The sequence below is a fragment of the Phragmites australis genome, chromosome 1 (genome assembly GCF_958298935.1).
Source record: "Phragmites australis chromosome 1, lpPhrAust1.1, whole genome shotgun sequence".
In the NCBI taxonomy this organism is placed as follows: domain Eukaryota; kingdom Viridiplantae; phylum Streptophyta; class Magnoliopsida; order Poales; family Poaceae; genus Phragmites; species Phragmites australis.
Genome location: NC_084921.1, coordinates 49713178 through 49782886, shown reverse-complemented (window position 1 = coordinate 49782886; position 69709 = coordinate 49713178). Strand labels below are relative to the sequence as shown.

Below are 69709 nucleotides of genomic sequence, written 5' to 3'. Positions count from 1 at the left end.
GGCTGCGCGCGCGGACAGATGGCGGACTCCACGGCAATGACCATCGACTTCCTCCGCGCGCGGCTGCTCTCCGAGCGGTCCGTGTCCCGGGCCGCAAAGGAGCGCGCGGACGAGCTCGCCAAGAGCGTACGCCTCCCACCCCGTGCTTGCACTGGCGTTGCTGTTGGTGGCATTGGCATTGACTGTGTGCGTTTCTCTCAGGTCGCAGAGCTTGAGGAGCAGGTCCGGGCGGTGACGGAGCAGAGGCGGCAGGCGGAGCGGGCGGCCGCAGAGGTGCTCGCCATCCTGGAGTCCCATGACTTCAGCGGCCACCTCTCGGACGTGGACGACGACTTGGGCTCCGACCAGGACGGCGACGAGGAGGGGGAGGAGGACGCGAAGAGCCGCTGCGACACGGCCCGCGCCCTGGGGGAGGAGGAGCCGTCCGGGACGGCCCAGCCCGGCGGGCTGTCGTGGAAAGGCCGCAGCGTGAGCCCGCGCAAGGCCAGGCAGCTCAAGCAGAAGCACAGACGGAGCTACTTCTACTCTCTGTCCTCCTCCGATTCCTCTCCCAAGTACCGGATGGGGCAGTCGTGCCGCAAGAACAAGCGGCGGATGGAGCCGAGGTGCTCCAATTCTACATGCCATTCTTGTCACCCCACCTGTGTTTTTCTTCATTTGACAATTTGTTCTTCCGCTCAGAAATGGCGGCAGCGGTAGGTCGGCGTCACCGGAAGAGGGCAGCGGTGACGTCGTGGCCGCGGAGAGTCAGAAGGCGCGGCAAGATGGATCGGACTGTACGGACGACGGCCAGGCTGACATGGACGGTGGAGATGAGCGGAGTTCAGGGGATGGTAGTGGTGGCCAGTACGTGATCAGGTGCGAGAAGGATGGGGAGATGGAGAGGGTGCTGGAGAGGCAGGCCGAGCTGATAGGGCAGTACGAGGAAGAGGAGAAAGCTCAGAGGGAGTGGGAGAAGCAGTACAACGAGAACCGGAAGGCAAATAAGGTAAGCAACTAAAAATCTTCTACTACTTAGTTATGGCATCTTGTTTGCTACTGGTTTCTACTACATTACAGTGTGTAAATGTATACTGCTAGATCTGTACAAATTTGGTAACCAAATCATCTATCATGTTAAAATACTGCAAGTTAAGGCTGATGGTTGATGCCATGGTTCAGAATTCAGCGTTTGATTACGTGAATACTGTAGGAGGTGATGGTCTTCTTGATTTTACAAATGTCTTTTGTTTTTGTTTTTTTAAATTCCAGGGTGATGCTGAGGTACAGCATAAGCCATATCAGGTCAAAAAAGGCCGGGAGCAGAGCAACCAACGTGCTACTGTTACAGACCAACAAATTCATTGTGATGTGGAGGCAAAATCATGTCACAAGAATCTCCCCAGCACCAGCAATCCCTCTGCTGAATGTCTGCCGAACGGTTCCCTTTCAGAATCACTACAAATCGCATCACAAGAAAACTGTGCCCAGCTGCGTGAAGCAAACGACGAGCCTGATCACGGTCGTGCGCAGGCTGCTTCTGTTTCAGCACAAGAAAGCTCCAATACCAGCACGGTCACAAGGCAAGATCAAGACCGGGGAGACGAAAACTCAGACGGCGATTCAGGCTGCAACACTAATGCTCGACCTCGTGAGCACTACGCCATAAAAGCACCATTAGATGGGAGCCCCTCGAGTGACACCCTCAACAGCAAGGTCTCTGACAGGAGCTCGTCACACTTCCATGACCACACAGACAGCCAGCTTGACACACAGACGTATCGGCCGTCAAGCAGCAGCAATGTGGACGTAGGGAGTGTCCTGGAAGCGCTTCAACGAGCCAGGATTTCCCTGAGAGCCAAACTGACCAAGCCAGTTCCTCCCAACCAGGTGACCTTGGCGCTCCCAGCACCAGGAGATGAGCACAAAGAACACGACGACATGCCGGCCAACGACAACAGCAATTCGTATAGAGAAGAGCTCAGCAGTTCAAGTCCAGCTCGTCAGGAGATTTTGGCTCTCCCGGCACCAGAGGATTACCATGAAAGCGTGGCTTTGCAGTTCAATGACACCGGCATTTCGGTCTCAGGAAAACTAAGCAGTTCAAGCCCTCGTCGTGAGGAGATTTTGGCGCTCCCCGCACCAGGAGACGATTACCGCAGGGAGATAGAGGATTACATTAAGATCCCCGTTAGCACTCCCGGATTGTTTCGGCTGCCAACGGACTCGTTTCCAGTGGATCAGACAATGTTCTCAAGAAATGCCTGTGGCTCAGAGTTTAGTTTGGGGGCAGCTAGTAGTCGGCATGCCGTCTTCGCAAGCAACCCTGCTGCTACAGAGGTTCCAACGGTTTCTGGAGGTGGTTCTGTGTTTTCAGCGAAGCAACGCTGTGATCTTCACAGTTCTGCACTGCTCTCAGTGCCTACTTCTGGTAGGTGCAGCGACATTCCAAGACCAGATTTTACAGTTGGGGGTACTTGTACTTCTCTTCCTTTTAGAATTCCAGGGCTGAAGGAAGATCTGAGGAGAGGAATGCCTCTTGGAGATGAAGATTTGTTCATGCAGCGTGGTATCGATTACACCATTTCGAATTAGTGGATGTTGTAAGTTGTAACTACACGTCTATACCACACGTCTTTTGTTGATGTCTTCATTTGTTAGCATTTCTCTGCCTGTAGTTTGGTATAGCAGTATAGAGGTGTCTTCGTTTGTTCTGCAGCATTCCTATACATGAGATCAGCACAGATAGATTTGGCCCCACCGGACAGTGTGTCCCTGCAAACAGAAAGTGAATCATGATACGTTGCTTGCCTCCTCAAGCAGAAAGTGAATCATGATACATTATGATATGTTCGGCATGTGTGCTTCCACCAACGCCAGCCGCCATCATCGCGACCACCGTCCTGCCGCAGTCGTCCACCGGTCACGCGCAGTCCGAGCCGTGCGTGGCGCCTGCGGACGGTACGCTTCCATGCCCGTTTGACTGCACTGGCATTCGCGAGCGGACGCACGCCAGGCCAGCCGGGGACGGCAACTGCAGCGGCCGGCCGTGCGTTCGCGGTGAAGGTGACGAGGGGATCGCCCATTCACCCGTACTCGTCCGGCCGCTCCGTGTGAATGCCTGCGTCAGCCTCTTCATCGGCGTAGGCCGGCACAGCCGATTGCTGCCAACGACGTGTCCTGGCCTCCTGGGAAGCGGCCAGATAAAGCGGGCCTTCTGGGTGCTCCACTTCATGCTCTGTGGCGTCATTCATCATTGGCATGCAAGCACGCGACCCAGCACCAGCGCCCTGCGTATAATCCTACCCATAATACGTCGATAATCATGAAGAGGCTCGGTAGCCCGAATTCCCGGTAGGGTGTACGCAAATGCCGGTCCTGTGGTAGCTACAAACCAACTGGAAAAATCAGATTTCTGATCCCTGTGAAGCTAAGTTAATACAGAACCAGATAGAGATCAGTTGTAACTAAGAATTCTTTTACCGGCTATCGCATGTACAAATTGATATCCCTAAAACCAGCTAAATACCAGGAGAAGAGCAAAATCCGTCAGCGATGATATACAGTAGTCTAAAAAAATCTGAAAATCTACATGATCGGGACAAGCTAAGGAGTAATTTAGGATATACACTAGCTTGGGTCGCGAAACAGTCAGTCATGACTCATGACTAACCAATTCCTTCACTTGAGATGTTCATCCACTTGGCCAAAGCTAGAAACTACCCAAAATTGTGCTATAGGCCAACGCACTTCACCCACCTGAACGCGTGTCCAATCTTGAAAGGAAGTTCATAGTCTTTCATGACTGCTGATTCTCTCCTTGCCGCCTCTGCTTCTGACCATACATACAACCCCCGCTCTTGGCGGCCACCAGGGACTGTGTTGTCAAGTACAAGAGCAACCAGAAATGCAATGACCATGTTGAGTGACAGTAACGTGTTGAGGACATAGTTCACCTGAGATGCAAGCAGATATAGAAATTTTAGTCAAATACATAGACTGAGGCTAAAATCGTGAATTTGCAACCCTCACCATGAGTTGATTACATAGGATCGCACCTCTTTTCTTACTATGAAACAATAAGGTGTTTACTTGTGTCCCTATTAGGTTGGATTGTAAGTACAAGAAGTCGATAATTTAGGCATTTAAATCTGAAGGCTTGACATCATAAAAAATCAATTTGATCATATATTTCTTTTTCTGGTGCAAAATGGTCAGAAGCTGGTACTGCTGCTGCTGCTGCTGCTACTAATAATAATAACCTAAAAGGAAGAATGTCGTAGAAACCAATTTGACCCTGGAGTGTGAAGAGGAGATTTAGGCTCAAAAAGGACAGTAATATAATTCACTATACTTCAAGCTTGAACAAACAGACATGTACTGGAGTACATCCAATCCAACATCAAATGCTTTACCCACTGAACTATTCATAACTTGACTAATTTTCAGTTGAAGCATATAGCTTGAACAACCAGACTGTGAAGCATATAATTTCCTTTAATTTGTGTCTTCAACTGCTACCTATTTTTCTTTATCCATATTTTTTCAAAAGTTGCACCATAAACCCCAAACTATTTCATTTGTGCAGCAATAAAGCCCACAGAGTTCATTTAATTAATCTGAGCCACTCTACTGTTTTATAGTTGAGTCATTTATTATTGAACATTATCTAGTCAGATCCTTCCAATATGACATCGTTTTCTAAAAGGCACTGCCTGGGCGCTGATCAGCAATTTTGGCATAAGCAACAAGCTTGGAGGCTGGCCTTCCTAGGTAGTCAGTGGCAAGTTGGGTAGTCAAAGGAAAGCCAGGCGAGAAAATTAGCAGCATGAAGGGGAGGGAGTAGAGGGAGAGACCCTGGGTTGGTGGCGGAGGAAAGGGGTGGCGGCAGCAGGATGGAAATGTGCAGCGGATGAGCAGGGTTACAGTTCATTCATATGCCCGGCTTTTAGGCCGGATGCGTATACCAGGCTGCGTAGGCAGCATCACGCCTAGCGGCTTTTACAACAATACTATGCCAAAAAAAACATTAATTTGAGTCAATGAGGGTCACTGACTAAAATTTAACAACATAACTATATACAATCTAAACTTGGAATTTGAGGTTCGTTGGAGAAACATATCCTGGCAAGACAGTAAAATAGCGAAAGCTATGTTCATGAAAGACCTGTAAGGCTATAATGTATCATTTCAATGCATCACAAAAAGAAAAGGAATAATTTCAGTAAGAAACTATCTCTGAAGCATGTTATAAACTTTTAGTAGAAGCTTATCATTATGTCTCATATAAAGTTCAAGTAAAAGTTGGTTCACCAAATTTCCAACCAGAGGGCCCGATTAGACAAAGTCAAACAGTACAATTGCTCAAATAAAATGAACTTAAGGGGCTTGATTGCACATAGCTGGATAGCTGATGCACTCAGATAACAAAATTGGACTTTGGGGGCTCGATTGCAGAAATTGAAATAGTTTGATGGCTTCTAGTGTGATCTTGCAGAAAGAAACCAAATATCTGCCTGCCTATGCAGCCACCACGAAGAATTCAAGTGTACAAAATATGGATACATGATTTTTTATCAACAAGCTATGGGTCTATGGCCAATAAGGCAATAATGCCTTCTTTTAACTATAATGCACAAATAGAGAGGAGAATAGGATAACAAAGTATTACAATGAAAAGGATTGAAAGTTTGAGCACATACCCCACCAGATCCAGTGTGTACAGGTCCATGAGATGCAACATTGTATGGCTGAAAGTAAGTCGGAACTGATGAGTTTGCACTAGGATGTACACCGTACTGCTGGAAGTATGACGGAACTGATAGGGACAAGAACAAAGCCAGCCCAACTATAGTATTGTTCCTGAAGCTTCCTGTGGCACTGTAACGAAGATTGGACAAGCCAAGAGCACAGAGCATGGCCCACATGAAGCAAAGGAGAGCAGCAACCATAACATCAGGAATAGAAGCAATAAAGGCACCAACTTTTCCTACAAAGGAGTCATAATAATAGCAATAACCATGAAGTATGTATGTTATAATTTATTTTGATGATCTTTGCTCTTCTCACAGCATGCGAGAATTTTTTTGACTGAAATGAAAAATGCGAAATAGTTTCTTACCAACAATAGAGAACAGTACAAGTAAAATAGCACCAAATCCAACTGCCCTTCGGCTGCCCATTTTAGTCACAGCAATTGTGTGTACATTCTCTGTAATCGTTGCCGACCCAACTCCTGTTCCCCAAAGGCCAGCCAAGACTGTCGACACACCTTCAACACCAATACCCCTGCTAACAACCCCAGATGTTGGTGGTCTTGTGGCCACAAACAAAGATGATGCATGGTAGGAACCGACCTTAAGTTGAAAAGTCACAAACAAATTATTAGGAGATAGACAAACTTGAATCATAAGGGCATTGAAGTCAAATGGTTGCTTCTGGATTTTAAATAACAGTAATAAGATAATGCTCGTTACTGAGTGGACCAATTTCAAGCCACCATCAACAGAGCAAAACAGGTGTCCAAGAAGAAAGCCCGTGTCAAGTTGATCATTAGCAAGGAGTTTACAAATGTAGGTAAGTTGCTAATGAGTAGATTTTACCCACATAATGCATTGCATGCTTATTTATGAAAAGTAAAGATACCAATGGAAAGCAACGTAGATAGAATCAAACTTTAGAGCAATTATCAACTTACAGAATCAACAGATGCAATGACTGATACAACACACATCACAAGTCCCATTTTCCAACTAAAAACTGGAGTGCCCCATTGTAATGGATATGGAAATCTGAACCAAGGTGAAGATCTTAAGGCATGTGAAGTGTCTACACGGCAAGATGTCATCCTCAATACATGCTTTCGACAAAAGGCTGATACATTGTTTGAGGCAGGAATATTTGCATCACAACCTTTGTAGCTATAAACCCCAGTTGCTGTGAGAACGAAAGCAATGGCCCATGTGATTCCTAATCCAAGAGGAACCTAAAGAGGCAGCATCGGTAGTTCAGAAGTTAGCTTCTCATGCTAACCACCATGCAGCACAAATTAACACATTCAATCAATATTACAAGTCAAAATCTTACCGCATAAATTAGAAGCACTCTGTAGCCAAATAACTTTATTTTCCGGAGATACTGCCACAAGGGAAATAGAAAAATGATCAGAAAAGGACATAATTTTGTAATTAACATTATATTACATTGTATCTATTTTTTCCCGCATACTCACAAGAGCAAAAACAACCACCGTCAACAATTGCAAAATTCCCATCTCTATACATGTCCCTATTTTAGTGAACCCATAACTGAAAAATGAAAGTCCAACAGCTGCAACCGTAGGTGAGACGACAACTGGATTTATCAACCTGAAATAAACAGATAAAGACAAAATACACAAATAAGATAGACATCACCTGAGGATTACTACTTTTCACTATAACACATGGTAAAATGTGCAACAAAAAGATGAGGTGCATGAGTGAATGAATTCATCAGTTACAATAAATTTGAAAGGATATTTCTGGATTGAAACAAACAACTTACGCTTAGACACCTAGTGACCAATTCATAACTACGATGATCCTTACCTAACATTCAAGAGTATGTCATGTACATTGTTGAGACTGTATGGCCATGTGAAAGTTGTTGTTGAGCCCATGCAAAAGGTGCTCTATATTTGAAATATTTGGCATTCAGACTGAGACTTCAGATCAACTTTTATTTCCTAAGAGTGTGTCATCCAAACTACACTTTGATTCATTCACTGCCAACGCTAATCAGGTGTTCACAGTACATAATAATTAGAATATTAATATGTCAAACGACAGTGCACACCTGGACAAGAAAAGGGCTTCGTATTTTATTAACAGCAAGAGATGCACACCTTAGAAATAGTGACATCAGGCCTGTATATCCCAAGACCACTTGGAATACACCTCCTATTATTATAGCTCCCTGCAGGTGCTTCATTATGTGTTTAAAATTCTGCAATGTAATGCAAGTTGTTAAGCTCAATCAGGACTGTAGAGAACAAAGACCAAGCAAGCCTCGCGTGATTGCAACATTTGCCATGTTAAAGGCACTGCACCACCGTAACACAAATAAAAGTATATCCATACATTGTCATTGAGCCCAAAGAACTCAGGGGAGTTGATGATCGCCAGCGCAGGAGCAAGGTATACAAAGGATGGCCCCTGGACAAGTGGCAGCCTCGTTCCAATGAACATGTGCAACAAGGTGGTCATCCCCGTGACGAGCAACACTGTGGACACCACCGCTGCCATGTCATCCTAAATGATACACATCCAAACAGCACCTCTTAAGTAACAAACCAACTAAATCAGTCATACTGCAAGAAATACTACAAAATGAATGCCACACTCACAGCCGTGCCGCCCATAGCAGGAACCATCGCGAGAGGGATCAGGATGATCGAGCCAATCATGGAGATGTAATGCTGGAATCCATATATCACTAGAGGAACTGCAACACAGCTTAAAAACCGCTCAAGTTATCACACCGCCTACATATTAGCATTTAGCGCACCACATCACACGTGCACATTTCTCTTCCTTGGTTGGGTACTTACATACTCCAGGAGTGTCACGGAGCTCGTACTTCACATGGGCCGGCCGCTCCGGCACCTCCTCCTCGTCCTCCTGTAGCTGCGGAAGCGATGGCGCGGCCGCCTGCCCATTCGGCCTTCCGCCATCGGAGTCCCTCCTCCGCGCCCTTGCCTGAGGCGGCGGCGGCGGCTGCTGCCTCTCGGCATTGCCCGCAGCGGCGGCGGCGGCGGCGGCGGCTGGAGGGGGCGGGAGGGCGGAATTGGATCGGGCCAGGGGCCCGGACTCCAGATCGGCAGGGGCCTCAGCGGGACGAGGGAGCCGGACCTGACCGGATGTTGGGGCCGAAGCGGAGGGCAGGGACTCGCCGGAGACACGGGACTGAAACCCAGTGCGCTTGGCCCAGGAGAGGGGCGGCGCCTGAGGTTGCGGGGGCGGCGCCGGGGGCCAGGGCCCGGGGCGCCCGCGGCGAGGCTGCGGGAGCGCGCCGGAGGAGGAGGACATCGCAGAGGCGGTGTACCCCCGCCGGCGAGCGGCGGCGCTTGGGCAGCGGGGAGTGTTGGCGAGGGTTTTTGAGGAGTGGTAGTGGGGGGTGGCGGAGGCGCGGAGCTGGACGCGTACTCATCCGTGCGTGCGGAGGCGGAGATTTTGGAGACGCGGGCGGGTGGGGCCCGCGGCGTCAGATGACGTTATGGGGTTTGTGCGGCGTGCGTTTGAAATCGGGATAGGCTGACGGGTGACTGGTCAGAGGTTTTCCGGATCAGACTGGTGGAGTGAAGAGTGGTGCGTGACTCGCGAGGTCCTACTCCGATGTTGTCTGCTCTTGTTGGCACGATAAGATTGTGTTCGGCATCACTTCCGCTTTACGTGGTTGTCAAAAATAGCTGCACGATTCAGTGAAGCCAATGAATTTTTAGCATGCATTCATAATATGGAGGATGTCTCCCGTTGTTCTTTGTAAAACCATTATTTATGTGCTATTCGATTTGTTTATAGTTTGGTTTGGATGATTTTTTTTAAAAAAATGAGAAACTTAGTATCTTGTAATATAGATAAACCTTGTAACATTTTAAACAGATTAGATATCATGAATATAAAAATATCATTCGCTGTATTATCTTCGGAGAGGATCCATAAAACCATGCTCTATATTTTTGTTGCAAATCAATCTGCTTTTGCATATATGAGCGTGCTTTTGTCATATGGTTCGGCTCTACCTGAATTTAGATATTTTAATTACTCACTGCTCCAGCAAGTTTGAAAATCTCGATCTCTACAAATCCTCGTGTGTTACCACCAACAACTGCTAAAACAACATTTTATGTTCTTCTGAATTGATCTTGTTTCTGCTCGTTATGATTCTCACGAGTGTGGCACCTATCATTGCGTTACCATCATGTGCCCAATATCATCGTTTTTACGAACTGGTGGTGAATCCCATACATGTTAAAAATCGTGAACTTCTTTACAAGGTTAGGCATAGTTTGTTGCTGTGACTAAAAGAAATATTTCAATCATAAATACTTATCATTTTAAAAAAATTAAAAAAACTATAACTTTTTTGACATATGTTATAGAAAACTATATAAATTCTAGTACATATTTCAAAAACTACAAATATTTTAATATATGTTAAAAAAAACTATAATTTTCTCACCGTAGAACCACCTATCATCATCTATATCATGTAATAGAATAATTAATAGCATGCTCACTTGTTACTAAAGGATGACAGGTGGGTATACCGTAAGAAAGTTGTAGTTTTTTTAACATGTATCAAAATAGTTGTAGATTTTTAAAATAAACAGTAGAAGTTATAATTTTTTAACATGTGTTAAAATAGTTGTATATATTTTAAATTTACTCTTTAGAAAATGTTCTATCAAAATATTAAAACTTTAACTAATAATAGCTTTTAAAATATTTAGTTTGTAAACCTTAAAATCATACGTATAGATTTATCTTGAAAATATTTTTTATCATAAATTCAATAAATTTTATAAATATATTATAATAAAAAATAGTGACCAAAATTATTTTTTATTACGAAAACAGCATAGAGTTTTTTATTATGAAAACATCATAGAAACGATATGGTTGCACGTGTGGAACATGGAATTGAGAAACGCAGCAATTCCGTAGGATTTGGCGTTTGGATGAGCATAGGAAATCGCAGAATTTGAAATGATTTTGACCCAAGACAAGTTGAACCGGCTCAAAACGTTGCAGCCCACTTCTCTCTTATCCCTCCTCTTCACTGACAGCGGGCCAACGGCCAACCGCTTCCGTTGGATTGGCAATGTTTTTTCTTCCTTCCCTCTCCATAGGAGGCAAAGGATGAAAAGAACGAGGAAGATGCGTGGCGCTGGCTTGGAGCTTTCGCTAGGGAGTGGAAGAGGAACTCCCGTGTCTCCCTCTGCGTTCCGTCTTTCTCGCTTCCGCTTGAGCTCACAACGAATCACAGGAGCATTTCCATCCACTCCAACCTCATGATTTTTTCCTACGTTTTTCCTGTGAAATCGATGGCGTAGGATTACATTCCTATGGAATCTGATTGGCAATTCCTATGATCCAAAGACAGCTAGAGTAACCAATCCTCCGTATTCTTGAATCCTATGTTTTTCCTGCACAATTCCTGAAATACAAAGAAGGCCGAGAGGTGGCAAAATGGAGACCTTTCCCACCATTCTTATCACCAAATGTCAAATCCTAACTGTTGCTCGACGGCACCAGGTTCTTCTTAATCTAACATGTTCACTGGTTGAATCAGTAACCTGGCTGGTCCTAGGTTGTCACCGTCATACCAGAACCCGGTGATTAGTGGATGCACCTTTTCCACTCAAAATCTAAGCTTTCGCTGCACTTACTTGTCTTCGGATCACCGACTTTAGATTAACAGCGTTATCCCGGAACATTCGCGCTTTGCCACTCACCCCGAAGAACAACACGGCACGCCTATACTTTAATTTCCTACAATCCTGGCAAGTCAAAGCTGAGTGCTAGTAAGATCAATTGATGATGGTGCTCTAATACTTTTCATCGCAAATACCTTTCTTCTTTTTCTACACATGAATCTATGGAGAAACAATGTCAAAAAAAATTATTATTTTAATGGAGTCATGACATTTAACGACGTGATTAAATAGTATAACACCATGATAATTTATATCGTAGTAGCTAACACATATGATCTTTTAAGTCTAAAGTAGAAGATCATGCGAGTCAATTGTCACAACGTCGTACTATTCAACCATGGCACTAAATATTATGACGCTGTGCAAAAAGATTTATTTTTAAAATTTATTTTTATAGGAATCTATTTATAGAATATGTTTTTAAAAAATTAAAATGGAAAAATTCTACCCTCGAGACTTGAGTGATATTCATTGGTCGATTAATACTTATTTTAGTGGCGAGCGCATCTGTGCCTGCAGGCACCAAGGGCGTGTCCCCGTTAATATGTTATGCTCCCCCTGTAGCTAGTAGCGGCCTGTGAGTAGTTACTCCATGCAAATTATATTTTACGATCAGTACTGACATTCCTCCTACATTGCAGCAACAGGAAAATTATTGTCAACACGAAGCACGTGGATCCAGTCGGCTGAAAGAAGTCAGAAAATAGCGTTGAAAAATAAGCACCCGATTTCTTCAGATAAACATCTGCAGCTAACGTAATCACGCGACAGCTCATGCAAAGAATATCCAGCTATCTGTAGTTTAAATTTTCGGTTGCATCCATACCGATACTTTTAAAGTCTGAAGAGTAGCATTATACTTACCCAATGACTACATCCATCGAAGACATTAATGACAAGGCATTGTGCCCACATGATTGATAGCGAGCGCTGCTTAGGACTTATTTGCTTGAGCTTTCTGATTTAATATTTTAGAAAAAGTAATTTTATATGGAAAGAATTTTGTGATTGAAAATAATTCTCTTATTATTTTTAGGTAAACTTTATTAAAATAAATGATTATGTATGGAAGTGAATCTAAAATAAGTTGGTTTTTTCCGCTGACAACATTACCCACTCCTTACTATACCCAGCTCGATGCCAAACCGTCACATCTCCAACATCGTTCAAAGAAACTAGAAGAGACCACAAATACGCTGCAAGGCATCTGAAGTTTCAAATATCCCCATAAGTTAAATAGATATATTTATCACCCCACAGGTCTCATCCCAGTGTGAAATTCCCGCTAAGAGTTTTTACTCGATCCTATATCATCATCATATTTATCGTATCATGACCTTGAGTGTTGTATGTAAGATTACAACCTATGAAGTTAGAGGTTTAACAATTGAATTAGGGCCAACACGATTTCTCGTTTGGTCTATTTCGGGAGGCAAGGATTCTCATTTAGTGTGCATGCCCACTTGACCACTAATGAACTGCAGTACACCTACGAATTTCCTGGTTAAATGGTTGGTTCGTACGTACGCATATGTCTAGGTCGGTCCGTCCGTCGACGCTGACGCGACCATGGCAACAAAATCGGGAGTGCTAGTAATCATACCAATGTAACAATCATGGCACATCCATGTACCCCGGAGATTACCGAAATGCACATCCATGCCATCAGTTCGAAGCCCTTAATCATTGTTAGGAGCAACCGAGAAGCGGGCCAGGCGTCCAAACGCCCGCCTGCCGGGACCTGAGTGGCCAAAGGCGTCAGGAAGACGGGCTCCGGACGCGTGTCTGTCAAGTAGGCCTCAGACCAGCGTATAGCGCGTGAGTTGAGTCGTGCGACTGAGCCCGAGGCCATGTATCGGTAGTACTAAGTGCTCGGTAACCTAAGTGTAAATATGAGACACGATAATATAACAACTAACTTAAGTATAAAAATGTAGTTATGTCATAAAAACGTCATTAAACGAATATATTGGGACCGATGTTATAGTGTAATTTTAGATGAAATTAAAAAAAATAAAAATATTATTAGCTAAATTCTCTTCTAATTTTTTATTTTATTTTTATTAATAAAATATATCTTATATTTTAGTCAATAACGAGACAGGAAGATTAGAGAACGAGAGTGAATAATAAAAATAGATAAATTATTTAAATATTAAAGAGTTTTATTAGATAAGATGATAATAGAGAAGAGATAGCGTATGAACGTTTTATACCGTAGATACAAATTTAATGGGAAGAGCCCAAGGGCCATGTATTCTCTCACCGTTCTTTCTCATCATCCGCTGCAATCGTTTGATCAGTCGCGCGGCACGGGGATCCTCCGCTGAAGTGCGCGCGTTCAGCTGCCTATCCCTTTCGCTCCTCAATACAGTCCGCGCTAGCACGCGGCCACGCACACACCGCCTCCGTCTATATAGCTTAGCCGCCTAGCTCGCCCTGTGTGATGTGCGCGCAAACGCAGCTTGCTGATACACCACACATACAAGCCGGCCGGGTCGCGTCTCGGTCTCTCAGAGACTCGGACAGAGCAGCACGTTTGATTCGGAAAAAAACTACCCACCCTTGCTCTGCTGCTTCTGTCCTTCTAGCTTGCTGGAACGACATGGTGGCTGTGACTGCGAGCCGGGAGGATGAGGAGGCGAAGAAGATGGAGGCCGGCGGCGACACCGTCGGCCAGAAGCTCGACGCCGGCGCACTGTTCGTCCTCCAGTCCAAAGGTGCCTCCAAACAACTCGGTTTTGCTCTTTCTCCTTACCTGCAGCTTTCTTCTCTGTTGCATGTCAAGCATGCCGGATACCAACTGGCAACCATTCTTTTTGTGTTAAACCGGAGAACCAGCACCATGGTGACTGGTGAGACCGCTGGTTATTATTAACCGGCTAACAATAAGCAGAATAGCTGAAGATTTTGGCTGCACATGCTTGTGGCTTTGCCATTTTGACTGATCGTTCCATCCTAGATGAATGCAATCCTTGTTACTGCTAACCTGGAGGAGGAACCCAAAATGAATACGGTTGCACACACCAGCTAGCAAAATGGAGAGGAGAGCTCCAAAAAGATGGCAGTTCCGTTGTCGTTTTGTTAGTCTGTCGGGTTTTTCTTCTTATTAATATAATATAAATAAATTTTAAAAAAACTATAAATAGTTTAATATATGTTATAGAAAACTATTCTGGTGTCTATTTTAAAAAACTATAACTATTTTGACAAAACACTATAATTTTCTCACGGTATGTCCACCTATCATCCTCTCTGATATGAAATAGGAGAATTACCCGTAGGTACATCTATTATCAGAGGATAACAGGTGGGTACATTATGAGAAAATTATAATTTTTTATAATATATGTTAAAATGTTTGTAGGCAACTCTCCTGTCTGTAAAAATGACATTTTAACATTTAAAAAAAATCCTTGATCGCGTCATGTTTGGCAAATGGTTTGCCCATCTGGTGCTACTGTTCCGCTTCTGAGCACCTCATGGCCAAAAGCTCTTGAGCGAATGCATGTTCGAATGCTCTTGCCAATCTAACCGCTTCAGGTGACGTTTGGCAACTGAGAAAAGGAAGGGATAAAGAAAGGAAAATGAATGGAGGATTATAATAGAAACTAGAGGAGAGATGAATAGTTAGGATTAAATTTTAAATCCTTATTTTCCTATCCCATATCTCCTAACCTAAAATCCAAACGAGCCCTCGGTACTTTTCACAATTTACTTTATGATTACTTGTGACAGTGGGACACGCTCTTTCTCCCAACTGCTTTGCTCCATTTCTTACCTCGCTTTTTCTTTCTCCCCATCTCCCCTGCATGGCTGCATGTTTAGCATGTCCTTTTGCAACTGAGAAAGAAGAGACAAAACAACGTGTACTCGCAGTGCCTCTGGGATTCCTGCCGATGTGTAGTCAGTCCTACATGTGCGTGCCATACTATCTGTCTCCCAAATTAGCCTGGCCACCCATCAAATTTGATGTTCCATGGAATAGCGAGTCTATTCATATTTAGGGATATTTAGGTATGTTTAGTTCAGTTCTTATTTTTAGATAGGCTACGCTATTAGAAAATTATGAAGCTAGAGCTGATAATGTTTAAATGAGTTATCTTGTTTATATTATAAACTGAAAATAAATATTTAAATTATTTTATATTAATTTATAAACTGAAAATAAATATTTAAATTATTTTATATTAATTTATAAACATCAAATATAAGATGAAACTTGGAGCTGGAGCCCCTACTGTTGAAGTAGGTGCAAAAACAACAATAATTAATCGAATAAAATATGGAGGGCGTAGTTTTTATATTAAACACATCGGATTAGTTGATTTCAAAACCTGATGTGTACACTAGTACCTGTCATCGTCGTTGATATACGCACAAATTGCATACACACTTGGGTCGCAACAGCAATGATTGTTGCAGAAATATATAGACCGGGAGGTTGGCCGGTATTTGGAAATGCGCTAGGCTAATCATATCTGATCCACTTCACAGAAGGGGAAAAAAACAGTGCGCTTACCTGTTGAGTCGCTTACCGAATATCGACAATTAGGTATACGCATGATGAAGCAAATTTCTCTTTCCCACGAAGCCCTTTTCTTTTGACCCCTGAACCATATACGGCCATTTCTATATCTTTTGCTTTACGATTCCGGGGAGACGTGACAAGTGATGACGTACGCGTGGTAGTGTTGGGGCTGATAGCAGGCGTACTCGAGCTAGCTCCCACAGAACCATCCAAAACACTCCGTATTTCTTATGACTTTTTCACAGAGTAATCGGCTTTTGAACGATCGGCCTACGCTGCAGGGTCATGGCTGCACTGCGGGTACCACCTGACGTCGTCGATCGTGGCGCCGCCGCTGCTGAGCCTGCCGTTCGCGTTCGCGGCGCTGGGGTGGTCGGCGGGGATCATCTGCCTCGTCATCGGCGCGGCCGTCACCTTCTACTCGTACAACCTCATCTCCCGCGTCCTCGAGCACCACGCGCAGCAGGGCCGCCGCCAGCTCCGCTTCAGGGACATGGCCACGGACATACTAGGTGAGTACTGCTACATGATGCCACTGTTCCGACCCATTGCATCACAGTTCAATTCATGCTTACAAAACAGAAAGTGGCTAATTACTGGTGCCCTTGGTTAATCACAGTTTTCTTTGCACAATTGCATTGCCTTTTTTTTTTTAAAAATGAGAGTTTTATTAACTATCATTATTACATTGAGCTGATATAACCGTATAAGATTTTATTTTAATGTCTGCATTGGTTGATATAGAACGGCTAACTTAGACTAACCATGGGATAGGAGTGTCATTGTCATGGCATCCATTGGTGGGTAGTCTGAATCTCCGAGTCTAAAATGTCAACCGTCGAACCACATGAGTTAGTAATTAGTCGTTTATGGATGCGCTTAGCGTAGATATTTGTATCAACAAAGGCACATCTGAAAAAACGACGTCCATATCAAGAACTCAAGATAGCACAACTGGACAATTTGAATGACCAAATTAGCGCGTACACCGACTGAGAGCTAATGCCCAATTTGTTGCCCCTGTATCATGCACACAAGAGAATAGGTACTACCGAGCGATCTGGATCCTTTGCAGTGAAGGAGTCACCGCAGAGGATCTACAGCGATCTGCAGTGATGAGAAATCTCAGCCGTTCGATCCGAGTGAACGCTTTGGATTGATTGCTACAGTAAAAGTGCTGCATTACAAAAGTTTCAGCGCAGCATGGTGATCCACTGTTGCTACAGTAAAAATAATTAATTAATGTATAGTACTGTGTCACAAGACACATTTCACTAAAAAAAAGCGTTTCTCTGTTTTAAACCCGACTTAATACAGAGGATTTGGATCCACTATTGAGTAGTTAGTGCTCATTATTCTTAAGTCAACAGATTTCGGCCAATCAAACAAGCATCGATCAGTTCCCATTTCTCAACCCATGCAGACAGATTGCTTAAACTCATCCCATGATGCTAGTCTATGTTTGGCCATACGTTGTTAGCCGTTGTTTCTGCTGGGGTTTCAGACTTCAAGAGTGGTCAATGACAGGGGTGAAGTTAGAGCATGAACTATCTGAATGCCCACTTCAACATACATATGACAATAAAAATTTAATATAATATACAAATAACAAAAAAATAACTATAAAAATGCTTGCCAAAATGAAGAATCACATAACATTTGTTATCATAATAAAAGTAAATAACACCAAAATTGCGAATAAAATACAATTAGTATTAGTAAAATGCACCATTCAACCTCGATAGCCTACAAAATATGTAAAAAAATATATAACTTAACACTTTTTAATGAGAAATTGAATTGAGAAGATCAAATAAAAGTAATGCATGACCTTCTAGTATTTATGTTCTTTTAACGCCTTGAATTGACGAACCACAACATAATTTATAATTTTTTGCATTTCTTGTTTCTCCACATAGCAAATGAGGCTATTACTCATGTATTCATCACCAATACAATTGCGCAAATATGTTTTCATAATTTTCATGGCCGAAAAGCATCTCTCAACTATAGCAGTGGTGACATGTAATACAAGTACTAGCTTCAAAAGTCGATAAACCAAAGGATAGCAAAGGTATTTTCTTGTCTCAACCATTTTTTTGTGAAAGCTCGGTAATAGTTTGTATGTTGGAGAATCTATTATCTTCTCTCACATCAGCAATGTAAAAAGAAAGAAGATGGTTAAGTTCCCTCAATTCTCCAGAATCAAAATCATTGGGATATAATTTAGCCAGGCTTATCAAACTCTCCACATTAAAATCATGAAATGAATCTCTTAGATTGAAAGCAGCCGAATAAACAAGCAGTTGAGAGATTGTCTCATCGAAGTGACTATCAAACTCTTGAAGTAGTCAATTAAGAATGTCATTAAAGAAATCAACTTCAAAATGATGCTTGTTGGTAATTTCAGATTTTTGCCTTGGCTTCTTTGGTTAATATATGTGTCACCCATGTCCAACTTGGAAATATCATGTTTGTCACAAAATGTATACACTCCATCTAGGATTTTCTCCCACTCATCTCTTCTAAGTTCATCCAAATGGTTTATAGTTGCTTTCACACAATTAATAGCATTCACAATATCTTGATCTTTCCGTTGCAATGCAATTGGCAAGGTGTTTATAGTAATTAAAATAGTCAACATAAGATGCAAATAGAAGACAAATACAAAAGACTGGAAGTACACCTATTTTTTCCATCCATGTCTTTTTTGTCCACAAAATCTAACACTTTGATAATTGTTGGGAACAAGTTAACCAAACTTTCAAGAGATTTATAGTAAAAACTTCAACGAGTATCTCCGGGTCTTTAAAGACATTGCACTTGATTTAATCATGCCCTAATTTTAAGCAACCCACAACCTAAGGCTTTAAACACTTCTTCAAGATTGAAATCTCGAACCATATCCCTTATCTTTGAAGATCCACCCACCACATTCAACAAGGTAGAAATCATGCTAAAAAAATTATCAATGCACGTATGCTTTCTAATCACAGCTACAACTACTAGTTGAAGTTGATGAGCAAAGCAATGCACATAATATACAGTACTACTTTCTCTCATGATCAATGATTGCAATCCATTGAACTCACCTCGCTTATTGCTAGCACCATCATATCCTTAGCCTCTTACTTGCTTCAAGCTCAACTTAAACTTTGCAAATAGAGAATCAATACATGACTTGAGGTTGGAAGAAGTTATCTCGTTCACATGAACGAGACCAACAAAGCTCTCTTTCACAACTCCACAATTATCAATATATCTCAAGACCACTGTCATTTATTCTTTGCAAGAGATATCTATGGATTCATCAACTAGCAAGCAAAACATATCATGTCTAATGTCTTCAATGATAGAATGTGAAATTTCATCTGCAGAACATTTAACAATGTCTTTTTGGATATCAGAAGACACAATGAGACTATTATCGGCAGCATCAATTATCAATATCTTGCCTAAAGCTACATTCTGCTTGCTAAGAAAGCATAAAGTTTCTAGTAGTCCCCTTTGTTGTAGGATTTGTTTGACTCATCATGGCCTCGAAAAGGCAATTCTTATTTCAATAGCAATCTGGAGGTATCAATTGCGCCATTAAGTCGAACAAAATATGCATTCTTAGATCTTTCACTCTGTATATTAATAGCAACATCAATGTGTCGTCCCCTTTGCAACAAAGCATCACAATTTTTCAATGCTACATTGTGAGGGCTGTCAACACCACCTATATGATCCCTTAGTCTATCCTTATTATGCTAATTATTTCAACCGTCTACAACAAAAGATTTATATCTGGCATCCTTCTTAGCGTGATCTCATCAAGAAACAAGTAAATAATATGCTATATGTGGACTCACTATACTCAAGCCAACTTCCAAATTCATCAAACCATTTAGGATTAAACCTTCTATTTTGTTTCCTAATCTGAGTCAACGGAAAATTAAGAGTGCTAGGTTGACAAGGTCCATTTTCTAAATACATTCTTCTTACCACTTCTCTAATATTAGGATAGTAAGTAGTTATTTCTTTACTTTTACTTGGATCGAATTGGATCTCCTCTTCCTAATTGATATCTTGTGGAGTTGAATTCTTAGGATTGATATCTTGTTGATGAGAATTATCACCATTGTTAACATTATCTGGCGCTTTCTTTTTCAACCATCTTTCCATAAGTTTACCTGTCATTACACCTTATTCAAAATCTCAATTACATATTGTATCATGTGTTAATATTCGAGAATCAAGAGAAGGAAAAAATGGATCAAGCATATGTAGGTAGATAAACTTACTTGACATGTTTTGTCTGAGTTTAGAACCCCTTCAAAAAACGTGATGCTGCGAACGATTGAACTAAAAGTTCAAAATCAAAGAAAGCCTCATTATTTTTTTCCCGTCAATTGGGAAAGGCCATGGATCAAATTATCAGAACTGGAAAAGAAAAGAATAGATCTTTACGAAGAAGCAAGAACGAATCAAAGATTGCAGCCTTGCGGCAAGCCAACAATGAGACATGCGAGGACTTTCCAAAATTACCAGAAACGAATAAAACCATTTAGAACATGCGGCAATGCGGCCTTGCGTCAATTCAACATGAAGTAAATATTATCATGACCAAAAAATAATCTTTACCAACAAGCAAGAATGAATCAAAGATTGCAACCTTGCGGGCTTGAGGCAATACGGCCTACGAGGACTTTCCAAAGTTCCAGATGAAGCGCTTCCTCGCTATCCCAATTGAGGCCGCTTGTAGCAATTCCGGCAAGAAGGCGCCGCCACCACGATCAGTTGGTATTTCTAGGCTTTCTTCTTTCGCAATTCTAGGCGAGCAAGAGCGACGACTTCGTTCCAACTCTTCCTAAAAGGATAATATCCGCGCAATGTGTTCCAGCCCACGAGGAAACTGCCGGACTGGCCCGTGGCCTACTTCTGCTGTGCTTGTGGGGAGTCCTGGACTGAGGCAAGCTAGGCTATGTGCTGTCCGTGGATGCACGCACGGAGAGGGCGGAGCGCCTGCTTGGCCAGCTGGGCGGCTAGGCCTGGTCTGCAAGCAGTCGGATAGATGAATGGTGGTGCACAAATGTCACAGATCGTGGTGCACTAGTGGTAAAACTGAATGGCTAATAAACAGTACACAAAAATTTCCCTAGTGCCGGTGCACTCAGTGGTATACAGTAGCTTCACCACTGGTCAACGACCAGGACGGCGGATCAATCAAAGTATAGGCATGCTGCAAGCAGCGTCGGCACAGCGGCTTCCAATAATTGAATCTCGTTGCGTCCATCTGCTAGCTAGTGCTCTGTTAGGAAATTTGGATTTGTGCAACACGAGATTTAACCGGAAAAAAAAATCCTCCAATACGAAAGTAAAAAACCACGTCACATAAATCTATATTATAATATCTTTACCGTACAAATTACAAGAGTAACTCATATTTATAGGCCCTTATTAGAATGTATCCGACTAGACTCTATCTAATATTTTATGCATAATATCAACATGTAGATTAGTACTACGAGTACAAGTAGTAAATAGATCAATTCAGGGCATGTTGTGTGCGCAGTTCCTCTGAAACTGTAGGTCAAGGCCCAAGGCTGACAAATTTGTCTGGGGTCCTATGAATGAAGCGTACGACTCCAGATCTGCAAATGCATGCCGCTTCAAGTGGCTTGAGAACGAGACTTGCAAAGAAAATCAGGGCTGACTTGCATTACTTGCCGATTTCTCAAACCTCGAAGCATATGTCACATGTGTGACCTTGTTTAAATAAAGAGAGCTCTATTTTATCAAAATAATAAAAATATCATAACATCTGCATCTGAAAATGTACGCAGATATTTATTACAAAGTTTAAACCAGCATACAGCCAAAGGAGATCTAACAAATGACCCAAAGTTGCCATTAAACATATGAAGAATAACATTAAGCCAAAGGAGGTCACTTGTGTGACATAACACACCAGATAGATACGACTAGTCATACGGAGTTTTCCGTACGTGTTGGGGGAAAAACATCAGTCACCATGCATCTTAGAGGAAACTCTTCTATGATCACACGTTCACATCTGGCACGAACAAGAACCAAGCAAGTCGTCAGCACTCAGTAGTGCGATATCATCCTTACCAGAACGAGATGCCTGCTATACAAACACATACATCTCTGCACATAACTATAGCACTATTTGAATGAGTTCTAACTTTGAAATTCATATAAAATTTGAAGTTTATAGGATAAAATAAAATAATTTAAATATATATTTTTAGTCTAAAATAAAAATAAGATGTCTCAACAAAAATCCTCAATCTATCCGTAGCTTCCATCCAAAAATTTATAGAAGTAGAGATGATCTGCTTAAAAAAAAAATTGAGTTAGAGCTCTACTAAACAACCTTATGTTAAAAATCATTAATCCCTTCGCTAACCCCAAGATTACTAGAAATAATATGTTCCAAAAATTATTGAAGCTAAAGTTATACTAAACAGATTCTCTGTTGAAAATCATTAATCCCTTAACTGACCCCTCGTAATCTTGGTGGTGCTAAACCTGAAGGGCCTGGATGGGGACGATACTGCATCGGCCCGATCCAATTCCTGGTGTGCTTCGGAGCAGTCGTTGCTTCCACTCTTCTGGCAGGCCAAAGCATGAAGGTACTACCTGATTGCCAACCCTGGAATCTTGATGAACAATGCATAAACATGTTCGAATCATGCATAATGTACATGTGGATTCCTATTTTGCAGGCTATCTACCTGATTGCTAACCCTGGCGGCACGATCAAGCTGTACGTGTTTGTGGTAATCTTCGGCGTCTTCATGTTGATGCTGGCGCAGCTGCCGTCGTTCCACTCGCTCCGGCATGTAAACCTCATCTCCCTGATGCTGTGCCTCGCCTACAGCTTCTCCGCCGTCGCCGCCTGCATCTACCTAGGTACCCCATTTGCGAGTCGTTCCTGTCTTACATAGCAGTTGGCATTGGCAATGCAATACAACGGTCAGCATTTCAGCTGAAAAGAGCTTCCACTGATGAGTAATGGACGCTACATTGCAACATGACAGGAACCTCGGATCGGGCGCCGCCGAAGGACTACTCGATCACGGGTGACACCTCGAACCGTGTGTTTGGTGTGTTCAACGCCATCGCCGTCATCGCCACCACATATGGCAACGGCATCATCCCTGAGATTCAGGTAACCAGATCATCAGAAGCTCTGAATCAAATCTAGTCACCGACCATGGACAGTAATGGTTACACTCACAACATTGCTGTTACAATTTTGCATTGTGCCGCAGGCAACTGTGGCGGCGCCGGTGACGGGGAAGATGTTCAAGGGACTGTGCCTGTGCTACGCCGTGGTGGTGACGACGTTCTTCAGCGTTGCCATCTCGGGGTACTGGGCGTTCGGCAACCAGGCGCAGGGCATCCTGCTGAGCAACTTCATGGTTGGCGGCAAGGCCATCATCCCCGAGTGGCTCCTCGTCATCACCGAGCTCTTCACGCTGCTGCAGCTATCGGCGGTAGCCGTGGTGTACCTGCAGCCGACGAACGAGGTCCTGGAGGGCTTCTTCTCGGACACCAAGGAAGGGCAGTACGCGGCGCGGAACGTCGTGCCGCGGCTGGTCTCCCGCACCGTGGCCGTCGCGTTCGCCACCACCATCGCGGCCATGGTGCCCTTCTTCGGGGACATGAACGCGCTCATCGGCGCGTTCGGGTTCATGCCACTCGACTTCGCCGTGCCGGCGATGTTCTACAACGTCACGTTCAAGCCGTCCAAGAAGGGGATCGTGTTCTGGCTGAACACGACCATCGCCGTCGTGTTCTCCGCGCTCGCGGTAATCGCGTCCGTCGCGGCGGTGCGGCAGATCGCCTTGGACGCCAACACTTACAAGGTTTTCGCCAACGTGTGATGAGGCTTTGCTTCTGAGGAGCGCCAATGCAGCAAAGCAAATTTGCATGTCACTGATGCAGCTGTAAGCCCGCAGATGTGATTCACTGACGGTTTGTATAGGTCTACGATGATTTCCGTTATGCGAAACCTGTTTTCGTTAGAAAACGTGAGCAAATGAAGCATGAATCTAGGTTTGATTGTTCAAGCAGAATGAGCTCCAAAAATTGTTCTGCTCGTGTGTCTGTATTGTATATACACAAGAGGAGAGCTATACTTCCTCCAATAAAAATAATTGATGTTTTAAATATGACACTGTCTTATACTAAAATATATTTATAAAATGGTTAGAAAAGTGTATTGAGTCAAGTATAGTGGTAATTCTGATGGGCAATCCAATTTAATTGGAATGGAGGAAAGGCTGATTGATGTCGCTGCAAGTTCAGTTATTATGCGAGGCAAAGGGGCAGAAAGAGATACGATCAATATAATTGCTGCATATGAAAAGGAGGAGTCGGCTAATTTTAAAGGAATGTAAACAATCAGTTACAATTGTTGTCCTGGCTGCTGGTGATGATAACAAAACAATAGCAGGAGCTAGTCACAAGAATGTTGATGATGACCGGACTATTATACAGCCTGAACAGAGAGACAATGATATTGTGAGTTCGGTTAGGAGCAATGCAAAAGCGTCAAATTTGGCTGCATTTAAAAGAAAGTTGGATGTGCATAAAAAGGGAACATGAGTTTCTATGCTGCCTGATGCGAAGCCACAACCAAGACAATGTTTACTCGGTTTATCGTATCCATAGAAGGGAAGATTGCTATAGCATCCTTGTGCATAAAAGTTGAAAGAGAGTAACATGGTTTGGGTCACTTGTAACCACCCAAATTTTCAAAAAAAAAAAAACCAAGAACATTCAAAAAATTTCAAAGAAAATAAAAGAATTTTGCAAAAACTAAATAAAATTCTAAGTGTGTATGTGTGCCTTTATACATATACATACATACATATATATATATATATATATATATATATATATATGAGTGTGTGTGTTATGTGTATAAATACATATACACATTTGGGGCTATGTTTCATAAAAAAGAATATATATATATATATATATATATATATATATATATATATATATATATATATAATAGGTTGTTTGTTTGACTGATTGATTGATTGATTATGTAAACTAATATAAGAATATATATATATATATGGTATATACGTTGTATGTATAAATATACATGAGAGGAAATAGAAAAGAAAAAGAAAAAGCTCTTCGGGCCAAAGCCTAACCCAGTCGCCAACCCTCTCTTTCTATTTCTCCCTTCCCTCAGCCAACTCAAGCCGTTGGCCCGTTCTCTTGCCCTCCCTCTCTTCTTTTCCGCCTAGGTTGCACGGCTAGCTGGCCCAAGCTGCGCCACTTCCCTCTTCGCGCTGAGTCGCTAACCAGACAGACCTGCATGTCATCACCCACCTCCCACCGCTTCTCTTCTCTCCCTCTTCTCTTCTGTTCAGATCCGAAAGCAAAAGGAGTCCCGATCAAATACAATGAGAATCCAAATGAATGAAGGCTTCTAGAAGGATTCCAGCGTGTTGCACGTGAACTCAAGCACAAGATCTCTCAAGACCGAGTGAAGTTGGAGATAAACCGAAGGAGTTTGAGCTCGCATTGGATCGTAACGATGTCGGACTCCACCGAACCCTAAACTACATCGATCTCGACCTCTTGCACCTCATGGGTATAAATATGTGACCCCTACCTACTCCCCAGAGCATTTGCAACCTTTTCCCCTCGCTTTCGCCAAGAGAACGCCAACCAAGAGGCCCTTACACGTTGTCGAAACCCGTCGCCGCCTCCATTGCCGAGCTTTAATCGAGCTCATCAATCTCGCTGCCTAGGCCACGCCGACATTCACCTACTTGCTCACACCTTTGCCGTGCACCGCCACTGTCGCCTTTGCCTCCTGATTGCCGGAGCACCGTCATCGACGAGTCCAGAGCTTCATTGTTGCTAAACACCGCTGCCAGCTCATCTCACCGCTTCCTCGACATCACCAAAGCCTAAGGTGTGATCGCCACCCTCTTGTGATGCTCCTCCGCCGCTCCTCGTCGAGTCCCAAGGTTGGTGGTGAGGTTTTTGCTGAACTTCAACGAGTTCGTCACCGCTACCACCCTAGCTTCGCCTTTGTCACATCTACGTCAGCCACCTAACCCTCCTATCCGTCTGATCTTGTTTCAACGGTCAAGATTAGGTCCAAAACATACCTCTTAGTTGGCCAATAGGAAACCACCACGCATTCAACATAATCACAGTCTGTCTTGCCACCGTGTCATCCACGTTAGTGTTTTTGCTGATATGTCGCCCATGTCATCAAGCCACACCAGCCAAACAGCCCGATCAGTGTTTCCTTTCTTTTTATTTGTTTTATTTGCTGAGATGACATCATAATTAATATATATTGCATAATAAATAAACTTCTAGTATAAAAATAATTCTAAAAATAATAATAAGTAGGGGACTAATTTTTAATAATGTTTTATAGGTATATTTAACTATGTTTAATAGTTTAATAGTTCTATATAGTGTTTCCTTTGCAGAATAATTCCAACAAAAATATTTTCTACAATAAAAATAATTCTAAAATTAGGATGAACATTTGTAAAATAGATTTCATGGTGTTTATAGTAGTTTTGTAATGTTATATAGTTTTATAATTAAAATAAATAATGTTAATTATGTGTAGTGTTTTCTTTCTATGATGTAAATGATGTTTGTTTAGAATAAAACAATTCTATAAATAGGATAAAATCTGAAGTAGTTTTAGTAGTGTTTAATAATGTTTTTATAATGTTGATAGTTATGTTTAATATTTTATATAGTTTAATAATTAAAGTAAATGCTAATAAATTCTAGAAAATCCCAAAAAATCATACATGACTTTGGAAAAATTCTAGAAAATTCCTAGCAACATAATTTCATCTGTAGTTAATCTTTTTTAGTCCTATTTTAATCTTTATAAAATCATAACTTGTTAACCATAGTTTCATTTTGACCTGTTCTTTCACCGGATTGTCCAGAAAATCGTGATATTGTATATTACGATATTTTTTGTGTGATGTTTGGTTCTTTTGGGATCTTGGTGTTTATTGGTTGTGCCTTTTTGTATGTGTTCACGAGTAGATGCCAACTCCGTAGGAGCTACAAGGATTTCAAGATCAAGACTTTGAAGACCCAACTGAGTCGAGTGAAGGCAAGTTACATTCTTGATCATATTTATCGCAACTTTTAAAATATTTTGTTTTACAAACATGCATGCTAATAATTTTGTTGGGAATCTCAAAAGTTTGGTTTTACCCTAGTTTTCACTTATCATCATTGTCGCTACAGTATGGTTTTGGCTTATGGAAGGGTATATAATTCTTAGCCTTACTTTGGGATGGTAATCATGATAATTGCTCTACGAAGTTGATAATGGTCATATGTAATAATGATAAAATATGATGGACTAATTTTTGTAGCAATATGGCATAGAGATTTGATCAAGTGGTATGATAAGGTTGATATGTGATGTATGATCGAAAAGGTGGTAGTCTTACTCAAAATCTAAGGACCAGTTCATGGGGTGATATTTCTGTGTTTACAATACAACCACAAGTCTAGTATAAGACAGGCCTAGCCAAGTAATTTGCTTAACTCTCCGCATAGTGTAGACCATTTGGTGGTATGGGGAATGGAAGGGATGGACTTCCTTACATCTGTAAGACACAAGAGGGGACTTCCATTGTTGAGGTGGAATCACACGACGGTGAAATCTTAGCGGGTAGACATATGCTGAGAGGGATATTTTAAAGTCTTTGTAGTGATCTCCTGGCCACACACATTGGAAGTGTACAAGTGTCTAGCTAACACAAATAAAATGGAGACTTAGTCACCTACTTGCAGGTGATGAAATCACGACTTGTGGGTAAAGTACAACCTCTGTAGAGTTAAAACTAAATATTCAATCGTGCTCATGATCACGATCGCCATAGAAAACCTATAATGATTATAATTTGATATTTTGGTTAGTATGGTCAACTGTGATGGTGGGAACTATAGTTGATGTGTGAGTCAATCACGATGATGGGAATCGTGGTTGAGGTTGATTTCTCAGTGGTTCAACCTTAGCGGTGAGAGCCATGGTTGAGGTGTTGGGTGTTCGACCTGGATGGTTAGAACCTTGGTTGAGGTGATCAGTTGGTTAAGTCATAATGGATAGAATCTTGAGGTAGTTGGTTATTTAAAGATATTTATTTAATTACTATTGCTTTTCAAATGTTTATACGTAAATGCTATTTTCTGCAATGAGCCAAATGAGCCTTATCCTTGTTAAAGTCTTCATATGCATATTATTACTTCACAACTTGTTGAGTATGACATGTGCTCACACTTGCTATAACCAAACACTCAGTTAGGAAAGAATTTAAAGACCTCATGGAAGGTGCATTCTAGGGGTGTTCTCCGTCGATTCTCCTGTAGAGTTATTGGTGAAGATGAAGACTACGCTTATGATCTGTTGTATTTAATTGGTTCTTCGACCATTGAAGATCTTTTGTAAGACGATTTATCAATTAACGTATGGATATTGTAATGATTATCATCAATGAAGCCGCTATGTGTTGAGATTGGTTCTTGGGCTCAGCACATAGATGAGATTGGTTTGTTTCTTAGACCGGTCTCGACGTCCCTAGGGGTAGCAAAAAGGGTGAAACCAATATTCAAACGTCAATTATTGGAGCTACCAGAAAGACAAAGCCGAAGTTGACATCCAAATAACTTCAGGACAAGCGTAAGGATAAAAAAGCTAATCAACGTGGTCTCGGTCAGGCGTGGGGATCCAAAAGGGGATTACAATGTCAGAAGTCTGCATACAAGTACCAAAATCATTGGCAACTATATCATCACTTTTTATCATCTATTCTGCCAATGCAGATGCCATTGACTCGTTATCCAGGTATGTTTGAATATCCATTGTGGACTGGGTATGGTCCTTGGATGTTGTTTTATGAGTCTTCATATTTTAGTTGGGTATCATAAAAAAGGAGTTGGATGTGATAGGTTGTTGCAGTCATATCTAGAACATTATTATTATGTATTAAAAGCCGAAATATTTGTTAGAACTTTTTATTTCAGTTATATTAGTATGCTCAAAGGGATATCTAAACTAGAAATATGAATTGTTTCTGTCGCCCGAGTGAGGAAGAGTCGGTGTTTAAGTAGTAATCATTCTAGCCTTGTAGTTATGCTTGAGAGTCAGGTTTATTTTTTGGTACACAAGCTTTGCCAAAAAACAGAGGGGCATATGTTGATGACAAGATTTGGCATCTATAATGATCATTACAATGATGATCAGCTCAATGGAGTATTGTTGGACCTGATCGAATACGTGAGAGGTGATCTTCGAGCCAGTGACCATGACCAGTGACAAATGACCAGCGACCATCGACTATGACTAGTGACCAGCGACCATGAACACGGCCACGATCTATGACCAGCGACCAATGGCCAACGACCACGACCACCGACCACTGACCATTGTGATCTCCGAACAAGGAATTTTGGCAATTGGTCTCCTAACAGATTCGAGCACATGGGTACATCGAGCAATTGGTCTCTAAGCAGCTAGTCAGACCCAGAAGGTAGTACATGAGTAGATGTTTGGGTCGAGCATGTAGTCAAATCCAAGAAGGTTGAATTGTACTAAAGGATACTCAGATAAATATATGGGAGTTTACGTGGTTGACTAGGAAAGGTATGTTAGTTTTAGAAAGTTTAGAGATTAGAAGGTGTGGCCGAATTAATATCTATAAGTCTTGTTTGGTTTGAATTAGGAGTTATGATCTTGTACTGCTAAGACCTGCCGCTCTTTAAATATAAGAGGGTCATGGCTAATTAAGAGGAATCATCCAAGAGATCAAACACAATTTATATTACTTTTCATTTTACCTAGTTTCTATAGTCTCGTTCTCTTTTTCAATCTACATTGCTATCTGTTAAGTTGCCGACCATCCGCGCTCCTACGGGGTCTTTCTTGAGCGTGGGTGACGATGAATGTCCGATGATGTAGTGCCACGACCAGGATATCCTAGGTGTTGCTCGCTGGATATTGCACATGGGAAGCTCAGTGTTTGGCATGGCATCTTTATGCATCAACACATACCATATTTTTTGTGTACAACTACCATTGTCATCATTCATTTTTATTTGTTGCAGAGTACTACACAGGCGTTCGTATTCAATTGCTACATACACCACTAGGGATCATCCATTTTGCTGGCAATTTGAAATATGGTATGCTCAATTTCATTTTTCTCTAGTCTTTATTCAGAATAGATTTGTAGTGAACCTATGAATGATGTAGTTCTAAAGGTTGTTGAAAAACGAAGTTGAAATGTATCTTGATTTATATGTGATGAGTGATTAGCAGGGTTATTGATTTGGTTGATTTTTAGGATTGCATGAGCACGTTTATGTATTGATATTATGATCATGACTAACCAAAAGTGTAGAAAAAATAGAGTTGGTTTTTCCTTCTCCGAGTCTAGGAAAATTTGCCTCACCGAATGATCTGGCGTCTGGTGAAATGAACAGACCAGATAGTCCGGTGCTCAGGAAGATTTCACACCAAAGGGTTTTCCAGAAGTGTGTCAATGAAGTATTGCACACACCAGATGGTCCGGTGATCAGAGGGCAATACATGCTGGATCATCCGGTGTTCACGATTTTTCTGTGATGTGCTTTTAATTGAATATTTAGATTTTGACTAATATATAATTAAGTTGGAGATTTGTGTTTGCTTGCCTTATGATGTGTAGGTGATAGATGCAACTTGACGGTCGACGGTGGGATGATCGAGGCTAAGCGGGGTGTTTGATGCCAGACGATCAAGAAGGCCAGGTGGAGTCAAGGGTTATCCTAGCTATACACGTGGAGTTCAAGCAAAGCTTGAGAATATGAATGAAGACGGTATATTGACAAAGTCAACCAAAAGGGATGCCGGTGCAAGTTATAAGGCAGCCCGAGGGATCGGAAGCGGGGGAGACTTGCCGGTGGTCAAAATTGCAAGATGGAGTACACGCATTGACATTGGATTGCTTACTTAACGTGTAAGCAAGTGACGGTGAGTCACGCTTTGAAAAACATGCGAGGTGGTTTCGCGGTTTGACCTCAAAACTGTGGGAAAGTGTGAAGTGCACGTGGCATCATCGCAAAGCTTGTGTCGAGACAAAGATAAGTGTGGGGAGCCGTCCAAATAATATTCTAATTAATTATTGGGTCAATCATTTACATAATCACAACCGCAATGATTAATTAGAATACAACTCCAGTAGTCTCGATATGTGTTTTATGCCCAAGATTGAAACACACATATTTCCAACATATGTCATCAGAACAAAGCTTAATAAAGAGCAAGTGATGAAATTATATTACAAGTCTTTAGAGGATTATCATTTACATAATTTACAATGCACGAATATTAGGAGGATAAAAGAACAGTCTCACCTCATAGCCACCTAGAGATACTACGCAGCGAAAAATAAAATCTATGAACAACAAAAAATAGGTGGAGCCATTTGCCCTGAGGAACCACCCCCAAAATTCTAATCACTTGAGTAGTTTGCACTGCTCCTACCTGTCACCTATATCGGCGGGCGTGAAGTAACCAAACACTAGCTCCTTTTCACATGTAGCATCTGTAAAACCAGCGTGAGTACGAAGGTACTCGTAAGACTTAATCCATAATGGGTACATATAATAACCCGACTCCAAGAATTAAGCATTTGGATGAGTTAGCAAATAATCGGCCATAAGGTTATGTAGATTCATACGCAAAAGCAATTTTAACACCAAAGTGTGAGCATCTACACTTAACCACATATACCATTCATTCCTGAAATCCATAACACAAATATCTCTGTAACAGAACCCTCTTATCTCATCAATAATCATCACAATTGTTTCTCAACATACTATACCATCATCCCACATCAGTACTCTATGACTACTGCAAATGGACATATGCATGCTCATAACCGAGAGTGTGGCAATTCGAATTGTTCTTACACCCTGCAGAGGTACATCTTTACCCACACAACTCAAGGACCATTCGGCTTGTGTGACCACACAGACCCACACAATGGGTACTTGTGTCAACCTTTCCCAAGTAAGCCCAACCATTTGAATAAATACCTCTATGTGCGGGAGTCATTTAGAACTACTCCTAGAGCAAACTAGATACCCCTACAAGTCTATTATGCCCACGATACCCGAGACATACAAGCAAAAGGGTCACAGCTACACGAGGTATTCGGCTCATCCTTCCCATAATCAAATATGTGATTAGTACGGAAAGTGTTAGTGCCAACTGCAATAACGTTCGATGCTTAAACGATGCAAATGTTCTATGGAAACCGAATTCCTCTCCCGATCTACCCCTAAAACCGTCCACATCTTTCCTCATTCTTACAACTCATACTTCCTAATATCACTATTATCCTTGTGAACAATAAATAAGCCCTAAGCTCACGAACAATAGTTGAACCATCGCTCGACTTCTACCCAAGATCTATGCATTGCTAAGCATTTCTGTCAACCTTTTAAGTTAGACATCAACAATATTCTACCCAGGTTACAATGGTAAGGATCATTAACAAGATCAAGGTAGAAATATTACAGCAATATAGGTTCTACCCATATAACCCGATATTGAAACACTAACATGCATAACTTACATAAGCAATAACTTATCAGTTTAGACTCCACATGATCCAAATTATAAGGTAAAATAAGCTTAGATGCTTGTCTAACACTTCCTGCGCAACACTCACAAAACTTCGATGGCTCGGTGTCACTTTCGATCACTTGGATAGTCAATGTGTCACTCTCTAAATAAACCAAGAATGCATCATATAAACAAATAACTGACAGAAAAGTGTGCATATGATGCATGCTTGAATAACAATAAAACGTCGTGTTTTGAAAATATTTGCAAAAAATCGACAAACGACTCGGGTTGGAAAAGGTTTGAACCTCGAATAAGATGTCCTAAGTTCATAAGGCTTCGAGCAGCTAGCAGTGAGACCGGCAGTATGGCGGCGGTTAGACCATCGGTGTGCACAGAGTTTTGTGTCCTGGCGATTAGACAGGACCCCTATGCGGTCAAACTGCGTGGTCTGGTGGTCAAACCGGCCCTAGTGACAGTCTGACTCCTGATTACAAAGTTTGACTGAGGTTTTGACCAACAATCGGTGGTTAGATCGGCCTGAGCGGTGATCAGACCATGAGTCCCTGCTGGCAGCACCTTAGCAAGGTCGCCGACGAAGGCTGCGGTGATGGCTTCAAGTATGAAGAGTACCAAAGCGTTCTAGAGACTAATGGAGTGCTTCTACGGTGGTTTGGACAGCATTCACCGAGCCAAACGGAAAGCTCCATGGATGGGATCTAGGCTAGGGTGGAGCTCGAGTTTAAATGGAATGGGAACCGATTAGGGCTTAGAAATGACGGGAAAATGATAGGAGATATCTACTAACATTGGAGGGGATCACTCCGGGAAAGCTCCGATTTGAAGATCGGGCTCCGAGGTGGTGTACGGGCTTGGGGTAGATGAATACATGTAGAAACGTCTCCGGCGAAGAGGAGGAAGGGGATAAGCTCGGGGAAGTCCTCGAGGAGCTTGGGGAAGTTCTCCTTGTCATCTCTCATCAAATACGTCGAGGTGGATCTCTCCTTCTCTCTTTAGGGTTGAGTGAAGAGTGTGTGTGAGAGTGAGAAGTGGGAGACAGATCGAGAGAGTTGGCTGATTCCTTAAGTGGGCGCTCTACGTCCTAAAGGTCGGATCGTGACAATTTCCAGTCAGACCACAGGAACAGTCTCTTTTCCCTTTTCTATTCTTCTTCTCAAATGTTTTGGGGGTTTTCCTAAAGATCTCTAAACCATTTTTACTTATAAATATACTCACATTTAGATGGAGAAAATCGCGTAAAGGTTCCAAACGTAAAACATTTGAAATCTAATTGAACATTTAAAATAATAATTATATACGTAAAACACAATTCCATGATGATTACGCATACTTAATTACATAATTAACATCTTGGGATGTGACACTAAGTCATGAATGCGCCACAATCGTTCAATGGATGAGGAAAAAATGAATAGAAATACCCTCAGTGGTATGTAGGAGTATATGAGAAGAGAGGGACATTTTAGGAGTAATCTAGGAAAGTTAGGGGTTAAGGAAACTAAGCTACAAATATAGGGAAGGGCTGGTTTTAGGAGATAGTTGTGTTTTTAGGAGATGAAGAGATGAGTAATTAGACTATGTATTAGATGAGAGCTTTTGTATGCAAAAATACATTATAATCCGTTAAAAATATGATATTTCTCTCTAAGAAATGAAGTTTATGTTTTCTCTTGTGTTTGTGTTTATCTCCTTCTAATTTTTCTCTATTGAGTCCTTTGCTTGGTTGCAAGTTTCTCGATTTTTGTTGCACTTTTTGTTTTTGTTTAAAAGCTGAAAATTTTCACCTTGTTGAAGTTGTTTTTCTTGTTGCTAGATGTATAAAATTCACATTCAGAATTGGTCTTAAATTCTCTTGTCTCTAAATCATCAATTTAAAGAGTTTTTTCACCCGATGACTATCTCCTTTGATTTAAATGTTTCTTTGTCAAATTGCAAACATTTATGTGCAATGATGCATGGATTGTTTTTCAATGAAACATAGTGTTCAATTCCATTCATAAGAATCATGTTTTCTTGGAGATTTTCATTATGACTTATTTCTCTCCTTTATGTTGCTTGCGTTTTTTGTTTTGAAATACATTAGGTGAGAAAATAATAAAAGAGTATCCATTTCAGAAGAAATTGGTTAAGGCGTCTATTCGCCATCCTTTAGTCGCTATTCTCGGTTCTAACGTTGTCTCGGGAGTTTGAAAGATAACCTGGTTTACAAGTCGATTATTTATAGGGATTCATGTGATTTACATAGCTGTTGGTGATATCGATGCTGGGGAGAATGAGGTCAATACAATTAAAGATCTTCAGCAACAGTTTGGCAATAGGCCCGTCAGGATGGCAGCTTCTATTCACAGAGGTGAAGAAGAAGGTAAGCAATCAGGAAGTGCACCTTTTGCTGTTACACGGACTGATAAAAATGTATTACATCACTGCCTTTCCAGTGAGCTGTATAAAGAACTAGACTACATATTTGGTTCTGTGAAATGTAATAGCATTCCACATATTCATGATATCGGTTACTCTGACTATTCCTAATGTCTTTGTTGACTTGTTTACAGTATACGAGAACAACTTTGACCACTACCTTCTGCAACAATTTTACCAAGAAAATACTTTCGGTGACGGATCATATCATTTCATTACATATGATCAATATAAGGGTCTGAGTTGAAAGTTTGACTTGTATTTAATTCAGTGGCTTACATTTAGGAATCGAGGGCAGACAAGCATGCCATCTTTGTAAATTATCATATTTATTGACTATTTCTTCAAGATATTTAGGATCTTTGAACATAGTTCTTAATGATATGTTCTTACTGGGAGAATTGGTTCTTTTTGCATCTGAGCATCATGAGGAGCTACAAATCTTTTTTTTTCTATAAGCGGACTGAAGCAATGCTGTTTTCAGATGACAGAAGAATTTGAACTTTTGGAAACACTAAAAGAACTGCCTGGTTATTGCAAAGCTCTGGGAGCGCGTCAAAGAGCTGCAAAAGATGCATTTTCCATTATGTCAGATGGAGTTGTGAACCGTGTATGGAATTTAGTCTGCATGTTCGCTATCGATCTGCAAACATATATGTGGAACTATTGATTGAGACCTTGTTGTAAGTCACCGCTGTATGTTCATAGTACCAAATGTTGCCTGATAATCTGATGGCCACCAATTAACACCTTGGCATCTGCCGGTGTATTGCAGGGACTGCTTGAGAATTGAGAACGCACAGGAAGACAACTGCACCGGTGAATGTGACATTCTGGTGGCTGAAGAAGGACTCAAATCTCAAATTAAAGTCCATTAACCCTTACACTCGCATGAAGGAACAGTATCTCCATTTCATATACTGGACTTACTCCTCTCGGCAATCTAAATATATTTTGACAAATTTCTCTGGGCTGCCTGGCATCCTTTTTGTTTTCTTGTGGCGTGGGTGACATGTTGCAATTCTCTGGTGCCAGCCAACAGATGATGTTTTGTAGGGGTTGATCCTTTGTGAAAATTTCACATTTACAGGTGCAGAAATTTCTAGAGCAAAGACTATATTAGTGCTAGATGTCAACAGTTAACTGCATATAATTTATAAGGCGTGTATCGCGAGATTGATGTCCTTTTCTATCTTGTCAAAGTATTTAAGACTACAGTTTCAGAAGAAGAAAAAAATGCGAGATTGATGTCCTTTTCTATCTTGTCAAAGTATTTAAGACTACAGTTTCAGAAAAAGAAAAAAGAAAACGACACTAGAATTTCATAGATTAGTATGATACGGCTCTTCTCTTCTCCATTTCATCATTTTCTCTTCTCTTCTCCATTTCATCATTTTTTAAAAAAAAAATGAGATCTATTTTCATAGTTTTTATTGAAGACTGAAGACTCGAACCCTCTACTGGCTCAGTCCCTTCGTGGGATTTTGCCACCAGCTATAAACCCGTTCGCTCCCCATTTCGTCATATGATGCACAAATACAAATAAGCGTTTTAACTAATTGTCCGTGGAAAAGAATACAGTTGGGCAAGATGCTCCAAGAGTCCAAGTCGTTTGGCGCAGCAGGCATAACGATCGATTTGAGCCTTTGGTGCCGGAGAAGTTGATCCAAGAAGACCCCAACGCCACGAGGCAAGAGGCCCAAAACGAGAGCTCCCATGCTGCTATCCCGCTCCCCAGCTGCTTCCTGTAAGCTACTCGCTCCCTCCCGTCGCACGCGCCTTCTGACACCATGCCCGCGCGCGGGGGCCACCGAGGCTGCGCTCCTCCCGGGCGGGCTGCGTGCGGAGTCGCTGCCGCGGCATGTGGCGGTGGTGATGGACGGGAACGCGAGGTGGGCGCGCGCGCGGGGGCTGCCGTCCGCTGCCGGGCACGAGGCCGGGCGGCGCGCGCTGGAGGAGACGGTGCGGCTCTCCCGCGCCTGGGGCGTCCGCGCGCTCACCGCCTTCGCCTTCTCCCACGAGAACTGGAGCCGGCCCAAGGCACGCTAAACGCCCGCCGGCGCGCGCTCTTCATGTCCTTTGCCTCCGACGAGCTTGACGGTTATTGCCTTGGAATTTGCAGGCGGAGGTGGACTTCTTGATGGCGCTGTTTGAGCGGGTGATCCACGACAGTGTCGCTGAGTTTTTGAGGTACCCATTTGCACTGCCAATTAATAGCCTCACACTTCGGTCTCTACTGGCATTTCCGATAAGATGCAGCGATGCATAAGCATTCGAACACTTGGCTTTATGGAACTGGCACTGACATCTTCCATAACATATGTCACGTACAAGTGCACCATCACCATATACAGCACATGATTAAGAACTACTTAGTACACATGACAAATTCTATTTATCTTAGATAAAGCACGGAGTACCGAATGAGGATACGGGATTTTAATTTGTTTTTTTTATAGGGAAGGAATTCGGCTACGTGTAATCGGCGACTCCTCAAGACTGCCAGTTTCCCTACAGAAGATTGCAAGAGAAGCGGAGGAGGCCACGAGGACCAACTCATCATCACAGCTCGATCTCACGCTGGCAATCAGCTACAGCGGCCGGAGGGACATAGTGCAAGCATGCCGGAAGCTCGCGCAGAAGGTGCAGGGCGAACTGCTCAGGCCGGAGGACATCGACGATTTGCTGTTCGCCGAGGAGCTCGAGACGAGCCCCGCCGGCGAGTTCCCGTACCCCGACCTTCTCATCAGGACTAGCGGCGAGCTGAGGCTGAGCAACTTCCTGCTGTGGCAGTCGGCGTACTCGGAGCTCTGCTTCACGGACACTTTGTGGCCTGACTTCGGGGAGGCCGACTACCTCGAAGCGTTGGCCTCCTTCCAGAGCAGAGACAGGCGGTTCGGTGTGAGGAAATTGTAGTTGGTCAGTGCAACTGAAAGTCTGAAACATGATGAGTTTGGGACTCGTGGTAATCGCATGGTGCGGTTGTGTCCGATTGTTACAACTTATAAATGGAGCTTGGGTTTTCCCCAGGATTTCGATCAAGATGCATAGGAGATTACATTGTCAAGGGAAAGAAAATAGGCATAGGAGACGTCCGTTTAGTGGTGGTCTGCAGTCAATTCATGTGGAAGGTGAGCACTCGATAGAAGTAGCAAATGAACAGTAGAGATCGAACCGCGTCTTCAATCAAGTTTTTTTAATGTTCCATTTATATGCATTACAAAAGAATTTATTTTTTAACCATATAAATTAGGGCTGAAAATAATTTTAGAAATTAGTACATCACTTAAGAAGAATATTGGTGATTTTTTTTTAGATTTTTAGGATTTTATCTGAAACCCTACGTAAAAAAAGTTTTATGATTTTTAAGAAATAGTAGACCACTGCGCTCATAAACAGTGAATTTTGACGACAGACGGGCTAAGACGTAACAGTGTGGCATGAAATGAACGAAAAATTAAAGCTGATGCAGATAAGGAACTTCGTTTTCTGGAGTGGCATAAAAGAAAGTGTGAAATTTTTTAATGGTAAATAAGGAATTTGCTCTAATATTTTCAAGGAGATCAAGGCGGTGATGCAAATCCTATCTATTACGAAGTCTGCTAAAGTTAGGCAATTTTATAATTACGGGTATGTTTGGTTGACTACTAAATTTGCCACACTTAAAGTTAAGCATACCACATATTCTAAGGGTATTATTTGGCTTGTTACTAACCTTAGGCTGCTAAAGATTCTTAGTCAGATTTAGGAGCTTTGTCGTAGAAATTTTCGTCGCACTTGTGGTGGGGAAAAAGAACATCACATTGCCTTCGACGTGCCATAGCCCGGAAAAAGTCTGCACCCTCTTCTGTTTAAATCATCTTTCCCTTTTGTTCTCACAGGTCTCACCACTCATCCCAGATTCCACTCTATCCCTCCCTCTCATCTCCACCATATTCTCCTTGTCCCGGTCTCGCACCTCTGCGTTGCCCCTCCTGCGCGTCAAGTGGCAGTCGCACTTGTCGTGCGCGCAACGGCCAGCTTGTCCGAGTCATCGGCTGAGGCAGCCGCACCAGTCTACAGATAATCCCCATATGCCAAGCCAAAATCTGTGCTAATTGAGCAAATTCTCATAGTTGGACATGGACCAGCTTGACGGAAAACGACGTGGTGAAAACAAGGTTAGTGAAATCAAAGAAAGAGTGGTGTTTGTTGTGGTTTTGTCTTTGTTGTACATGTCTCTGGCCTGTTAATGCCATGGCCGACCAGTGCGGTCTCCTTCCGATAGATCCATATAGTTTGTTGAGTACGATAGATATAAAATCTTAATTATTGAGGGCCAACAAATTAAGCGAGCTCCTCTGACCTCTGCATATCTAGATTTGCACTTTCTGTAGCAGCAACAGCTCCTCTGACCTCTGCAGCTCTCTTCTTTATCTTGTACCTCAAGTTCAGAGTGCTTCTCGTATAGAAGGTGCAGAGATAATGCCTCTACCTAGCACTTTGGGTGGAGTTTGTGTGCTTATCTTTTACTTATGTTGGTTGTTCCTGTGCAAATCATTGGTGTCATGTTTGTTTCTTTTATCTTCTCCGATGTTATTTGCTTGTTATATGTGCATGAGTAATATAAAAATTAATTATTAATGTATTATGGCTTACTTGTACCTTCTTTTTTAATTTATCTTACAAAGTAAACACAACTTGTGCTTGGAATTTGTGGCTTGTTTGCTTAGTGAACTTTTCTCATATACCTTTATTTATCTTTATCATACAAGTACAGTAATATTTTGGTAAATATATTATTTTTTCTAGATAGGTCAGAGGAAGTTATATATCCAGTATTACATGAACCACTACTACATGTGGAGGAGAAGGTTGATTGTTACCGTTACTTTGTGCTTAGTGATGTACTAGTATATGTTTCATACTTGGGAAAAGGGAAAGAAAGTTGTGAAATATGCTCCCATATTGGATAGATATATTGAACGGGAGTCACGATTGAACCGCTTGTATAATGGAACTGAGGCATATTGTATCAACGAGCTGCGCATGCGAAAAATTAATTTTTCACGATCTATGTACTCATATTAGACCACGTGGTTTGTTAGTGGACACATTGCATGTCACAGTGGAGGAACAAGTTGCAATGTTCATCCATGCAGTGGGTCAAAATTGGTCAAACAGATCAATTGTCTTTGAGTTTAATCGATCGAGAGAGACGGTTAGTAGGTACTCTAATGCATTTTTAGATGCCCTTTGTCTACTTGCCTATGATCTCATACGCATCAAATCAATTGAAACACGTACCAAGATAACATGTAGCCTAGGCATATTTCACTCTTGCTTTGAGGTAAAACGCCATCTATTACTTTTTCAAGTGTTGTAGCTTCTATCTTCATTTAATTGTACATCACATGTCTGTTTTTATAGGGATGCATATGAGCCTTGGATGATACTCATATACCAACATGTGTCCCTATCCATATGCAAGATAGATTTAGGGGTAGAAAGTCTATTTCCACTCAAAATGTATTAGCAGTTGTTGATTTCGATCTACGATTTATCTATGTTCTTGCTGGATGGGAAAGGTCTGCCCATGACTCGTATGTGCTTCAAGATGCACCATCACGCCCCACTAGCCTTAAAATACCAGAAGGTAGCATTATTACACATGACTCACATATCAAAACTTGCTTCCTTTTTTTACCTAACTGTAGTGCACACATTTGTGATGTATGAAAGTTTTTGCTAGCCAATGCTAGATATGCCATAAGACCAGGTATACTACCCCATATCGTGGTGTCCATTATCACCTAAAAGAATATAGGGGTACTAGAGAGCCAGAATGCCTAAAAGAGTTGTTCAACCATCATCACTCGTCTCTTAGAACAACTGTTGAAAGAGCATTTGGTATATTGAAGAATCGTTTTAAAATCTTTGGAAGTCAGCCATTCTTCCATTTGAAAACTCAAGTTAAAATTCGTGTTGCATGTTGTGCTCTCCATAATTGGATCCTAGATAATGGTCCAGATAAATATGTATATGATGATGTTGCTTGGTACTTGGCTCTACCAAGGAACAAGTGGGTCCATTGTGACATGCAGCAGGAGAGTCAGGCATGGGCACGTAAACGGGATGAGCTAGCACAAAAAATGTGGGAGGATAAAGTGACAGTCTGTAGCTGAAGATGAAGTTAATATGTAGAAACTTAATGTGTGTTGACTGCTCTTGTTTCTTTTGTGATTTTTCAATTTGCTATGTATGTGCACATGATGAGATGATATTATTAAATTGTTATGATTTGCGCTGCATAATCTTTTTTATATTGTTTTATGTTTCATATTGTTTCTGATACTATACGTTTAATTAAATTGTCTCATGTCATGAGAAGTAGCAATGTCAAAAGAAAAGGAGAAAGTTGATGGGGATGGCCCTTCCCATGAGAGAACTATCAATTGGGATGATGATCAAACCAAGTTCATGTTGGATTGGTGCGTTGAGTATTTAAAAGACCATCATGTCAGATTTAAGTTTAAGAAGCAACATCACATGAAGTGTGCTGATGCCTTAAACAAAGAGTTTGTCATAGGGGTGATAGTTGCTCAAGTTAACCGTCACTTTAGGCACTACAAAGAAAACTAGAAGTATGTCGTGAAGGCTTTGAGCAACAGTGACAATGGATTTGATGTCACTAGATGCATGGTGACTATTTCGGATTTTGAAAAAGTTAATCTTAATGTATGTTCAATTTATTTCCACTATGAAAGTAAATGAAAAATGCATATATAATTCTAACTCTTATCTACATGAAACGCGGGATAGGGTAAGGCGCTTACTTTCTAAGCCTATTAAATTCTTTCACGAGATGCAAGAGATATTCACAGGCACTAATGTTGATAGTTCTCTTGTCATCGACCAAGAAACATGCATGAATGATTGCGATGATTCAGAGACTAAAAATTCATAAGGATTGAATTATATGAGTTACTATGTACTTCGTGAAGACCTACCTGATGATGATTATGACACTTTGCCATCACTGGTAGCTTATAAAGCTGGTGGAGACAATAGCTCGTCTAGCACTTGTGAATCTAGTACTAAGCATCCAAGAGGCGTCAAGACACCTTCCAAGAAGCCAAAAAAGCCTAAGAGTCGATTATCGGAATCCACTTAACAAGTAAACTCCATATTGCTATCAACCTAGAAATTTCTCACTGCTCCTGCTCCTCTAGTGCCCCAACCTTCTAACCCTCATGCTAGTTTGTGGGAGAGACTAGAGACAATGACAATTGCTACTGATGATAAAGATAACAATTGGTCAGTACCTGGCTCATAATGAAAGAAAAAGGTATGCGTGACTTTTTAAACAGTGCAAGTGACACGACTATGCAGACTTGGGTGTACAAGTTCCTTACCAGCAAACATTGACTTGTGGTAGCTCCAACTAGTGCTTTTGGGTGTTGAGTTGTGAAAGCTATTTTCTTTTGGGTGACAGCTGCGCAAACTTTTGCTTACACTTAGGATGTATTGGTCAGAATATGATGTGACCTTCCTTACTTAAGGTTAGATCCAAGTCTAGGCACCTAGTTGCTAGCCACTTTTAGCAAGATGAAATATATCTTTGATTGTACAAGGAACAATTCTGGAACATACGAAGCATGCAGTATCCATTTGCAAGGATCACATCACCAACAACAGAAGCCATGAACATATAAGTAGCATTGGGGCACCGTCACCTTACTCCCAACCACTAAGTATGTTTGCAAGATGTAATTTGTCCATTTTGTTGGAGTGTTGAGGTTTGAAACCACGTAAACAAACGTTTAGGAGATCCAACGTCCGGTCATTCTGAACTTTCCATGCCAATAGAAATGCGAATCACGACAAATTTCGTTAGAGGAAAATAACATTGGATGAATTATGAATTTCTTTATAGTATCACAAGACCTCAGGAAAGGAGGCATGTTATCCAACATATTACAAAATTGTAAGAGCAGTTACCACACACATATATTATAAAAGTAGTTACCATACAAGCACACGTGTTGTAAGAATTTGTAAGCATATATGTTATAAGAGTAGTTATCACATCAGCACATATGTTATAAGAGTAGTTACCACACAAGCACACACATTATAAGAATAATTACCACACAAGCACACACGTTGTAAGAATTTATAAGAAAAATTATCATACAAACACATACATTATAAGAGTTGTTACCACACAATCAATGGTAAGAGAAGGTATGCTCACTACTCTAATTTATTTGGATGACTATACCCACTATTGGTTGTAAACCAAACACTACCATAAACTTTTACCAAACATTTATAGTAGCAATCCAAACAGGTGCAACACAATACTTGCCACAGCTAACTTGTGGCATGGCTATAAACCAAACACTTTCATTTTACCACAAAGTTAGTCAAACCACAAGTATAACTAATGTCTAATATTAGATATGACAAATTTAGTGCCTAACCAAACAAACCCAAAGTTAATCATGAACTTGTGCAATTAGCTTGTAGAAATAATCATTGTGCGTGTGGAGATTATAAGCTCCTACTTGTGTTAGGAAGCTTGTTGAGTTAGAATGTAATAGGGAGATTCCTTAATCAATATATCTCTCTAGTTTGGGGGAAAAATAACGATGAGCTAACGGATTGTATGTCTGAGAATTAGCCGTATGGACATGGCTATCGGGGACGGATGGATTTGAGGGTATGGGGATCGAGTCCATGTGGGCACGTTGACTTTAGTGACTTGCTGCTGTGCAAAGGATTATCAACATTATGGCTCTTGACAATGTTGGATCTTTGTTGTTCATTTCAGGCCATGAATTTATTGCACGAAACAAAGGTACTTGTATTTCACCCTGTAGCCCGTAGGAGAGGGGAGGGCTGGATAAGGAGTGCTATGAACTTGAACTGCCATAATATGCCATGGTATATATTTTTGAGAAAAGTCTACTCTACTCCCTTAACTATGTCAGCGGTTTAGATAACTCTCTGAATTTTCAAACTGTCTATTTTACTCCCCAAAGTTTTAATACTGGATCACTTAATCCCTGAAGTGTTTCCCTAAGCGATTTTGATGACGTGGGCCATGTGGCCTGGTTTTTTGCCACGTCAGCCCCCTTTTTCTTTTCTCTTCTCTTCTCTCCTTCTCTTTCTTTTTCCCTTTTTCCACCGAAGCATAGAGAGGGGGGAAGGCGATGGCTCGGCCAGACAGCGGTTAGAGGCACGCAAGGGGAGGGGATGCTCGGGGTGGGCTCCTCGGAGCTCGGGAAGGGGGATGGCACCCGACGGCGAGGCTTCACCCACGCTTGCGTGAGCTCGCGGCTTGCACGGTGGGGTAGAGCCTCGGGTCGTCGGTAGCCATCTCGCTCTGGCGCTTCCCCGGCCGAGGCGGCCCGCGAACGAGCATCGCCTCGGTGAGGGGGGGGGGGCAATGCCCTGACCGAGGGGGCTCAGAGGGAGCCCAAGGTGGGATGCCCTCTGAGGGAGGCGGCACGCACGGTGATGGCTCGAGCCAGAGGGGAAGGGGAAAGGGAGGAGGGAGATGAGGGGTGTGGGTGGCGTAGGTGCTCACTTGGGGCCTCACGGAGGGAGAGGGCGGCGTGGTCAGGGGCACCGCGGAGGTGGTCGGGGTGTGGTCGACGAAGCAGAGGAGGTCGCGGGGGTGGTCGCGACGTTGCACGGTCGTGGTCGTGGCGTCACAGGGGTGGTCGGGGCGGTGGCTCAAGGCAGGACGGCACGAGTCAGCGGTGGCGTGGCCTCGTGCTATCGGGATGGTGGAAGGGAGAGCAGAGAGTGGAAGTGGTGCTGCAGAGAAAGGAGGCCACCCGGGTTTGCTCCGCGGCATGACGCGCGAGCGTGGCAGCGTGGCGCGCGGGCGAGACCGGTTGGCTGGGCATGTTGAGCGGCAGCTGTGCGTGCCAAGCGGGTCAGCGGGGGAGGTCACACGGGATGACTCGCCGGCGGCGACGTCGGTGACACAAGAGCAGATGAGGGCGTGGGCAAGGAGTAGAGGAGTGAGGAGTAAGATGGTGAGGTGGCTGCCTCTTAAGGAAACCACTCCAGGAGGTTAAGTGATCTGGTATTGAAACTTCGAATAAGTAAAATGGATGGTTTGAAAGTTCAGAGGTTATCCGGACCATTGGTATAGTTCGAGAGAGTAAAGTGAACTTTTTTTTCTATATTTTTAAATCCTAATATAACACGCAGACGCATAAATATACTGACATCATCGTAGGTACATATGAGAAATTTGAAGATTGATGAATTTATCATAGATGTCTCCCCGTTGATAAATATATCATCTATTGCTGTAAGAAATTTCCGTCGGATTAAAACACATAATAAGTAAATATGAAGTTTGATCACGGACGTTTAAGTAGTGCTACAAACTTGAACCGACACAATCTGCCGTTGTACAATTTTTGTTTACCGAACATTTTCCAAAAGCTCATCTTTTAATCCACTTTCCAAATCCACTCATAAATCACATGCGATTCAGCTAATCCCGTACAGGCACATGCCCCCACATGTACCAAATCAGAGGAAAACGAAAACGGTACGGTCCTGGTGCCCCACGCGGCGCACCAAGCCAGATGCCACGCTGAGACACAGTCACTGACGCACCGACCCGGTCCGGTTCGGCACGCGACCTGGTCCGCCCGTCCGCAGCCAGACCGGAGACCGGTCCGAACAAACGGAACCATCCACCCCGGCGCCTCGGCCTCGCTCCCAAAGCTCTCTATATAAGCGCACCCAAGGTCCCACCTCGCTGCCCCTTCGCCGCCCTCCACCCCGCCCCAACACCAGAATCCCGCGGCTCCGCGTCCGCCGAAGCGGGAGGTGGGCAAGGCACCCTACCCCGGCTCACGCGGCGTGAAATTACACTCCCACTCCTCCGATTCCCCACTCCGCGATGGCGGTGCCTCGCCCTCCGCCGCTGGCGGCCCTGGGAGGCGGGGGCGGCGGCACCCCCGCCGTCGGATCACCCGCCGGGGTCAGCATGCGTATGTTCCACGGCGACGTGTTCCTCGGGGAGGTGGAGGTGTTCCCGATGAAGCAGGGGCCCGAGGGGGGCCTCCCGTTCCCGAGTAACGAGATCCGCATCAGCCACCTCTCGCCGGCGAGCGAGAGGTGCCCGCCCCTTGCCATCCTGCAGACCATCGCGCCCTTCTCCGTACGATGCAAGCTTAAGGCCAAGCCGATACCTCCCCAGCCAGGCCTCCAGCGCCTGTATTTCACTTGCTTCAACGAGTACAAGGTTTGTCCCCAATTTTTGAACAACAGCATATAGGTGTTGTTTTGGCTGTGATGTGAATATAGCTGCCATGCTCATTTGAAATTGACGCGAAATAAGTAACTTACCGCGACCACTTAGGAGTTTCTATCTGGGGTAGTTGTAATTGTGAAACAATCACCAGGATTTGAAGCATTTTGCACATTTCATCGTGGGTCTTTCATGCGTTGAGAGTTTCGTGTAGTTAGATTCAGGAAATGTTTTCTATTAATAGAACTTTTATCAGGCACACGGATAACATGTTTTGTTTTTTGTTTTTGTCTCATTTGGTTGTGTAGAGTGTAGTGGTAGTGGTCGGAGATGAGGAGCTGCACCTAGTGGCAATGCCGACCAAGGCGGAGAAAGTGCTGTGCTTCTGGTGCTGCTCTGCACGCTCTGGGCTCTATGCAGCATCGGTTGGGATGCTCAACCTGCGCTGCCTTGCCATTGTGTTTGATCTTGATGAGACCCTTATTGTTGCGAACACAATGAAGTCCTTCGAGGACCGGATTGAAATGCTTTCCCGCAGGATTGATGTTGAAGATGATCCTGTCAGAGTAGCAGGGATGTCTGCAGAAATCAAGCGGTACATTGAGGACAAGGAGCTTCTCAAGGAGTTCATTGACACAGATACTGTTACAGACAATGGCAGAATCGTTGGAACCCAGAAGGAGGAGGTTCAACCTCTGTCTGGTGGCCAGGAGCGTGTTCTCCGCCCTGTTATCAGGCTACCTGAAAGGAATGCCGTCCTGACTCGCATCAATCCAGAGGTATGATGTACTTGACCTTAGTGAAATGAATTCTGCTGCTCCCTTTAAATATATCCTACTAAATTGTTGTTGTTGGATTTTTTTTGGGGTGCAATTTAGCCATTAACACATACCAGTTGTGCTGCTTGTGTGAAATGATTTATTGAACCTACTAAGTTTCTCTGGACTGTATATTAACTCTATGAATTCTTGCAGTGACTCTTATACTTGGAATGTTTCAGAATTTGATATATAGAGATTTAATTCTTTCACTCATATTACTGTTTTGTCATTAGTTTACCTACCTTGTTGATTATTTTACCATCTTACCCATTTTCATGTTATATTCTTTTCAGATTCGCGATACCAGTGTTTTTGTAAAGCTAAGGCCTGCTTGGGAGGATTTGAGAAGTTACCTAACTGCCAAGGGACGCAAAAGATTTGAGGTCTATGTATGTACAATGGCTGAGAGAGATTATGCTCTTGAGATGTGGAGACTTCTTGATCCAGAATGCAACTTGATAAGTTCACAGCAGATTTCAGAACGTGTAGTATGTGTAAAGTCAGGCAAGTCAAGTTCGTAGAAGGACCAATCTGTTTTTCAACTATTGTGCAATGCTTTCCTGTCTCAAAGTTGTTTCTTTTATCTTCACATCTCATAGACCACACCTCACTACTGTAAACTATCTATTGCAAATGTTCTATATATTGCTTTCCTAATACAGCAATGCTTTCCCTTAGTTGGTACTGAATTTCATTCATACCCTTATAAATAAGATAATAGCTCCATTCATTTAAACTACATTGTTTGTATTTCTAAAATAACCTTTTCCCAGTGGAACTGCTAGAATATCTCTGAGAAATATAAAGGAGTAGATGAGAAATAGCATATTGCAATTGTTTGCATGGAACCATGAAATTGTAACTTTCCTATCACTCTAGTGTTGAGTTCGATCTCAAGCCATGTTCCTCCATATTTTCGCTGGCTTAACCATCTATTGTATCCCTACGCTCTACTGCATGGCAGGTTCCAAAAAATCTCTGCAGAATGTTTTTCGAGATAGAGGATGCCATCCAAAGATGGCCATGGTCATCGATGACCGACTTAATGTTTGGGATGATAAAGATCAGCCTAGAGTTCATGTTGTCCCTGCATATACTCCATACTATGCCCCACAAGCTGAGGTACTTATTTGCTTATTACTCTTTATATATCTTGTGTCCAACATATGCCCCTTCTGGAGTCATGTGTGTATTTGCTATAAATGTAGATGGCAAATGCTGTTCCAGTGCTTTGTGTTGCGAGAAATGTCGCTTGCAATGTTCGTGGTGGTTTTTTCAGGTTGGTAAAAGGATATTGTGATGGGATTTTTGCATTTTAATGATATCTTGCTTAGTGCTTCAATATTGGTCCTGTTTTGATCATTTTCTTTCAGAGAATTCGATGAAAATCTATTGAGGAAGGTGTTTGAACTAGCGTACGAAAATGAGTTATTGGATCTTCCATATGCTCCAGATGTTGGTGACTACTTAGTCTGCGAGGTAGTGATATTCTTGATAACCTAATGTTATACCTATAGTTTATTTTCTGAAACTTATGTAGTTATGTTGCCTGCCAATTTCTTTGCAGGATACTACTTTTGTACCGATCAATAAAGATCATGCCCCTATACCTGAGGGCATGAGAGGAGCTGAAGTGGAGAAGAGATTGAATGGGCAGGTGATTGATCATCTCTTCTTGTTGCTTGGGTTGATTCTTATGGAAACATTTTGTAGCCTTTTTTTAAGTAGATGATACATACTAATGATGCCTTATTTTCTATGGAGTCTATAGACAAGCACTATTACATGGCATCATATGGCTACTTTTACGCAGCTCGTTTTTAGTCATTTATAGCTATCTACCTTTTCGCTACAATATTTTTCAAAATGTACCAAGCTGGTCTTACTTTGGCTTGGGATTGGATCTGCTTCTCTATCGAAATTCCAAGCACTCAAGTCCAATCACTTGACTAGTGGATTGTGATTAATCTATTCTCATTTAAAATAAACTTTTAAGACGATGAGCATGTAATAATGTTGTTTATTTCAGTCATATCTGGGAGACCAAAGGGAAGGACGACAAGTATCATCCTCAGCCCGTTCATCAGGTATGTCTCCTCATTTCATCGAGCTAACTTTGGGCTTACCTCTTCTGGCATTTCTTGTTACCTTGTGCGTTTATTTATCATTTCACTTTATTTCATCATTATGATTATCGTATTTAATTGCTATGGGATTTTCTCTGCCATTTTTCTGTCAAAAAGACTACTTGCTTCCTTCTTGGTTATCTTTAATCAAAATCACTTGATGTGAGAAGAAATTTTCTTGTCCAGTGCTTGATAACATTTTGTACTTAGTACACATTTACTTAATTAATAGTCTGACCATGTTTTGAGCATATGAAGGAATGGTGCTGCTCTTTCATTTGTACCCATGAGTTGTTATGCATTTTTCAAGCAGTATTAGTACCTAAATTCAAGGTTTCCCAGATCTCAGTCTGTGTTTTATATCTTATGATTCTACTATGCTACCAGACCAGTCCTGTTGGACCTTAATCAGGTGGTATCATAAAAGTTAGTTATCCAGACCCTTAAAATGTTTAGAACGTGTTCCTGCCTATGATTCTGATCATGACAACCTTGCTGTAAGAAATGGCACTTGGTGCTTATGATTCATTGCATGTATGATGTAAGGACTGCCTGTGGTTAGGATCTTATGATTAATTGCATATGTGCTGTAAGAACTGTCACTTGGTACTTTAAGTAATCAGTGACAAGCTTCAGTCCTGAATGCATTTGTGCCTAGGATTCTTATCCTGACAACTTTGCCTGGACTTATTGAATATGTCATATAAGAACTGACATCTGGTGCTTCTAGTAACCAACTTGAACCTTTGGTCCAGATGATGAGGGAATGGCAGTCCGAGGCACTGGAGGAAGTAGGAATATCCAGTCCAATGGGGGATCACTGGCAATAACCCCCTCGGTATTTGTCATGGTGTTACAAGAAATTGGGCGACTATGTGACTCCAAGGTATTCTGGCACCTTATGTTTCAGCTTATCATTGTTTTCCTGTTCGATCTTAAAGTAATCCCCAACTCTTTCTTCGTTCAGGTGGAATTCAGATCTACTGTAAGCAATGGTAAAAGTATTCAATTTTCTGTGGAGGTTGGTATTTTGAAGACTTATCACATTGTTTATACCATGTTCTCTTGTCAACAACCTCGTCTGAACTTCAGATCACTTCAAATATTTGTTAAACTTGAATGATCTGTAACACCTTAACTTCCTGAGCGCACATCTAACTGCGACGTATTCCAGTGGTTTTGTTTTGTGGTAACTGATAAATTTTTTGGTGTGGGACAATAATCAAAGAACTTCATTTACTTTGCTACTCTAGATTTCACCTCACTTATAGCTGCTCTGGATTAGCTTTATCTGCTCGCTTAGTAATGCATATTTAGCTTTATATAGCAATACTGTGACATTCCTCAATTATTTTATCATCACTTATATATGTGGTGTTCCAGGTTCTGTTCAGTAATGAAAAAATTGGAATCGGCATTGGAAAAACACGAGATGAAGCCCAAGTGCAAGCTGCTGAAAAAGCTCTCCAAAATTTGGAGAGTGAGTATATATTCTTTCAATCTTGAGTACTGCAGGCTTGATTTTTTTTTTCTGAGCTAAAGACAGTAGGGAAGGCCATATTGATAGCTTGAAATTTTGTTGGATTTATTCTTTATTTGACGTATGTTTTGTGGTATCATCATCCATAGCAATGCAAGAATCATTGTTTATTCCTTATCTGCAATTTTTGCTTAATTTTACTCTACTCTTGCTATTTTCTAAAAAAAGTTCTACTTCTGTTACTGTACTAGAGTACACCAGAGTAAGTTAATACCCTGGAAGCCGTAAAGTATATTCATGTGGTTTTATGAAAAACATCCTTTAAGGGTCTTTGAATTATTTATGCCAGTATGCTTGCTGGAATATGATTTGTAAATGTTGTACTCATAGCTTTGTATGCTGTTTGATGCAATGAACAGCTTTTGAATCATGGCTTATCCATCCAATTGTTGGAATGCAACTGATTATATTTGTCAGACTAGCTGTACAAAAATAACAAGTGCTGATTAATTGGCATAATCATCTTGTCCACCAGAATGCAAACCAAATCTCCCAACTGGGACTCCCATTGCAATGTGAAAATGTTGGTGGCAGTTAGCACGCATAATCCTGATTGACAAGTGCAACTAGTAAGTAGGTTCATTTTCTTTCCATAAAAAGGGTGTACCCAGTGCTGAAAGATCCCGCACATTGTGGGTTCTGGGGAAGGAAATTTCTAGGCAGCCTTATCCTTGCTTTTTTGTTTTTTGCAAGGAGGCTGATTCGAACCCAGGACCTCCAGGACACAAATGGAGAGAGACTACCACTGTGCCAGGCCCACCCTTCGTTCATTTCTTTCCATGATTTACAAAACTATCAGAAGAAAAGATAGCAGCTGGCCGAAGAGGGCTTAAATGGCACAATATATTTAAAAGTAATCCTTCACTATTAAGCTATCAATATCATTCTGGTGGCCATTCTGGTTCGATTCTTTCAATATCTTTCAATAAAAGATGTTATCACTAGGGGATTTGGAAATACTGCTTCACTCATTTAGTTATAGAGATGTTTTGGCATCATTTAATCTTTTGGCAAATAAAGTAATCTTATCGCTAGGTTTCTCTTAGAAACATGTAATCATTTTCTTTAATACTTATAGAGATGTTTTGGCATCATTTAATCTTTTCAGTTTTGCACTGCAGTCTGTGTTTTTTTTTTCTCGAATGTGCAGGAGAGCTGCGTGTCATTTCATTAAAGAAGAAGAGTAACAAAGTACAACACCTAAACACTTAAACTCTTAAACACTCAAGGCCTAGGCGCCACAGGAAAATAAAAGGCGGCCAAACAAGCACTAGGAAACAGAATCCTAGACTACCCAACTAACAGGACTTGAAGGTCCTTGGCTCCAGCAGCACACCAAAGTGTGCCTTGTTCAGCCACTGCTAGAACCACCGTTCCCATATCAGGAGAAGTTCCATTGAACACACAATTGTTTTGATGCTTCCGAATTTCCCAAGCGACTAAAATGATTAGCGAATTAAGACCCTTCTTATGCTGCTTGCTGATCTGTTTCAGCGCTTGGCACAGCTTGAGAATATTGTCATGTCTGGCTGCAGAGTCACAGCCTGCAGACCAACCCACTGTAAAGTACAGAACCAAATTTGTCGAGCAACCACACAAGAAATCAGCAAATGTTGGATGGACTCTTCAGCAAAATGGGCATGAAGGAGGATGAGGCAGACCACGTTTGGCCATTCTGTCAGCTGTCCAACAGCGATTAAGGATTGCAAGCCACATGAAGAACTTGCAACGCAGCGGTGCCCAGGATTTCCAAACCCGTTTCCAAGGAGCAAACCTGATTGTACCGACAAAAAAGGCATTGTAGGCTGACTTACTAGAATAGACTCCTGATCCTGACAGCTTCCACAAATGTTGATCTTGCACACCTTGCTGAAGAGTCAAACCATCAAGCAAATCCCAAATTTGAAGATACTCGTCAATTGCATGAACAGAGAGGACCTCCTTGATGTCAGTCACCCATTTGTGCCCAACTAAAGCCTCTCCCACGGACCTTTGATTAGTAATCCTTCCTGGAACCAGCGCAATAAGATGAGGAGCCAATTCTCCAATGGTCCAACCATGAAGCCACCTATCCTACCAAAATTTAGTATTTGTGCCATCCCCAACCAAAGTCATCATGGCCATAGAAAACAAAGCCCGTGCATTCGGATGAACCAGAACTTGCAGTTTGTGTATTAATTTGCAATAGCAAGTATACTTTCTTTTGGGCACTTCTTTCCAAATTATTTTTGTTCAAAAAACACTCGGTGGCTAGAATTTTCTGCGCGTTGATTCCTTTTGACATATTGACTTGCAGGCAGTTATTTGGCATTCATTGCTCCTACCGCTGGAGTACCTAATAAAGACATGAGGAAGTCCCCTGGTAACGGAAATGGCTTTCTGGAAGATATTACTTGTTCAGAGGTTGATATTTCTATGCAAGAACCTTCTGGAAGTACATTGAAACATGATCATTCAAACAATTTGGATAACTTGTCTTCTGTTATGAGTCTTATTAGAGAACATGTAAGAGATGCTGCTGCACATGACATTTCTTTTTTCTTAAACATTTTAGGTATGTTGTTTTGTAATTTCCTTTCCTTCATTGAATACTAATTTGCACATTATTATAGTGCTTGGAGGACCAGCATGTGGTATTTCGAGATCAAGTCTGGAATTCTAGCTCAGCTAGAAATGAAGAATATCACTTTCAGGTTACTCAACTTTCATGGTCACTATTTTCTTAAAATTCTACTAGGATAGTTCTATGCCTTGTGGCCATCTTATACTGAGTGTTGTAGTTCTACTTTTCGAGAACACAGACGAGTCACCCCTGTAGCAGCTACCTGCAATACATCGGGTTTGCTAACTGAAAGTAGTTGCTTTTTTCTTCAAACAAGGAAACCGCCTGGTCAGCACTGGGAACTGGCTGGTTACCACATGGATATTTCACTGGTTAAGGGCGTCCTAAATTCATATTTGCATTCAAATTTAACTTTTTAAGAAACTGGTTTGAACTGGATGATCCTTAATTGGTGGCAAGTCCAATAAATAATTTATTATTGAACCTGAAAACCTTGTGCCAGCTTGTTAATGCTGTCAACATTAAGTTCTTGTTACTCTTTTGAAGGTTGAACTGGCAGGACAGATTATTGGGAGGGGCGTTGGTTCGGACAGAGATGTTGCAAAGCTTCTGGTACTATCTTTTCTAGTGCTCTTCCCTTTTTGTTCATCGCTTGTGTATTGGCATGCCACTACCATATTAAAATCTTTTTTGCATCAGGCAATGCATTAGTTTCTATGCAGTTGGGATCAGGGTTCAGAGCTCTGTTGGTAATCGCAGCCTGTAACCTGTTTTATTGAGCATTGCAGAGGAAATTATTATTTATCTTTAATTGAAAATAGTTCTTTTGGCATATGTAAACCATAGTCAACGGAGGAACACAAATAAAGTTATCAACCTCAGAACATGCTACATACCTTTTTTAGGGGAAGAGAATTGCAATCTCATTTAGATTGAGTACGATTTTTCATATTTCTATATGCACTTCTACAGGAATTTTATTACGGTCTTTTCATGTCCAAAAAATTCATTGTTCAACTGGAAAATAAAAATAAAGAGACCGAATTGAGAGCACGCGTTATACCTTCTTTAGGAGAAGAACATGGATTTTTTTAGCCTTTTTTAAACTAATATTTTAAAAAGAGCATGTGAGACACTAAATTTTCAGGAACTAGCCCCTTTTGTCACTCCAAAATACATGGTGTGACTCACCACGTGGTCACACCAATGCATGTGGCGTGACCAAGGTGCGAGTCACGTCATGTACTTTGATATGACAAAAGGGGCCACGTGGCAAGGCGCCAGGACGGGACGCCAGTGTGGCCACCTTGGTCACGCCACATGCATTGGCACGATCAAGTTGTGAGTCATGTCATGTATTTTGACGTAGCAAAAGTTACTAGAAATTTAGTGTCCCACGTGCTGTTTTTAAAATATTAGTTTAAAAAGAGCTAAAAAACTCAAGAACATGCTACAGTTTTCACCTTTTTTAAAGCATGCTACAATTTATAGGAAATGAGATCTCACTTTGATCAAGAGTATTGCAAATTCCCAGATCGGTTTCATATTTCTATATGCAGTTCTACAGGGAATTGATTACTGACTTTACATGTTAAAACAATAGACACTCCTCAGATATGCTCTGACCTTGTTTTTTTGTTTGGATGCCCAAACAAAACTTTACATGTGGAAGTGGGAACAAATTATGCCTAGAATTTACAAAGAAAACTAATTATGCCTGTAGAGGTTTGCATATTTTCTGGAACAGAAAGAAAGGTACGAACTGCAATGGAGATAACTTTCATTGGTGCTTGTATCTTTAGAGTGCAATTGATATTCCTCAGGCGGTTGTACATGTGTTTGAACAATAATAATCTCAACTGAAAATTTGATCAAAACCGAAAACTTGACTTTGAGCGGTTTATTCCTGGTTTGTGCTAGTAACCTGTCAAAAATGGGTTTTGGCCAATAACAGAAATGTAACCCCATGCAGCATCTGCAGGCTTGAAAAGATTTTGCATGCTGTATGGGTTTCTTTGACAGAATCTAGCATCGGTTATAATGTGCTACAACTATCTAGCTAGCATTGTGACATATGAAATTGGAATGGAAGACGCCCCCAAATACACTAATAGTCATTAGCATGGTTACATGATGCATGATGTTTCTTGTGAAGGGGTTAATTTCTGGGCAGAATAATGACATGTGTCAGTTTACAACTTTTTCACTACTGTGCTCCGAATTTGTAGTAGTCGGTTAGCTGTTATGTTTTCATCTTGAATAGTGGGTTCATTCAAGAAAATTTATGCCCCCCGTTTGGTTTTCAGGCTGCGGAAGAGGCATTGAGGACCTTAAAATCAACAACTGACCCACAAATTAAGAAGTATTTGAAACCTGTAAGGTAATAACTTGATGTTGCACTTTTTTATGCATTTGAATGTGGTCATGTTAGCTGTTCATGCTGGAATAATTTTTATTTATAGAGAAAATATAGCTTTTATTTTTTTTAGAATTTGTTTGAGTCTGTGGTACCCCTTCTCCTATAAGTCCTGATCATTGGACAAGTTTGGGGTCGAATAATTATTGTTCGTCAACGGTGTCACTCTTACAGAATGCTTTTTTTCTGTTTGTTTCAGATGCAATGGCTGATTCCCTCCCACTCCAGTCCCTCAACCAAATGAGTTCAAGAAGGTTTGAATGTGAGGACAGCTGCTCATGTCACCATTCCATCTTCAAAATGGTTGGATGTCATTTGATTTACGAGAAGCCCATTTCTCTTTCTGTGAGTATGGCTGACATCTCACCTCAACCCCATGATGTGTGCCAAACTTTAAGCACATGTCACGCTGGAAATGTCAGCTTTGAAGGTGGTATATTGTAGAGAGCGATGCATGATGCTTTCTGGATTCTTTTGACCACCTGACATCAAAAAATTTTCTCCTGTACGATTTCTTACCAAACTACTATAGATGTACTCGTCTTGGTTCTGATAGTGGCATAGTTGGCTGTACACAAGTAGGAACGTAGGGTGCCATGGTTCTAAAATGTTTACTTGACGGATGTGATGAACCGTGAACTGTTGGATCATTGAACATAGAATGCTTGGACCTAACGTTTATGTTTATATGGTTATAAATCGTGCGAAACCTTTTTACTATTTTTTTCTTGTTGTGTCGACCATGAAGACATTCCAGTGCTGCGATCTATGTTGTGTACCACTTCTGTACAAGGTGTGTGGTCGAAGTGTTGCGACGTCGTGGAAAGCGACGGCAGAGCAGCCGTGGCGGCGTTCACTCCGAGGGCTGCGGCGTCGCGGTAATCATCGTGACAGGCTGCCGCAACAGCTTCAACTCCGAAGGTGGTGGGAAGCCCATCCGATGTCGCCATGGGAGTCGACACCTTGAGCTTGTCAACCCCGTGGCAATTGAAGACATGTTCGTCACCTTCACAAAATTTCCGTTTTGAGAGGGATTGCTGGGACGGTTGCCGCCAGCGACGAAGAGCTGCACTGGATGACGTGCCAATGAGCAAAGTGACCACCTGATTAGCCGTTTCCAGTGAGCGCTTTTCCACTACCGAGAGGTGTGAGGATATGGCGGTGAACTGCTTCTGTCTTTGTTCATGTTGGCCACCAGCTTGGTTAGGGACTTGATGGTCTGAGAGCTCGCACCTAAGCTGCGTCCGTTTTTTTAGTTCACAGAGCACAACAAAAAAGGCTGAAAAAATTGGATTTATTAATTTTGGATATCTTAATAGTACTTTTATGTATGCACATAATTTTAATATGTAGATGACAGTAATAAGAACCTAACAAAAATTGTTTCATATTATTTTGAGTTTTAGATATTTTTTATATTTTAGATTATTTCGGCCGATTTATCAATATAACTAATATTCATTTCGACAATTTTCTAAAATTTTCAGAAAATAAAAAATTATATTATATGTATATGTATATATATACATATCAGTATGTATATATATATAAATATAATAAAACCTATATAAACAATAGTTATAGTACTTGTTTTGGTTGGCTTTCGATTCTTGCCCTTTAATATATGTAGTAGATTAGTAGAACCGAGAGGATTGAGAGGGAGATGGGCGACGGGACAGATAGAGAGGAGGGCTGACATGAGGGAGAGAAGAGAGCAAATAGAGAGAGTCGGCAGGAGAGACAGAGAGATAAATATATAAAGAAACTTATATAGCCGGCCAGAACTCATTCAACCGATCAACTCTTATCACCTATCTAATTTAAACTAACATAGTCCTAATCCTAATCCACTAACTAATAACCTGATTTATCTCTTACAATCTGACTTATCCAATTTAAACTAACAACTGAATCGTAAAGAAGTCTGCTGCCGTGGTGCTCCTTGGGACCGGCCGGCCACTATGACAAAGTGTTGCTATTTGTGTTGTTCCTCTCGATGAATTAAATCTGGACGGTTGTTCGAATATGTAAGCTCTATTCTCTCTTCAATGAATAGGATAAATTGTTCCAAGAATTAACTAGAGTATCACTTCTATACACTAACCTCTGTTTCCCCTTCACTTTCACTTCCAGAGTTACTTTTACATATTCAACTTCTCATGGAAATGAGATTGGACAGATAAGAAACTGACGATGTTTCAACAATAACTGTTTCTAAACTGAACATACTTGCAGTACAGAGCACTAACTACTTTTCTTGGATAACTTTTGTAGCGAACATGATTCTTTTAAGTATGGATGTGATTTTAATAATTAATGATAATATAATTAATGAGATTAATATATTTGTTAAATATATATTTCAGTAGGTCTCATAAATACAATACATATAGAAGCCACCGAAGCGGAACTCAAAATATTTGAATTAGACGAGTTCAGAGAAGATTACACTCGCCGGATAGTTTGGTGCTCAGCAAAGTGTACTTATTGGATGGTACGTTGCTCAGAAAAAGTTCACACTGGAGTATTTTGACTCATAAAAGGTTCTACAGTTCTATATGTCGGGTGATCCGATGTTAGAGTGATGTGCATACCGAAGCATTTTATAGAATTTGTGTAAATTTTTAGAGACAATGTTTGAACTCACTGGATGGTTCAGTGCTCAGAAAAAGTGTACGGAGGCTTCGTCAGAGCATTATCAATGAAGGTGAAAATGCAATCAACGCCGGATGATCCGGCGATGAGGAGTCGGCTACACCGGAGTATTTTTAGTAGATGTTACAAAGGCTTGTCTGATATGGTTGTACACACCGGATGGTCCGGTGATCATAGGACTATACACGCCGAACAAATGAACAGTGAGAAGTGGCTCGGTTGGTTCAAGTCTACACACTAGATAGTTTGATGATGAAGTTTAAATTAATGCCGGAATATATGGCGTTCACAATGAGTTTGAGTGAGGTTCCAACCACTAGTTTTTACTGTTGTACACACTGCATGGTTTGGTGTTTGTACTACTGTTGATGTCAGATCATTCGATGTTTATAATCTTTTTGAGCCGTTAGAGTAACGGCTAGTTCACGGAGATAAGACTATAAATACCCCTCACTCTACCATTTGAGTGTGCTAGAGTTCAGAGAAACTCATACACTTGAGAAGACATGCAAGCCATCAAAGTGCTAAAAGTGATCATCCAAGATAATTAAGCACAAGATTTGAGAGTAATTGATGCTAATATGCCTAGAGAGAGTTGTTGCAAACCTTAGAGTCTTGGTGACTCGCCGGCACCATAAGCCTTAGTGGCTTACACTTTGTTAACCCTTCAACTTGGTGTGGAGTGGCAGTAAAACTCTTGTACATGGACACGCAGACTCTTGACTTAGTGGCTTAAACTCCGAAGTGAAGACGATGACAAATGACCATAAAAGAGGCTTGTGGTTAGATCTTACCTTGGTGGCTTAGAGGTTGAAACTACTTGAGACTTAGGTGGCTCAAGGGCTGTGACAGAGTACCGTCTAGGAGTTATAGCCTAGGTGGCTGCTTCAACATGGACTAAAGATGACGTTTATGTCATTGATACCATATGATAAAAATCTCTGTTACCGAATTTGCTTTCTCTATCATCTTTACGTTTCCGTATTTATATTCTTGTAATATATCATTGCAGGTTTACTTTCCTAAGTAGTTTACTATGATTGACTATATGTTACAAATTTTTTTAATAGTAGAATAGACACCTGTCGGTGTATCAGGAACTGGGGGTCCCCGAATCCCGAGGCCAGACCAGTCATTCGCCACATGGCGCCATCCCGCGGAGTCTCTCCCGCAAGATGAGAAAAGATCAAGTCCCGGGAGAAGGCGCTCGGGGCCACAGTCGGTGGCCCCCGAGTACCCCAGTTCCCCGATAATCCACGAAATCTAAGTACCGGGAAGAAAGTGCTCGGAAAGGTATACGGTGGCCCCCGAGCACCCTAGTCCCCCAACGACCAGGAGAGTTAAGTACCGGGAGAAACATGCCCGGGGCCGCCGGCGGTAGCCCCTGGGCACCCAAGTATCCCGAGTACTCACCGAAGGAAATTCCGGGAGAGAGTGCTCGAGGCTGCCTGCAGCAGCCCCCGAGCACTCGATTCCCCGAGGATCCGTACAAGTGTGCCCGGGAGAGAGTGCTCGGGGAGGTGAACAGTACCCCCGAGCACTCGGTACCCCGACGACCCAGAAAGCCCCCTGGTGGAGGCCTTCGAGGGGCCTATCGATGAGGTGTCAGCCAGTCAAAGGCCCGAGGCCGTATTTAAAGAGCGTGCGTGGCCTGTCACCTCCAACTGCTCCCGCCGCGCTCAGCGTCAGTTCCTACCACATTTTGGCAGAGAGGTGTGGGGTTATTAATTGCACAGGTCCCGTCCCGTGCCATCCGGCCTGTCTCAGGATAACATCGTAAGGACCAAGGCGTTCCGTCTGCCGCGCTGCTGTGGCAGGGAAACAAGACAGGGCGGGCACGCCGGGTCGCTCTGCGGCTGCTCGGTGGGCCCTCTCCACGGCGCCGTTACCAGGGCATTTATTGTGACGGATGACCGGGCGTGCGATGCATTTTCCACCCCCGGTCACTTCGCCCAGAGGAAATGATGATGCCCTTTCCATTTATGGTGTCTCGGAACTCGTGCCCCCCCCTCCCGTTCGGGGCACGTTGCGGCCGGCGGATACTTAAAGCAGCCGGCGGCACAAAAGGAAAGGGGAGGCGAAGATGAATGCATCCAAAGAGAGAGAGAAAAGAGAGCAGAACACATAGCTTAATACATTTGGAATAGATCCTTAAGCTTAGAAGAACATAGCGCAAGAGAAACACGGCTGAGAAGTGAGCAGCACGAGACAGTCCGAAGAACAAAGAGCCCCAGGCTCTTAGATAGATCAAGATTCTTGTAACCAGCAACATTTTTGAGGGATTTCCTCAGGACAGTCATAGTATCCATACAGGAGTAGGGTATTACGCCCCCGTGCGGCCCGAACCTGTCTAAATTCCGGTGCATTTACTCTTTCTTGCACTAGGCCACACGACCACCACCGGCCGTTGCATTCATTCCCATTTATTTCTCCGACGAACAGACTCAGGATCATTCCCCGGTCGAATCTCTAAAAAGGGGTCTATCGGAATCCCTGTGACTAAAGTTAATCCTCCGACAACACCTATAGAATATTTAGATAAAAATTAATATAAATTTATCTTATAATTTTTTTAAAATATATTAATTTTTAAATATCCTAATTCACCCACACTCATATACGCCACCGATTCCTACAACTTTCTACCTGCAACACAGTGCAGCGAAAACAGCTGCTGCCGCTGTAGTGTCCCCCTCCTATTACAATCGTCAATGCTCTCGTTCCCTGCAGCATAAAAAAGGTGAGTTGGCTAAGGCACAGGCCACAGCTGATCCTCCAAAGCTACAAGTCTGCAACACACAGCACACCGATACCTGATGCTACTTTCATGTTCTTGTCGTGCCGATCTGGAAACCAAGGATGCGGAGTAGCTGCTGCAGGGCTTTCCGGGCCCAAGCCAAGTCATTCTCAAATATACTGTTCGATTTATTCACTGGTAGAGCTGCACCTTCCTGACACAAGGTAGTACCGTCGTCGTTCCTTCCAGCATTGTCATCAGCAGAAGGGTTGCGATTTTGTGGTACCATGCTTGCTTCTCCGCGGAGCTCGTCTAGTATCTTCTGGTCTTTTCCGAAGATTAACTGATTCAAAACAAATAAAAAGGCAGTTCTATTATCTCTGTTTATTGCAGTCCGATAAAGAATGCTATGACGGATTACCTGATGTTGGTTCGCTTCATTTGCTCCCATCGTCTCCCCGTGCACAGAAGCATCTGCAACAGCAGCTGACATATTGGTCTCCTGATTATCGTCCGTTTGGAGCTTACCTGCCAGCATTGCACCATTGCTTCCTGCAAGATCGTCTGAAAACGGCACATCTTCGGCCCTGATCGAGAGCTCTTCCTCCTCTGATAGTTTCTGATTCTTGGCGTGATTCCAATCCTCGTGGACAACCAAGGTATTTGGGGTCTCAGTTATTTGCAGAGTTCTGTTAGCGCCGTGCTGCCAACGAACGTACCCCGAGGCATCTCGCAGCAAGAACTTGAACTCCATCAGCCATGTGAGACTAAACACATGTATCAATGATTATTACTGTACCGCACAGTATTGCAGAAGATTGATATCCCGATCAGCCTATTTGCAGGTAAAACCTGGCCAGGCCAGAAACGATTCAAGTCACATACGACAAGAGTGGAACATGAATGAACGCACAGGACAGGACCTCGCCGTCTTTGCTGTCCAGACGTGGCCTTCCGACCAATCCAAAGCGGTCGCCTTGGCCGGATCCCAAAGGCCTAGCGCCGGGTCCTCGACGACGACGAGGAACTGCTGGCCGAACGCATACTGCTTCTTCAGCACGAACTTAACGCGCACTGTCTTAGCAGGAGCTGGCAAGAGTAGGTTCACGAGAAAACGCTGCACAAAGACGTATCACCATTAGTTAAACACGCTTCCTAGAGTTCAGTCATAAAAGTTTTCAACAACCGTGTAAACGCGCCGGCACGGTGAGTTTGAGGAAGGGGTTAGGGTTGAAGTTCACCAGTGACCCATTGGGTTAGAGGGAGACTAGGACGGCAGCTGGACTGGCAGTGGACTACTGTGTGACGGTGTGGTAAGCTACAGCAGCAATGCTGGCGTCGTGGGTGGTGTGCGGGGTTGGCAGGGGAAGCGATAAAAACAGAGTGATTTGCGCTGCCGTAGGCAGTAGGTGCGGATACGCACGAGTGGGAGTGGAGTTCATACCATCATGGGTGGCAGAATTTCGGCGGAATCGGCGTCCTCATCCACCTGCGCCAAATCAATGGAGTTGTGATCACATCAGGACTGGGCATCACGGTGTGCAATATATGAACACATGCGACCCACTGAGCTTCTGGCGACAAGCCAGTGAAGTATGGCAAAACATCATCAAATTACCTCCAGGGCCACGGCCCCCCCTTTTTTTTATTTTTTTATGAGGGCCCTCCTTACCCGGCGTTCTCTGGACGCCACTACAAGTGAGTGCGGGTACGGGGGATTGATCCCCCGTCGGCATAGCTCACAACTGACTGGAGCGTATGCCAACCAGGCTAAAGGTCTGTTTGTTTCAGCTAGAGATTCTGAAAAGCAGTTTATAAAAGCTGAATTGTGAAAAGCTGGATTGTGAAAAGCTGTATTGTGAAAAGCTTTTAGAATGTAGATTCTAAAAAAAAATTATGAACAGTTTAGTAAAATAGACTTTCACAATCTATCAAAAGCTGAGAACAACCAGCTTCTCAGATTCCCACAATCCAACCAGTAGATTTTAAAAAGCTATAACCAAAAGCTGTCTGTTTGTTTCAGCTTCGGATTGTAAAAGCTGAAAGCCACAATCCAAAGCTGAAACAAACATACCCTAAAGACCCCTCACCCGGCGTGTGCGCCGTGAGTGGCTCCCCGACACCGAGGGACGCGACGAGCAGCCTTCGTCCAGCAGATGCATGGTAGCCAGCATGCTGAACCAAGCAGTGGGGACCAGTGGACGGCCTACCTATTACGTGAAAAAAATATGACGGATAATAACTATTATCTCTGCATCCGTCACTTAAAAAATATTACCGATCACTAGTTATAAATAATGAATAAGGAACTGTCACTAATAATGTTATAGGTAACAGATCGTAATCGTGACTCGTCACCTAGAAGTATCTCCCATGTGCTAAAGAGAATGACATAAGTGACGAGTAACCTTTTAATCTATCATTTATGTCTAACATAAGTCATGGATAACTAGATTAACCGTCACTTATATCTGCCACCAATGTGTTGGTTATTCGTCACTTATGTTTTAACATAAATGATGCGTAGAAAGATTACTCATCATTTATGTGTAGGTTATCCTAAATGCTTGTCCTGTTTTCTGACTGTATTCTAAAGCATAATCAAGATTTTGCAGTCATCTTCTCCCTGCAAACAACATCAATGCATCCAAATCCATATCGAGAAACACATTTATGTAAGAATTCGTTTTACCATAGAATCGCAAAGATTACAAAGTTTCAATCAATTCATTACGAAATCACAAATATCAAAAAGTTCAGATCAACTTATATTACATAAGACCTTACAACCTAGGGATTCTATAATAAAACTCACCATATGGGATGATGACTTCACACACCATGAACTCAATGATTCGTCATCGAATCTCCGAGAGTGTACCATCGTTGAAAAAAAAAGCTGAAAATTTCTACAAAATTTAACGCATAACCAATATCATGTTATCATAGAATTAAACTAATTACTTAAATTAGTCACAAATAATTTTACATTGAACTTATATCGAAGGATTTGATATCATTTACTAGAGCAGTGAGGATCATGTTCCACGCAATATAGAATCCATATTAATTGCTCGGAAGTTATTGGTGACACTAGTAAAAAGCAAAATTATTGTTAGATCAAAAGAAAAAAAAAACAGCAACATAGAGTATTTGTTGTTAGGTAATATTTATCGTGAATCCGATCTTATGTATCAGTCTATAGTCGGCTTTCCTGTCGTAGTCAGGATCAGTTTAAAGATACTTATCAAAAATCCTATATAAAAAAGATCGATTAAAGAACATTTAATTATTAAAAAAGTTAAATATGAGAACTGAGTTACTTGCTAAGAGTTTTTTTACAAAGCTGTAAACTAACTGCGGTTTGTTTTTTACGTGTGACCGTGTGGGCACTGTGGCTGCGGCACGATCCCATACGACCATGCCTATCTCATGTTTAACTAGGACGTGCCTGCGATGGATGGATCCTATCTTTTGTTTGAGAGGGTACGACGTACCCAACCGACACATATCTCATTCATACTTCAGGCACGCACATTTCTTATATATATGCTAAAAAGCTATTAGAAGACACTAAGTGCTCAGAAAACACGTAACACCACTAAATATGCACGCATGTACCTCTAACTTGCTCCAGATCAAATTCCTAGGGAGAAACACACCTCGAACAAATCCCAAATGCAAGTGAGCACCTGCGATGGATGGGTCCTGTCTTTGGTACTACTAATGTACAACACAAGACACAAAGTGCTTCACAAGATTCTTCGGGGGAAAAAGTGCTTGGCAAGAGGGCCTACCGATTGCTTAGATGTAAACACAAGCGTTATGAATTCTGCATCCAAGTAGTTTGGTCACGTTAAGATTCAGCAGTAAATCCATTTTTTCTTCCATGAATTTCCCGTCGAAAGTTTGGCCTTGTATGCTTCAGGCATTAGCCATCAAAATGCCTCGAGTTCGTGCAAAAGAGAATGCAATGGTTAGAATATGATTATGATCATTGCAAATTTTCAAGTGTCTCAATCTCTATGCACATTCATTGTGTTGATAGTACCTGTACTTGCGTGTACAAGCGGAAAAACGATGCAGGCGGTACACGTCAATATAGGCAAGCTGGAATCGGAGGACGGAAAAAGAAGAAAAAACCAAAGCAAATGAATGTGGGTTCTGACGTATACTGTATCCATGAGTGGCTCCAGTGTCATGAACAAGTGTTAACCGCGGACCAGGATTCATAGGATGAACGACGAAATACGAGGAAACAAGAGGTACAATATTAGCTCAAATCCAGGAAAGAGAAGGCATAAGGTTTTGGCCTAGTGCTTACTGGCCGGAGTTCACTTAGAATTTGGAAAAGTCCGGAACGAAAAAATACCAAGTCTGATGAATGATGATAATATCAACAGCAGATTCACAAATATTTCCAATTTTACAATAACTTATTGACTCTCAAGATGGTATCTGATTCAAAGCCAGGCAAACGACAAAATAGTAAGCTATCTGAACATAGAACAGCACCGCTGCCAAACAAAGAGCTTCTACAGCTAAATCAAGCTGAAGTTGCAGCTCAAAACCTACCTAGAGATTCCACAGGCAACTATTGCTGGATACATGAGTATGGCCAAGATATTCAAGTGCATGAGATAGCTAACTCATAAAATGGTAGACAACAGAAGCATAAAGAAGCAACGCTGGATTTTAAATTTTATGAAGAAAGCCCGAATAAATAAAGAGAACATAAATTCCGACAAGGAAAAAACTTACAGAAACTGAACAGAGGTTACGTGGATTTTTCATTAAAAAATAAATAAAAATGTGAAATGCTTGGACAATATAAACGTATGTTAACAGGCTTACCTGCTACATGCATCAAAATTCATAGGTAACATCCTAGCTGTTAAACTTGGTAAGTATTTCAAACGGTAAATGCACTTATTATATTCTTATGTACGACAAGTATACTTCTTTGTATCTCGGTAAGGTTATGTTTTGTCTTATCCTGTGATTGTATAGATGCATAGAAGGTGTTAAATATTGAGATAAACTCATGCTCACATATCTGCAACAGTTAGCAAGGTTTCCGTTTTAAAAAAATGAATTTCACGACAAACTAACACAAAGATTCACCGCAAACATATTGTCTCCACAAGTAAAATGTGAACTACACACAACAAAATGCAACATTGGCTGTTGGGCATCAGGCTAAAGCATCCATCTTTGACATACTCATGCTAGAACTTGGCCATAAACACATGTGCCTTTTACATACTGCTGAAGAAGGCATGGTGTTATACAAGTCTTTCCTGTGTAAGTACTGTTTTAAGTTAACCATGATCACTGAACATAGTCGCTACCGCAGGCAAACTAAGATTTCAACTACATGAGACACAATTGAAGTATGGATCAAAGACAAGGGGTATCCAAACATAGCAATTCAAGTAACTTCATGGATCAAATCCGATAGAATATTCAGAAACGGCAAGTCAAAATCATTAAGAGAAAAATGCTTGCGGGATTAGATGCAACTTCACACGTCCAATGGTGGAGCTCAATACAAAAACTGAAACAACCAAACATAAATCAATTGACCAAACAAATCAAACGGCATTGCAGAAAGTTACAAGGAGAAAACCGATCCATCGTACTGTATCAGAGAGCACGCTGTACATCGAGATCCAAAATTTATTCCCGATGATCATCAATATTATACAAATGCGCAGATCATATCCGCGAAATAAGTAACACGGAGATGCTGTAAAGTTACAGTGTCACCGGTCCTTTGGCTCACCAATCAACCGAAGAATCGATCACCTGTCGTCGGCAGCGCCGGGAGGACGGCTGTCGTAGTCGACGACCTCGGCGTCAGTGACGGAGCGGGAGTGCTGGACGATGGAGCGGCCGATGGAGTTGATCCACTCCTCCTTCTCCTTCTCGGAGTCGGCGATGAAGTACATGGTCTCCCGCGGGGTGGAGAGCTCGAAGGCATACGGCCGGTTGAGCACGTCCTCGGCGCCCTTGACGGTGAGGCAGGAGGCGACGGGGATGACGCCGCGGGGCACGGAGGCGCGCGTGACGGTCGAGTCCTTGAACCAGAAGAGCTTCCCCTGCTTCAGCACGAACCACCGGCGCCGCCACGTCTTGATGTACTCACCCTGCTTGTTCAGCCATCCCACGCGCTCCGGGGAGCGCCAGAACTCCACGCTGCCCGAGGAGTCGGCGTCAGCGGACGGCGCGCCGGTGCCCATCACCGCCTGCCACAGGCTCGCCGCCATGAGACGTGGGGATTTGGGGATCGGATCGGGTTGGGCGAGTACCTTTTTTTCTTTTTCCGAAGACGAGAGTTGGTTTTGGAATTTTGGTTGGAATATTTTCCCCGATTTAAGGTATGTTTGGTTTGCACCGATTAAATTTGGTCGCGTTATGGAATTTTAAATAATTATTTGGTTGCTACATTTTACTAGCTTTTACCTCTGCATATTATACATTTAGTTTTTTAATTAATTTTATCACACTTATATTATAAATTTGTTAGTCATATTTTTTATAGCAAATTATACTTGGCTAAACTTATGTGTGAAAAATATAGTGGCAAATTGTCCAGTTCGTATTATACCAGACTGTTTGAGGATTGAGGACTCCTTCTCGAATTCGAATTATCAAACAGATCGTTAGACCATTCTCAATTATATTCCCTTCATTTTATTTTTTTTCTTCTAATTTTCCTTCTCGTTCCTATTCTTCTTATTTTCTCTCGTTCCTAACAGTTTTCTACACATGTTTTATGAAATTTGCTCGAAAGTTATTAGTGTTGACTTAAATGATCAGATCTGAGTTGAATTCTTGATTTTGGGAATCATGGAAAGAAAAAATGAAATCACCTATTAGGAATTATCTTCTCAAAATTACCTATTGTCTCGGCAACACCATGATGTTTTTATGGCGCCAGTCCAATTGTACTGGTCAAGCACCTTGGTTGCATGTCAGAGATTGCAGCAACGATGTTTTTTTTTTTGGGCATAGCAATTAGATCTTTCCCGGATTTGTTTTATTTTATTTTTTTTTTTTTTTGCCAACGCTCCACTTTTCATTGTGTATCCGATAACATGTCACCACAAGACATTGTTACCGATGTTGAAATTCTGAAACCCCTCCTCCTGCCTAGAGATGTGACTTTGGGCCGTGTTTTCGGCTGGCCGAAGCACGACATAGCCCGGCCCAGCCCAAGCATAGCATGACCTGCGAATAAACGGGCTGGGCTGGGCCAGCATGATTCATGGGTCAGACTTAACCTTGATATGAGATATGATGGGTGGCTCAACCCGTCACGAAAAATAGGTTGTGCCTGAGCTAACCCGGCAAAAAATAACGTGACTACTATGCATTCGCTTCTTGGACCGTTTTGCTCAGCCGGCCTCGGTCACAGCCCATCTACGCCAGTACGGGAGCACACGTATACCTAAAAAATATCTCCTGTTCATCCTCCTCCTTATCCTTATTCGTTTTTTTATTGGTTGCATCAGCCTGATCTTATCATTAAGCATTTTCCCAGCGCACAATGAGCACTTGATCTTATCCTCAAGCATTTTCACGGTACCTGATCTTATCCTTATCTGTTCCTCACAACGAGCACGCACTACCTCACCTAGCGCAGATCAGCAGGCAGTGGGAGGTGCTTGATCGATTAGGTTGGGATGGCGGCAGTAGCACTGTCGTGGTGGCCGCTGTCGTCGTGGTTCAACCTCGCCGCAACGTGGTTCATCTTCTTCAACGCCGTCATGTCCTAGGCGCAGAGCGGCCTTGCGTCGTCCAGGCGGAGGCTCTGCCGCAGCGCGTCGTCCATGGTCCTTGATCGGCTCCGGTCCTTCTCCATCTTCTCTATCCAACACGTTGTCGGCAGCATCACGGGGGCGCCGCTCGACGGCGGTGCTGATGTCTCGGACTCGGACGACCACTTCTACTGCTGGCGAGAGGCAGAGGAGGCGCCAGCGCCCCAGGTCACTCAGGTGTGCACGCTGGCCCCAGAGACACCAAGGCCGGCGCCAGAGCTGCCAAGCGGTGCCAAACCTGTGCCAGCCCGACACGATAAGACTCGTCGTGTCTTTGGGTCGAGCATGAGCCTAAGCTGAAGACGACTCGGGCCAGCTCGGCTCAATACAAATAGTACCTCGGGTCGTCCTGGCACGGCCCGAAAGGCTCAAAGCCCGAAGAGGCCGGGCCAGGCTGTCTGGCCCGAGTCCTACCTCTGCTCCTACCTCTCCAACCTTGATTATCAATGTAGCTCAATTTAAACTAACCTATCTTAGGGAGCACTTATCCTTCGATGTGTAGTCATGATTTTTAAGCCAACAAGCCCCTGCGTGCGCAAAACTTTAGTGCATATGGTGGGAGTTTAGCTGCATTTGTAACACAACTATAACATTATAATTGGTTTCGTCAACAAAAACATTGTAGATTCTTTCCTTTTCTTTTTCTCGGCTGACTGACGAGAGAATTTCTGAAATATTAC

The 69709-nt window shown here is 42.3% G+C and overlaps 7 protein-coding genes and 1 pseudogene across 12 annotated transcripts in view; 5 read left to right on the top strand and 3 right to left on the bottom strand.

Annotated features, from left to right (window-relative positions):
- Positions 1-2787, top strand: part of LOC133924880 (uncharacterized) — a 2847-nt gene extending 60 nt beyond the window's left edge. Inside the window, exons 1-4 of the mRNA XM_062370615.1 lie at positions 1-126; positions 202-605; positions 682-988; positions 1252-2787. The exon at positions 1-126 is cut by the window's left edge and continues 60 nt beyond it. Coding sequence (XP_062226599.1) covers positions 19-126; positions 202-605; positions 682-988; positions 1252-2574 — 2142 coding nt within the window. The 5' untranslated portion in view covers positions 1-18 and the 3' untranslated portion in view covers positions 2575-2787. The remainder of the gene's footprint in view (positions 127-201; positions 606-681; positions 989-1251) is intronic.
- A 649-nt stretch (positions 2788-3436) lies between these two features.
- LOC133924889 (nucleobase-ascorbate transporter 12-like) lies at positions 3437-9213 on the bottom strand. Of its 2 annotated transcripts, XM_062370626.1 has the most exons (10): positions 8570-9193; positions 8366-8463; positions 8100-8270; positions 7865-7965; positions 7211-7346; positions 7066-7116; positions 6677-6964; positions 6101-6335; positions 5682-5968; positions 3437-3935 (listed from the first exon to the last, which is right to left on the bottom strand). In XM_062370626.1, the coding sequence occupies exons 1-10, from the start codon at positions 9045-9047 to the stop codon at positions 3714-3716; spliced, it is 2067 nt and encodes a 688-aa protein (XP_062226610.1). In that variant the 5' UTR covers positions 9048-9193; the 3' UTR covers positions 3437-3713. The 2 variants fall into 2 exon arrangements, with proteins under 2 accessions (XP_062226610.1, XP_062226616.1); XM_062370632.1 differs by lacking the exon at positions 3437-3935 and having other exon boundaries at positions 5688-5859; positions 8570-9213.
- Positions 9214-13914: 4701 nt separating this feature from the next.
- LOC133924869 (GABA transporter 1-like) lies at positions 13915-24173 on the top strand. Its single transcript, XM_062370603.1, has 6 exons — positions 13915-14178; positions 16271-16501; positions 22533-22630; positions 22724-22910; positions 23039-23169; positions 23273-24173. The coding sequence occupies exons 1-6, from the start codon at positions 14064-14066 to the stop codon at positions 23885-23887; spliced, it is 1377 nt and encodes a 458-aa protein (XP_062226587.1). The 5' UTR covers positions 13915-14063; the 3' UTR covers positions 23888-24173.
- A 12408-nt stretch (positions 24174-36581) lies between these two features.
- LOC133924860 (cis-prenyltransferase 4, chloroplastic-like) lies at positions 36582-38124 on the top strand. The gene is made up of 3 exons (XM_062370593.1): positions 36582-37122; positions 37205-37272; positions 37542-38124. The coding sequence occupies exons 1-3, from the start codon at positions 36799-36801 to the stop codon at positions 37996-37998; spliced, it is 849 nt and encodes a 282-aa protein (XP_062226577.1). The 5' UTR covers positions 36582-36798; the 3' UTR covers positions 37999-38124.
- A 3333-nt stretch (positions 38125-41457) lies between these two features.
- Positions 41458-42028, top strand: LOC133891183 (uncharacterized; annotated as a pseudogene).
- A 3814-nt stretch (positions 42029-45842) lies between these two features.
- LOC133924828 (RNA polymerase II C-terminal domain phosphatase-like 2) lies at positions 45843-56534 on the top strand. Of its 5 annotated transcripts, none has more exons than XM_062370558.1 (16): positions 45843-46342; positions 46657-47127; positions 47463-47673; positions 48134-48291; positions 48378-48448; positions 48543-48648; positions 48737-48826; positions 49199-49256; positions 50051-50181; positions 50263-50316; positions 50679-50775; positions 53132-53340; positions 53448-53528; positions 53945-54010; positions 55705-55773; positions 56014-56534. In XM_062370558.1, exons 1-16 carry the CDS (start codon positions 45998-46000, stop codon positions 56056-56058), a joined length of 2262 nt encoding a protein of 753 aa, XP_062226542.1. In that variant the 5' UTR covers positions 45843-45997; the 3' UTR covers positions 56059-56534. The 5 variants fall into 5 exon arrangements, 4 of the variants coding, with proteins under 4 accessions (XP_062226542.1, XP_062226555.1, XP_062226562.1 ...); XM_062370564.1 differs by having other exon boundaries at positions 45844-46342; positions 55705-55778; XM_062370571.1 differs by lacking the exon at positions 55705-55773.
- A 4760-nt stretch (positions 56535-61294) lies between these two features.
- LOC133885734 (uncharacterized) lies at positions 61295-64049 on the bottom strand. The gene is made up of 7 exons (XM_062325479.1): positions 64022-64049; positions 63281-63416; positions 62879-62984; positions 62651-62695; positions 62135-62323; positions 62035-62058; positions 61295-61957 (listed from the first exon to the last, which is right to left on the bottom strand). Exons 1-7 carry the CDS (start codon positions 64047-64049, stop codon positions 61295-61297), a joined length of 1191 nt encoding a protein of 396 aa, XP_062181463.1.
- Positions 64050-66848: 2799 nt separating this feature from the next.
- LOC133924820 (pleckstrin homology domain-containing protein 1-like) lies at positions 66849-67541 on the bottom strand. Its single transcript, XM_062370545.1, has one exon. It carries the CDS (start codon positions 67473-67475, stop codon positions 67011-67013), a length of 465 nt encoding a protein of 154 aa, XP_062226529.1. The 5' UTR covers positions 67476-67541; the 3' UTR covers positions 66849-67010.
- Positions 67542-69709: the final 2168 nt, after the last annotated feature.

Bases quoted from the DNA above. Each gene is read 5' to 3' on its own strand.
- LOC133924828 (XM_062370558.1), top strand. From the start codon at position 45,998: ATGGCGGTGCCTCGCCCTCCGCCGCTGGCGGCCCTGGGAGGCGGGGGC. The intron at 46,343-46,656 runs GTTTGTCCCCAA...TTGGTTGTGTAG, and splicing joins CTTGCTTCAACGAGTACAAG to AGTGTAGTGGTAGTGGTCGG. The intron at 48,292-48,377 runs GTACTTATTTGC...CTATAAATGTAG, and splicing joins ACTATGCCCCACAAGCTGAG to ATGGCAAATGCTGTTCCAGT.
- LOC133924869 (XM_062370603.1), top strand. From the start codon at position 14,064: ATGGTGGCTGTGACTGCGAGCCGGGAGGATGAGGAGGCGAAGAAGATG. The intron at 16,502-22,532 runs GTGAGTACTGCT...CTAAACCTGAAG, and splicing joins CATGGCCACGGACATACTAG to GGCCTGGATGGGGACGATAC. The intron at 22,631-22,723 runs GTACTACCTGAT...CCTATTTTGCAG, and splicing joins TGGCAGGCCAAAGCATGAAG to GCTATCTACCTGATTGCTAA.
- LOC133924820 (XM_062370545.1), bottom strand. From the start codon at position 67,475: ATGGCGGCGAGCCTGTGGCAGGCGGTGATGGGCACCGGCGCGCCGTCC.
- LOC133924860 (XM_062370593.1), top strand. From the start codon at position 36,799: ATGCTGCTATCCCGCTCCCCAGCTGCTTCCTGTAAGCTACTCGCTCCC. The intron at 37,123-37,204 runs GCACGCTAAACG...TGGAATTTGCAG, and splicing joins AGAACTGGAGCCGGCCCAAG to GCGGAGGTGGACTTCTTGAT. The intron at 37,273-37,541 runs GTACCCATTTGC...TTTTTTTTATAG, and splicing joins AGTGTCGCTGAGTTTTTGAG to GGAAGGAATTCGGCTACGTG.
- LOC133924889 (XM_062370626.1), bottom strand. From the start codon at position 9,047: ATGTCCTCCTCCTCCGGCGCGCTCCCGCAGCCTCGCCGCGGGCGCCCC. The intron at 8,464-8,569 runs GTAAGTACCCAA...GCTGTGTTGCAG, and splicing joins CCGTGACACTCCTGGAGTAT to TTCCTCTAGTGATATATGGA. The intron at 7,966-8,099 runs GTATGGATATAC...ATTACATTGCAG, and splicing joins TCTTTGGGCTCAATGACAAT to AATTTTAAACACATAATGAA.
- LOC133885734 (XM_062325479.1), bottom strand. From the start codon at position 64,049: ATGGTGTGTGAAGTCATCATCCCATATG. The intron at 62,985-63,280 runs GTATGTTTGTTT...TGAAACAAACAG, and splicing joins CCGGGTGAGGGGTCTTTAGG to ACCTTTAGCCTGGTTGGCAT. The intron at 62,696-62,878 runs GTAAGGAGGGCC...GATTTGGCGCAG, and splicing joins TGGCGTCCAGAGAACGCCGG to GTGGATGAGGACGCCGATTC.